The sequence below is a fragment of the Lolium perenne genome, chromosome 2 (assembly GCF_019359855.2).
Source record: "Lolium perenne isolate Kyuss_39 chromosome 2, Kyuss_2.0, whole genome shotgun sequence".
In the NCBI taxonomy this organism is placed as follows: Eukaryota; Viridiplantae; Streptophyta; class Magnoliopsida; order Poales; family Poaceae; genus Lolium; species Lolium perenne.
Window position 1 is genome coordinate 173260727 of NC_067245.2, and position 72089 is coordinate 173332815.

The following is a 72089-nucleotide window of genomic DNA, read 5'->3' on the forward strand; positions in this document are numbered from 1 at the left end:
CGGGGAAACGATAGAGGAGGACCCGATCTACTGTTCTACCAAGCCAAATCTTATTCCCCCTTGTATTCATCAATAAACTTGCTCTCTAGGGTTCCTTGGAAACCCTAGTTGGGCAAGAGATGTCCGGAAGCATCCGGGATGTGGATTTTCTCCTGACAAGATTGTGAAGGTTTGGAGGCTACCTCAAAGTCTACCACAAGTGAGTGAGCTATTCCTTCGTGGGATAGGCTCCGGAGAATAGGGTGAGCCTTCGTGGCGTGGGGAATCCTTCATGGGTCCTCCACCCCTCCAAACGTGACGTACCTTCTTGCAAAGGAAGGGAACACGGGAATAAACCCTCGTCTTCGCGTGCTATCGGTTATCTCTAACTGAACTCCTTACTTGTGATATAACTGCATGTGAGAGCCTTCGTGCTTGAGTTACGTGTATCCTCATATAGGTTGCTTCACCTTGTTTGCATTAGGCACATCGTTATATTCCGCAAAGCCTAATATTGCAAATAAAAAATTAAAATTTGTAGAAATCTATTCACCCCCCTCTGGTTTACCATCTGAAAGAACATTTCCCGCCCTTTTGGGTTTTGTGTGTTTGATGTCAACACTAGGTATATATTTATGTGTGTTGATGTAGACAGGTACAAGATTTCTTTGTATAAACATGGCTGATGAATTGGACTGACAAAACTGAAGCTTTGCTGGTTTTTCTCTTCGGGCGGAAGTTCCGACCTCTGCCAGCGATACTTCCGCCCAGGAGCGGAAGTTCCGGCTACCACCAGTGGAAGTTCCGCCCCTGTTTCTCCACTCAGAAGACCCTCAGCGCCCTGATACGTCTCCGACGTATCGATAATTTCTTATGTTCCATGCCACATTATTGATGATATCTACATGTTTTATGCACACTTCATGTCATATTTGTGCATTTTCTGGAACTAACCTATTAACAAGATGCCGAAGTGCCAGTTGCTGTTTTCTGCTGTTTTTGGTTTCAGAAATCCTAGTAAGGAAATATTCTCGGAATTGGACGAAATCAACGCCCAGGGTCCTATTTTGCCACGAAGCTTCTAGAAGACCGAAGAGTCAACAGAGTGGGGCCACGAGGTGGCCAGGAGGGCAGGCGGCGCGGCCCCACCCTTGGCCGCGCCGCCCTGTCTCCTGGGCCCCTCGCGTTGCCCCCTGACCTACCCTTCCGCCTACTTAAAGCCTTCGTCGCGAAACCCCCAGTACCGAGAGCCACGATACGGAAAACCTTCCAGAGACGCCGCCGCCGCCAATCCCATCTCGGGATTCAGAGATCGCCTCCAGACACCCCTGGGAGAGGGGATTCATCTCCCGGAGGACTCTATGCCGCCATGGTCGCCTCCGGAGTGATGTGTGAGTAGTCTACCCCTTGACTATGGGTCCATAGCAGTAGCTAGATGGTTGTCTTCTCCTCATTGTGCTTAATTGTCGGGTCTTGTGAGCTGCCGAACATGATCAAGATCATCTATCTGTAATTCTATATGTTGTGTTTGTTGGGATCCGATGAATAGAGAATACCATGTTATGTTGATTATCAATTTATATATATGTGTTGTTTATGATCTTGCATGCTCTCCGTTATTAGTAGAGGCTCTGGCCAAGTTTTTACTCTTAACTCCAAGAGGGAGTATTTATGCTCGATAGTGGGTTCATGTCTCCGTGAATCTGGGGAAGTGACAGAAATCTCTAAGATTATGGATGTGTTGTTGCCACTAGGGATAAAACATTGGTGTTATGTTCGAGGATGTAGTTACTGATTACATTACGCGCAATACTTAATGCAATTGTCTGTTGTTAGCAACTTAATACTGGAAGGGGTTCGGATGATAACCTGAAGGTGGACTTTTTAGGCATAGATGCATGCTGGATAGCGGTCTATGTACTTTGTCGTAATGCCCAATTAAATCTCACTATACTCATCATAATATGTATGTGCATGGTCATTCCCCCTTTATTTGTCAATTGCCCAACTGTAATTTGTTCACCCAACATGCTATTTATCTTATGGGAGAGACACCTCTAGTGAACTGTGGACCCCAGTCCAATTCTCTATACTGAAATACAATCTACTGCAATACTGTTCTACTGTTTTCTGCAAACAATCATCTTCCACACTATACATCTAATCCTTTGTTACAGCAAGCCGGTGAGATTGACAACCTCGCTGTTTCATTGGGGCAAAGTACTTGGTTTGTGTTGTGCAGGTTCCACGTTGGCACCGGAATCCCTGGTGTTGCGCCGCACTACATCTCGCCGCCATCAACCTTCAACGTGCTTCTTGGCTCCTACTGGTTCGATTAAACCTTGGTTTCATACTGAGGGAAAACTTGCCGCTGTACGCATCACATCTTTCTCTTGGGGTTCCCAACGGTCGCGTGATGTACGCGTATAAAGACTGTTTTCTGGCGTCGTTGCCGGGGAGATCAAGACACGCTGCAAGGGGAGTCTCCACATCCCAATCTCTTTACTTTGTTTTTGTCTTGCTTAGTTTTATTTACTACTTTGTTTGCTGCACTAAATCAAAATACAAAAAAATTAGTTGCTAGTTTTACTTTATTTACTATCTTGTTTTCTATATCAAAAACACAAAAAAATTAGTTACTTGCATTTACTTTATCTAGTTTGCTTTTTTTACTGTTGCTAAAATGGGTACTCCTGAAAAATACTAAGTTGTGTGACTTCACAACCACAAATAATAATGATTTCTTATGCACACCTATTGCTCCACCAGCTACTACAGCAGAATTCTTTGAAATTAAACCTGCTTTACTGAATCTTGTTATGAGAGAGCAACTTTCTGGTGTTAGTTCTGATGATGTTGCTGCCCATCTCAATAATTTTGTTGAACTATGTGAAATGCAAAAGTATAAAGATGTAGATGGTGACATTATAAAATTAAAATTGTTCCCTTTCTCATTAAGAGGAAGAGCTAAAGATTGGTTGCTATCTCTGCCTAAGAATAGTATTGATTCATGGACTAAATGCAAGGATGCTTTTATTGGTAGATATTATCCCCCTGCTAAAATTATATCTTTGAGAAGTAGCATAATGAATTTTAAACAATTGGATACTGAGCATGTTGCACAAGCATGGGAAAGAATGAAATCTTTGGTTAAAAATTGCCCAACCCATGGACTGACTACTTGGATGATCATCCAAACCTTTTATGCAGGACTGAATTTTTCTTCACGGAAGCTATTGGATTCAGCTGCTGGAGGTACCTTTATGTCCATCACTCTTGGTGAATCAACAAAGCTTCTTGATAATATGATGATCAATTACTCTGAATGGCACACGGAAAGAGCTCCACAAGGTAAGAAGGTAAATTCTGTCGAAGAAACCTCTTCCTTGAGTGATAAGATTGATGCTATTATGTCTATGCTTGTGAATGATAGGACTAATGTTGATCCTAATAATGCTCCGTTAGCTTCATTGGTTGCACAAGAAGAACATGTTGATGTAAACTTCATTAAAAATAATAATTTCAACAACAATGCTTACCGGAACAATTCTAGTAACAACTATAGGCCATATCCTTATAATAATGGCAACGGCTATGGTAATTCTTATGGGAATTCTTACAACAATAATAGGAATTCACCCCCTGGACTTGAAGCCATGCTTAAAGAATTTATTAGTACACAAACTGCTTTTAACAAATCTGTTGAAGAAAAGCTTGGGAAAATTGATATACTTGCTTCTAAAGTCGATAGTCTTGCTGCTGATGTTGATCTTTTGAAATCGAAAGTTATGCCTAATGAAAATTATCATAATAAAATTGTTACTACAGCAAATGCCATCCAAGTTAGAATTAATGAGAATATAAGATTGATGGCTGAATTGCGTGCTAGGTGGGAAAGAGAAGAAAATGAAAAAGAAGATAATATAGCTAAAGTTTGGACTATTACCACCACTAGTAATGCTAATGCTACACATGTTGCTGCACCTCCTACTAATACTAATAAAAGAATTGGTGTTAGCAATGTTTCCACTTCAAATGCAAAGCGCGAAAAACTGCCTGAAACTGCTAAAACTGCTGAAACTGCCTGTGATAAAACTGCTGAAATTTTTTCCAACATTGGGGATGATGATCCCATTGCTTTAGATTATAATGGTTTAAATTTTGATGATTATCATATCTCTGAAGTTATAAAGTTCTTACAAAAACTTGCTAAAAGTCCTAATGCTAGTGCTATAAATTTGGCTTTCACGAAACATATTACAAATGCTCTCATAAAAGCTAGAGAAGAGAAATTAGAACGCGAAGCTTCTATTCCTAGAAAGCTAGAGGATGGTTGGGAGCCCATAATTAAGATGAAGGTCAATGATTTTGATTGTAATGCTTTATGTGATCTTGGTGCAAGTATTTCTGTTATGCCTAAGAAAGTTTATAATATGCTTAACTTGCCACCATTGAAAAATTGTTATTTGGATGTTAATCTTGCTGATCATTCTACAAAGAAACCTTTGGGAAAAGTTGATAATGTCCGCATTACCGTTAACAATAACCTTGTCCCCGTTGATTTTGTTGTCTTGGATATTGAATGCAATGCATCTTTTCCCATTATATTGGGAAGACCTTTTCTTCGAACTGTTGGTGCTATCATTGATATGAAGGAAGCTAATATTAAATATCAATTTCCTCTCAAGAAAGGTATGGAACACTTCCCTAGAAAGAGAATGAAGTTACCTTATGATTCTATTATTAGAACAAATTATGATGTTGACACTTCGTCTCTTGATAACACTTGATACACACTTTCTGCGCCTAGCTGAAAGGCGTTAAAGAAAAGCGCTTATGGGAGACAACCCATGTTTTTACCACAGTACTTTGTTTTTATTTTGAGTCTTGGAAGTTGTTTACTACTGTAGCAACCTCTCCTTATCTTAGTTTAGTGTTTTCTTGTGCCAAGTAAAGTCGTTGATAGTAAGGTTCATACTAGATTTGGATTACTGCGCGGAAACAGATTTCTTTGCTGTCACGAATCCGGGCAAAATTCTCTGTAGGTAACTCAAAAAATTATGCCAATTTACGTGAGTGATCCTCAGATATGTACGCAACTTTCATTCAATTTGAGCATTTTCATTTGAGCAAGTCTGGTGCCTCAATAAAATTTGTCAATACGAACTGTTCTGTTTTGACAGATTCTGCCTTTTATTTCGCATTGCCTGTTTTGTTATGTTCGATGGATATTTCGATTCCATTGACTTTCAGTAGCTTTGTGCAATGTCCAGAAGTGTTAAGAATGATTATGTCACCTCTGAACATGTATATTTTGATTGTGCACTAACTCTCTAATGAGTTGTTTTGAGTTTGGTGTGGAGGAAGTTTTCAAGGATCAAGAGAGGGAGATAATACAACATGATCAAGGAGAGTGAAAGCTCTAAGCTTGGGGATGTCCCGGTGGTTCACCCCTGCATATATCAAGAAGACTCAAGCGTCTAAGCTTGGGGATGCCCAAGGCATCCCCTTCTTCATCGACAACATTATCAGGTTCCTCCCCTGAAACTATATTTTTATTCCGTCACATCTTATGTGCTTTGCTTGGAGCGTCGGTTTGTTTTTGTTTTTGTTTTGTTTGAATAAAATGGATCCTAGCATTCTTTGTGTGGGAGAGAGACACGCTCCGCTGTTGCATATGGACAAGTATGTCCTTAGGCTTTACTCATAATATTCATGGCGAAGTTTCTTCTTCGTTAAATTGTTATATGGTTGGAATTGGAAAATGATACATGTAGTAAATTGCTATAATGTCTTGGATAATGTGATACTTGGCAATTGTTGTGCTCATGTTTAAGCTCTTGCATCATATACTTTGCACCTATTAATGAAGAAATACATAGAGCATGCTAAAATTTGGTTTGCATATTTGGTCTCTCTAAGGTCTAGATAATTTCCAGTATTGAGTTTGAACAACAAGGAAGACGGTGTAGAGTCTTATAATATTTACAATATGTCTTTTATGTGAGTTTTGCTGCACCGCTTCATCCTTGTGTTTGTTTCAAATAGCCTTGCTAGCCTAAACCTTGTATCGAGAGGGAATACCTCTCATGCATCCAAATACTTGAGCCAACCACTATGCCATTTGTGTCCACCATACCTACCTACTACATGGTATTTCTCCGCCATTCCAAAGTAAATTGCTTGAGTGTTACCTTTAAATTTCTATCCTCTACCTTTACAATATATAGCTCATGGGACAAATAGCTTAAAAACTATTGTGGTATTGAATATGTACTTATGCACTTTATCTCTTATTAAGTTGCTCGTTGTGCGATAACCATGTTCCTGGGGACGCCATCAACTACTCATTGTTGAATATCATGTGAGTTGCTATGCATGTTCGTCTTGTCTAAAGTAAGGGAGATCTACCACCTTATGGTTAGAGCGTGCATATTGTTAGAGAAGAACATTGGGCCGCTAACTAAAGCCATGATCCATGGTGGAAGTTTCAGTTTTGGACATATATCCTCAATCTCATATGAGAAAATTAATTGTTGTTACATGCTTATGCATAAAAGAGGAGTCCATTATCTGTTGTCTATGTTGTCCCGGTATGGATATCTAAGTTGAGAATAATCAATAGCGAGAAATCCAATGCGAGCTTTCTCCTTAGACCTTTGTACAGGCGGCATAGAGGTACCCCTTTGTGACACTTGGTTAAAACATGTGCATTGCGATAATCCCGGTAGTCCAAGCTAATTAGGACAAGGTGCGGGCACTATTAGTATACTATGCATGAGGCTTGCAACTTGTAAGATATAATTTACATGATACATATGCTTTATTACTACCGTTGACAAAATTGTTTCTTGTTTTCAAAATCAAAGCTCTAGCACAAATATAGCAATCGATGCTTTCCTCTTTGAAGGACCATTCTTTTACTTTTATTGTTGAGTCAGTTCACCTATTTCTCTCCACCTCAAGAAGCAAACACTTGTGTGAACTGTGCATTGATTTCTACATACTTGCATATTGCACTTGTTATATTACTCTATGTTGACAATATCCATGAGATATACATGTTACAAGTTGAAAGCAACCGCTGAAACTTCATCTTCCTTTGTGTTGCTTCAATACCTTTACTTTGAATTATTGCTTTATGAGTTAACTCTTATGCAAGACTTATTGATGCTTGTCTTGAAGTACTATTCATGAAAAGTCTTTGCTATATGATTCATTTGTTTACTCATGTCATTTACATTGTTTTGATCGCTGCATTCACTACATATGCTTACAAATAGTATGATCAAGGTTATGATGGCATGTCACTCCAGAAATTATCTTTGTTTATCGTTTACCTGCTCGGGACGAGCAGAAACTAAGCTTGGGGATGCTGATACGTCTCCGACGTATCGATAATTTCTTATGTTCCATGCCACATTATTGATGATATCTACATGTTTTATGCACACTTCGTGTCATATTTGTGCATTTTCTGGAACTAACCTATTAACAAGATGCCGAAGTGCCGATTCTTTGTTTCTGCTGTTTTTGGTTTCGTAAATCCTAGTAAGGAAATATTCTCGGAATTGGACGAAATCAACGCCCAGGGTCCTATTTTGCCACGAAGCTTCCAGAAGACCGAAGAGTCAACGGAGTGGGGCCACGAGGTGGCCAGGAGGGCAGGCGGCGCGGCCCCACCCTTGGCCGCGCCGCCCTGTCCCTGGGCCCCTCGCGTCGCCCCCTGACCTACCCTTCCGCCTACTTAAAGCCTTCGTCGTGAAACCCCCAGTCCCGAGAGCCACGATACGGAAAACCTTCCAGAGACGCCGCCGCCGCCAATCCCATCTCGGGGGATTCAGGAGATCGCCTCCGGCACCCTGCCGGAGAGGGGATTCATCTCCCGGAGGACTCTACGCCGCCATGGTCGCCTCCAGAGTGATGTGTGAGTAGTCTACCCCTGGACTATGGGTCCATAGCAGTAGCTAGATGGTTGTCTTCTCCTCATTGTGCTTAATTGTCGGGTCTTGTGAGCTGCCGAACATGATCAAGATCATCTATCTGTAATTCTATATGTTGTGTTTGTTGGGATCCGATGAATAGAGAATACCATGTTATGTTGATTATCAATTTATATCTATGTGTTGTTTATGATCTTGCATGCTCTCCGTTATTAGTAGAGGCTCTGGCCAAGTTTTTACTCTTAACTCCAAGAGGGAGTATTTATGCTCGATAGTGGGTTCATGTCTCCGTGAATCTGGGGAAGTGACTGAAATCTCTAAGATTATGGATGTGCTGTTGCCACTAGGGATAAAACATTGGTGCTATGTTCGAGGATGTAGTTACTGATTACATTACGCGCAATACTTAATGCAATTGTCTGTTGTTAGCAACTTAATACTGGAAGGGGTTCGGATGATAACCTGAAGGTGGACTTTTTAGGCATAGATGCATGCTGGATAGCGGTCTATGTACTTTGTCGTAATGCCCAATTAAATCTCACTATACTCATCATAATATGTATGTGCATGGTCATGCCCTCTTTATTTGTCAATTGCCCAACTGTAATTTGTTCACCCAACATGCTATTTATCTTATGGGAGAGACACCTCTAGTGAACTGTGGACCCCGGTCCAATTCTCTATACTGAAATACAATCTACTGCAATACTGTTCTACTGTTTTCTGCAAACAATCATCTTCCACACTATACATCTAATCCTTTATTACAGCAAGCCGGTGAGATTGACAACCTCGCTGTTTCGTTGGGGCAAAGTACTTGGTTTCTGTTGTGCAGGTTCCACGTTGGCGCCGGAATCCCTGGTGTTGCGCCGCACTACATCTCGCCGCCATCAACCTTCAACGTGCTTCTTGGCTCCTACTGGTTCAATTAAACCTTGGTTTCATACTGAGGGAAAACTTGCCGCTGTACGTATCACACCTTCCTCTTGGGGTTCCCAATGGTCGCGTGCTGTACGCGTATCACGCCCCTCTCAGTTGAAGTTTTGAAAGCTGGCCGGAAGTTCCGGTGCAGTTGGCCGGAAGTTCCGGTCAGCAGAACTTCCGCCCAACTTCCGGGCAAGTTCCGGAAACATCGCAAATGTGGCTCAGTATGTCCAGTATGGTTTTTCTGGAATTCCGGAACTTGGCCGGAACTTCCGGTCACCGGAAGTTCCGCCCTAGTTCCGCCCCAATCTCTTCTGACCAGCTTGTCTGCCTCGGTTTCATCCGGCCGGAACTTCCGGTGCTCCTGGCCGGAACTTCCGGTCCCAGGCGGAACTTCCAGCCCTCCTGGCCAGAACTTCCGGTGTTACTGAAAAACGTCCTAACGGTCAGATCTGAGAGCTCCAATCATATAAATAGCTCTCTTCTCCAAAGGGACAAGTTGCTCAATCATTGCACAAAAATCTGCCAAGTCTTCACCACCATTAGAGCCACCTCAAGAACACAAGATTTGCAAGATCTCCTTCCTCCCCCAACCAAAGCTCTTGATCTTTGGAGATTCGAAGGAGAAGACACCGATCTACATCCTCACCGAAGCGATTTACATTTCCCCCTCATTTATTTGAGGTCCCTCTTGCTAGTGTTCCTATTTGGTTCCCTAGTTGATTGTTGTTGATGTGTTGTTGTTGATTGTTGTATTGTTACAGATTTGGGAGCCTCCAATTTGGTTGTGGATGTGTGCCCCAAGAACCTTGTAAAGGCCCGGTTTCCGCCTCGAGGAAATCCCTTAGTGGAAGTGGGCTAGGCCTTCGTGGCGTTGCCCATAGGAGATCTGAGTGAAGCCTTCGTGGCTGTTGGTTTGGCTTTCGTAGCAACCACACTCCTCCAAACGTAGACGTACCTTCTTGCAAAGGAAGGGAACTACGGGAATCATCTACGTGTCTCCGCGTGCTCCACTCTCGGTTACCTCTATCCTATTCTATCTCTTATATTGCTTAGCTATATCTTGGTTAGTTGTTTACCTTGTCATATAGGTAAATTCACTTAGTTGCATATCTAGAGAATTTACCTTTGTGTCAAGCCTAAATTGAAAAAGAACTAAAAATTGGTTAGCACCTATTCACCCCCCCCCCCTCTAGGTGCGGCATACGATCCTTTCACCATCTCTGAACTTTCAAATGACAAGTTATACTAAAGGATATACACGAAGGAATACATGGCCACCACGCAAATAGTCGAGCAATAGCAACCAAGGCTTTTCGCGCAGGATTTTATTGGCTGACAACAATAGAGGATGCAAAGAATATAGTACGCACTTGCGATGCTTCCTAGAGATTTGCATCCAAACCTCACTCTCCAGTAGCAGAATTAATGTCAATACCATTGGCATGGCCTTTCGCACAATGGGGACTACACATGGTGGGAAATTGCATAAGTCCTGGCCAGGAGGACACGTATATCTTCTCGTGGCTGTCGATAGGTTTACCAAGTGGATTTAAGCTATACCAGTAACTTCGGCAGACTCAACATCAGCAGTAAACTTCATCAAGGGAATAATTTTTCCGGTTCGGTGTCCCCAACAGCATAGTCACGGACAACGGCAACAACTTCACCTCCTGAGAATTCAAGGACTATTGCGAAGGCGTAGGCATCAAGCTGCAGTTTGCATCGGTGGCGTACCCACAAACCAATGATCAAGTCAAAAGCAAACGGTCTCATCTGCAATGGCATCAAGAAACGTCTGTTGACACCACTTGAAAAAGCACGACACACCTGGGTCAACGAGCTGCCCTATGTGCTCTGGAGCTTACGAAAACACCGAATGCAGCAACTCAAAAACTCCATTCTTTTTGGTCCACGGAGCCGAAGCCGTGCTTCCGATAGATATAGAACACAACTCTCCCAGAGTCGTGAAATATGAAGAAGAAGCTTCACAGAAGGCGCTGGAGGATGATGTCGATGCAATTGATGACGCAATGGATGTGGTGCTATCAAGAGTAAGTGCACACAAACAGAACCTCAAAAACTATCGCAGCCGACATTTGCGTCCCAGATCATTTGAAGTCGACGATCTAGTCCTTCGTCTTAAGCAAGATGGACACGAGAAATTCGAATCTCCATGGTTGGGACTATATATCATTACTGAAGTTATTCCGGGAGGAGTTTATCGATTGAAGGAAAAGAAGACGGGAAATGATGAACCGAACCCATGGAACGTTGCGCAGTTGCGACGTTTTTATGCTTAGAAGAAAATCAACATAGTACCAACTATGTAAACATACATTATACTTAAGAGCTCGCAAGTTTTCAGTCGCACTCTTTTCCTTTCAGGGCACCGAGTGGGGCTGAAAGGTTTTTTAATGAGGCGGGCTTGCGATGCTGCAATATAGCATGGTTGAAATAAAAAACAGTGATGACATGTATACTTCTCTCTTTTTGGGCAAAGCTCGGGGTCTTGAACCCGAAAAGTTTACAATATATTCGACTTCGGTACACTTAGCAATATACACGCATTGTTTACACCAAAACCTCGCGAAAAATAAACGCCAAACAAGATACTCGGGGGCTCAAGGGAAGATCGTAGTACACTCGGAAAAACTTGCCTTGACTTCACAAATGTCTCGCAACAAATTTACAGTATATACAACATACGTACATATACAACTCTGCGCCTTGGTCCAAACTTAACGCATTGAGTAAAATAAAAAAGAATTACTATATCAAGTTGTCTATGTTTATGTTTTCTCTTGGAGCACGAATATCTTGTGTGGAGTCATCGTATCGAAACTCCTTGAAGAAAGCGGTGTCTACTCTAAGAAGCTCATCAATCATTTTTTTTGTGACAGGAGATACAGACGCATTATGCTTGTCAACGTTTATTCTCCTCTTCGACGCCTTGAGGTAAAAAGTGTCGATGACCTTGCCAAAATCCAACTTTGAGTGGAAGATCTTCAACCAGATCAAGGCCACCTTGGCACGAGCCACCATTTGAGCCTTCATGAAGTTGTGGATACTGCGCACGTCCTTAAAATTTCCCATGAGCTCGGGAAGATTATTGGGCCGAGGGTTCTGAGGAAACATGGCATTATACACCATGGCCAAAGTACTAGTACAAAAGTCAAGAAATTCCCAAACTTGGGCGGCTTGATCCTGAAATTGAACGATACGGCGAGTACGATCTTCATCCTTCCAAAAATCACTGTCATTCACTCTCGCAAGTCGAAGAAGGGCCTCAACTCGCGAATTTACTCTTTGTTCTTTGGCGACAGCGTCTAGGAACGAACCTATGAGTAACATAAGGAAAAAAACAATGTAACACAAAGAAAGGATGCAGAAAAACATCAATGAAACAGGAAGACAAAAGTAACATACCAGCCATATCTTGACTTGTATCAGTCATCAAGTCAAGCATATAGCTCTCGCGTTGAACAGATCGTGTGGCATTGGCAGTCGCGGTTGCCTTCAACTCAAGAGCCTCTTGCGCCTGACGAAGGGCAGCTTGTTCCCGATCCGAGGATTTGCGAGATTGTTCCAGAACTGTCATGGTTTGTTTTTTCATCGCATGCAACTGTTGTTGCGGATCAGCCATCTCTTGGTTAATCGAGTCAGGACACGATGAAACATCCAAGGAGGCATCGTCCGGTACTCTCGCAGAATGAGAAGTAGTAGGAGAAGCGTTGGAAGGTCCAGCCCCAGTATAGTTGTCAAAAATTAACCGGAAGACAAGAAGTTATCGACATCAATCATTCAACAAGACACATTTTTTCATTCATATTTAGAGCATATTACATAAAACGAGTCTTTACAAAATACGGATCCTATACAAATGATCGGGAGTAGCAAAAGGTGACAATAACTACAAAAAGGAAAAGAAAAGGAAGTACAAGTTGGTCTACTTGACCTCCGTTCGGGCAGTGCTAGCAGAGGCGGAGGACTTCGGGTCAAGGAAGGCAATAAGCTTCTTCGAGTAAGTCTTGGAGTCCTTCACCAGAGACTTCCACTTATCTGAATTCAAACCCTTGGGAGCACCAGCCTTCACCCAGTCAACTTTTTGGCCGCTGGCCGCTACAAGAGCGACGGTCCCTTCGACCCCAATCTTCAAGCTTGCTTAACGATAAGCCAAAGCTGGATCATCATATGCCAGAAAATGTTGGGCAAGCTGGGAGAATATCTCGAGTTGAGTATCCTTCGGGAAGAAGTGGGGGAAGACGCGCTTCAACGCATTCCGTGCGGAAGTTATGCACTTGCGCGCCAGGTCACAATTCAGCTCAAGAATATCGACAGTGTCCAGAAGACGGTCATCCGATTCTTGGCTCAAAATGTATTGCTCACCCATTTTCCCTACTGGAGAAAAGCAGGGCTTCGTCAACACCAAAGATAATTTTAGCACAAGGAAAAGCGGAATGACAAAAGGAAAGATAGTATTACTCGAGAATCTCCGGGATTGCGTCTCGAGGCGCGTGATTATATCATTCTTGCGCTCGACCTGCTTGGCCTCCTTGTCGCTCAAAGCATCTTTCGCGGCTTGAAGCCTCCGACGAAGATCTTTGACATCGGCAGTGTCCTTTTCAGCCTTCTTGCGAGCTTCTTCGCTGGCTTCCAGTTTGGCCTCCAGACCATCAACGCGCTCCTCAGCACAACGCAACGCCTCTGAAAGAAAAAGGTAAGAGAGGGCGCAAAAACAAGATAGGGATATGTAAAATGCCAATAGCGTCAATGCTATACCTCTTAAAGTTGCGGCCTTGTCGCGGAACCCGATAAACTAGGAGCCCAAGTTGACCAGATCCTTCATCAAGGGCTGCAAAAAAGTCGACAAGAAAGAAATATAGCGTCAGGAAATACAAAATCTTTCGAGTTCAACAAAAAAGGCGACAAACAGGAAAAGGTAACTTACATCCTCAAGGAGAGGACCCGATCGACATACTCCTGGTAGCAAGCTCATGTTTGCCAGCAGCCCCAGTTTTAGCTTTCTTGGGCTTTGGTGCTCGGGGGCTGGGCACTGGAGTCGGTGTTTCTGGGTCATGTTGCGGGAGAGGCGATGCTTTCGGCGCGACACGACGATCCTCAGAGAGGACCAACGTGTTGGAGGTGCAGTGTTAGCTGACCCATGAGCTTTGGGCTCTTCTTCTTCGTCAACTCTGTCAATATAGCAGCAAAATAAAAATAAGGAACCAAAAGAAAGAAGATGGGAAGGGTCAAGAAAGAACAAATTCGAGCTGACGGTGCCGGTCATGGTGTAGGGGTCGAAGACTTCTTGATTGTCGGGAGAAGATTCTTTGGCGGCTGGTTCGGCGAGTTTGGACGCGCCAGAATCTTCGTTGTCATCGTCTCTTTTCCTCTTGCATTTGTCCGAAGAAGCGGCGGCAGGAGGAGAGACGGATTGAGCAGAGTCAGAGTTTTGTTCTGACTCTTGAGTCTTTATCAGAGGAACCCTCGGTTCAGTGAGATTCTGTGGGTTCACTCTCAGGAGCGGAGGATTCTTGTGAGTCGTTGGTGACAATGGCTCGCTCATCCACTTCCCCACCCTCAGGTAGTGGGGGAGAAGAAATAAATTTATGGTCCTACATGCAAAAAAAGAATGAGAACGAAAGGGAAAATTACCAAAACATGAAGGATGAAAAATTGTAGTCGGAAAACAGGAATGCAACTCGAAAGATAGTACTTACTTCGAGAAGGGCGTGGTCACCACTGAATGGCTCCACGTGGAAGGAAGAAGGGACTTCATGACTTTTGCTCAAGGGGGTGAAGCGGCGGACAAGCTTTTCCAAATCCTTCAAGGAAAGATCGTCGGAAACCCTAGCAGCGTCTTCAGCACCTGAGTACGTCCAAAGGGGAATTTTGCGAGTGACAAGGTATTGACTTGTCAATGCCTACGGATTGTAGACTAGGGTTTTTGTAGGAAGTAGAGGGCAAGCAGATCTCGAAGGTTCAGCCGGAAAAGTACTCGACTGCTAGAAAACTAGGGTTATGTTGACAATGAAATCGATCCTCTCTTTCTCCCTCGACTCCCCCTTATATAGGAGGCGGAGCCGAGGGTTTCGTGATGTACAAGTTACAAAGTTCGGGAGACTCTTTGAGTTCGTCCCGTAATAGTTACAAGTCATTATTCCTATTACAACTCTATCTTTCCAAACTATCTCTTAATTGGGCTTCCAGGCTTCATAAACATCGGGTCGTGGGCCTTCAGTAAACCCCGGGTACCATCTTCGGCAGGCCCATTGGGGATGCCTATGTCAGTAGCCCCCGAGATTTTGCTTGAATCGAATAATCACGTAAAATCTCCATCTTTACAATTAACACCTGATTTCTTTGAATGATCAAATGACTTTCATGAATCTATCACATATTGTACATGTATAACAATAATGGGGCTGGTTCATCTGACGGATCAGGTACCAGTTAACTGCTCTCGTGGCAATCCCACAAATACCTACTTCAAGATCAAGTCCCTGGACATGATCTCGGTATACTAGCGTAGTTTCGACATGTGCCGCTTAAGGTCTTACCATATGGAAAACTCCAGTCGCGTTTTATCGGGTACCTAAGGCGTCCGTTAGGATTTTTCTTCGCATCTGTTGATACGGAAAAAAGTAGCAGACCGCATTCGGGTGCGATGCCACGCCGCGCAGGACGGATCCTGGGGTCTTACCTTCGCAAAGTATTGCGGCATTCAGAGATTAAATCGCGACTGAAGCGCTCTGAGAATATATTGTCGAGTGCCTTTTTCGGCTGCTGGAATAGCACATTTGTTCGAGTCATACGATGACTTTATATTTTTCACGTTGTCCTCCCAATGGGAGTATATGAAGAGTTATATCATAACTCGAAATATGCTCGCCAAGATTTCTTCAATTTCATCGGGGACGCGAGCAGTGTTCCCGATGGGAGTAGCCCCTGAGGCTACAGCCAAGTGCTTGTACTTGGTTGTAGGCTCACCTGTTTAGTATCTTTGTCACTATATTGTCAACTTTTTCCAGTATTACCATCTTTTATCGGGTGCGCGACCAGCGCTCCCGATGGGAGTAGCCCCCGAGGCTATAGTTGAGTATTTATACTTGGTTGTAGGCTCATTTTTTGTGTTTTTTGAATCATCTTCCTATCAAACTCCTTGTAAAAGTAGCCCCCGAGCATTTGAGCAAAAAACTTGTATTTGATCAAAAGCACCTGAAATTCCCAATAATACTCCTCTGTCGCTGATACGCGTACAACACTCGTCCGTTGGGAACCCCAAGAGGAAGGTGTGATGCGTACAGCGGCAAGTTTTCCCTCAGTAAGAAACCAAGGTTTATCGAACCAGTAGGAGCCAAGAAGCACGTTGAAGGTTGATGACGGCGGAGTGTAGTGCGGCGCAACACCAGGGATTCCGGCGCCAACGTGGAACCTGCACAACACAACCAAAGTACTTTGTCCCAATGTAACAGTGAGGTTGTCAATCTCACCGGCTTGCTGTAACAAAGGATTAGATGTATAGTGTGGATGATGATGTTTGCAGAGAACAGTAGAACGAGTATTGCAGTTGATTGTATTCGATGTAAAAGAATGGACCGGGGTCCACAGTTCACTAGAGGTGTCTCTCCCATAAGAATAAGCATGTTGGGTGAACAAATTACAGTTGGGCAATCGATAAATAAAGAGGGCATGACCATGCACATACATGTTATGATGAGTATTGTGAGATTTAATTGGGCATTACGACAAAGTACATAGACCGCTATCCAGCATGCATCTATGCCTAAAAAGTCCACCTTCAGGTTATCATCCGAACCCCCTCCAGTATTAAGTTGCAAACAACAGACAATTGCATTAAGTATGGTGCGTAATGTAATCAACAAATATATCCTTAGACATAGCATTGATGTTTTATCCCTAGTGGCAACAGCACATCCACAACCTTAGAGGTTTCTGTCACTCCCCCAGATTTAATGGAGGCATGAACCCACTATCGAGCATAAATACTCCCTCTTGGAGTTACAAGCAAAAACTTGGCCAAAGCCTCTACTAGCAACGGAGAGCATGCAAGATCATAAACAACACATAGATAATAGATTGATAATCAACATAGCATAGTATTCCATATTCATCAGATCCCAACAAACACAACATGTAGCATTACAGATAGATGATCTTGATCATGTTAGGCAGCTCACAAGATCCAACAATGATAGCACAATTAGGAGAAGACAACCATCTAGCTACTGCTATGGACCCATAGTCCAGGGGTGAACTACTCACTCATCACTCCGGAGGCGACCATGGCGGTGAAGAGTCCTCCGGGAGATGATTCCCCTCTCCGGCAGGGTGCCGGAGGCGATCTCCTGAATCCCCCGAGATGGGATTGGCGGCGGCGGCGTCTCTGGAAGGTTTTCCGTATCGTGGCTCTCGGTACTGGAGTTATTCTCGACGAAGGCTTATGTAGGCGGAAGGGTAGGTCAGGGGGCGCCACGAGGGGCCCACACCACAGGCCGGCGCGGCCAGGGCTTGGGCCGCGTCGCCCTGGTGTGGCGTCGCCTCGTCGCCCCACTTCGTTTCCTCTCCAGACTTCTGGAAGCTTCATGGAAAAATAAGATCCTGGGCGTTGATTTCGTCCAATTCCGAGAATATTTCCTTACTAGGATTTCTGAAACCAAAAACAACAGAAAACAACAACTGGCTCTTCGGCATCTTGTTAATAGGTTAGTGCCGGAAAATGCATAAATATGACATAAAGTATGTATAAAACATTTAGGTATCATCAATAAAGTAGCATGGAACAAAAGAAATTATCGATACGTTGGAGACGTATCAGCATCCCCAAGCTTAGTTCCTACTCGTCCCGAGTAGGTAAACGATAACAAAGATAATTTCTGAAGTGACATGCCATCATAATCTTGATCATACTATTGTAAGCACATGTAATGAATGCAGCGATTTGAAACAATGGTAAAGATAATGAGTAAACAACTGAATCATATAGCAAAGACTTTTCATGAATAGTACTTTCAAGACAAGCATCAATAAGTCTTGCATAAGAGTTAACTCATAAAGCAATAAATTCAAAGCAGAGGCATTGAAGCAACACAAAGGAAGATTAAGTTTCAGCGGTTGCTTTCAACTTGTAACATGTATATCTCATGGATATTGTCAACATAAAGTAATATAACAAGTGCAATATGCAAGTATGTAGGAATCAATGCACAGTTAATACAAGTGTTTGCTTCTTGAGATGGAAGGAAATAGGTGAACTGACTCAACATGAAAGTAGAAGAAAGGCCCTTCGACGAGGGAAGCATCGATTGCTATATTTGTGCTAGAGCTTTGATTTTGAAAACAAGAAACAATTTTGTCAACGGTAGTAATAAAGCATATGCATCATGTAAGTTATATCCTACAAGTTGCAAGCCTCATGCATAGTATACTAATAGTGCCCGCACCTTGTCCTAATTAGCTCGGATTACCTGGATTATCATCGCAATACATATGTTTTAACCAAGTGTCACAAAGGGGTACCTCTATGCCGCCTGTACAAAGGTCTAAGGAGAAAGCTCGCATTGGATTTCTCGCTTTTGATTATTCTCAACTTAGACATCCATACCGGGACAACATAGACAACAGATAATGGACTCCTCTTTAATGCATAAGCATTCAACAACAATTAATTTTCTCATATGAGATTGAGGATATTTGTCCAAAACTGAAACTTCCACCATGGATCATGGCTTTAGTTAGCGGCCCAATGTTCTTCTCTAATAATATGCATGCTCAAACCATTCAACTCATGGTAAATCGCCCTTACTTCAGACAAGACGAACATGCATAGCAACTCACATGATATTCAACAAAGAGTAGTTGATGGCGTCCCCAGGAACATGGTTATCGCTCAACAAGCAACTTATAAGAGATAAAATGCATAAGTACATATTCAATACCACAATAGTTTTTAGGCTATTTGTTCCATGAGCTATATATTGCAAAGATAGAGGATAGAAATTTAAAGGTAGCACTCAAGCAATTTACTTTGGAATGGCGGAGAAATACCATGTAGTAGGTAGGTATGGTGGACACAAGTGGCATAGTGTTTGGCTCAAGGATTTGGGATGCATGAGAAGTATTCCCTCTCGATACAAGGCTTAGGCTAGCAAGGTTATTTGAAACAAACACAAGTATGAACCGGTACAGCAAAACTCACATAAAAGACATATTGTAAGTATTATAAGACTCTATACCGTCTTCCTTGTTGTTCGACCCTTACTAGAAAATATCTAGACCTTAGAGAGACCAATTATGCAAACCAAATTTTAGCAAGCTCTATGTATTTCTTCATTAATAGGTGCAAAGTATATGATGCAAGAGCTTAAACATGAGCACAACAATTGCCAAGTATCACATTATTCAAGACATTCTACCAATTACCACATGTAGCATTTCCCGTTTCCAACCATATAACAATTTAATGAAGAAGATTCAACCTTCGCCATGAACATTATGAGTAAAGCCTAAGGACATATTTGTCCATATGCAACAGCGGAGCGTGTCTCTCTCCCACACAATGAATGCTAGGATCCAACTTTATTCAAACAAAACAAAAACAAAAACAAACAGACGCTCCAAGCAAAGTACATAAGATGTGATGGAATAAAAATATAGTTTCACTAGAGGAACCTGATAATGTTGTCGATGAAGAAGGGGATGCCTTGGGCATCCCCAAGCTTAGACGCTTGAGTCTTCTTGAAATATGCAGGGGTGAACCACCGGGGCATCCCCAAGCTTAGAGCTTTCACTCTCCTTGATCATATTGTATCATCCTCCTCTCTTGATCCTTGAAAACTTCCTCCACACCAAACTTAAAACAACTCATTAGAGGGTTAGTGCATAATCAAAATTCACATGTTCAGAGGTGACATAATCATTCTTAACACTTCTGGACATTGCACAAAGCTACTGAAAGTTAATGGAATAGAAAAATGCATCAAACATAGCAAAACTGGCAATACGAAATAAAAGGCAGAATCTGTCAAAACAGAACAGTCCGTAAAGACGAATTTCTAAGAGGCACCAGACTTGCTCAAATGAAAATTCTCAAATTGAATGAAAGTTGCGTACATATCTAAGGATAACTCACGTAAATTGGCAGAATTTTCTGAGTTACTGACAGAGAATTCAGCCCAGATTTGTGACAGTAAGAAATCTGTTTCTGCGCAGTAATCCAAATCTAGTATGAACCTTACTATGAAAGACTTTACTTGGCACAACAATGCCACAAAACTAAGATAATGAGAGGTTGCTACAGTAGTAATAACTTCCAAGACTCAAATATAAAATAAAAGTGCAGTAGTAAAATCATGGGTTGTCTCCCATAAGCGCTTTTCTTTAACGCCTTTCAGCTAGGCGCAGAAAGTGTGTATCAAGTGTTATCAAGAGACGAAGCATCAACATCATAATTTGTTGTAATGATAGAATCAAAAGGTAACTTCATTCTCTTTCTAGGGAAGTGTTCCATACCTTTCTTGAGAGGAAATTGATATTTAATATTCCCTTCCTTCATATCAATAATAGCACCAACAGTTCGAAGAAAAGGTCTTCCCAATATAATGGGACAAGATGCATTGCATTCAATATCCAAGACAACAAAATCAACGGGGACAAGGTTATTGTTAACCATAATGCAAACATTATCAACTCTCCCCAAAGGTTTCTTTGTAGAGTTATCAGCAAGATTAACATCCAAATAACAATTTTTCAATGGTGGCAAGTCAAGCATATTATAGATTTTTCTAGGCATAACGGAAATACTTGCACCAAGATCACATAAAGCATTACAATGAAAGTCATTGAACTTCATCTTAATGATGGGCTCCCAACCATCCTCTAACTTCCTAGGAATAGAAGCCTCGCGTTCTAATTTCTCTTCTCTAGCTTTTATGAGAGCATTTGTAATATGTTTTGTAAAGGCCAAGTTTATAGCACTAGCATTAGGACTCTTAGCAAGTTTTTGTAAGAACTTTATAACATCAGAGATGTGGCAATCATCAAAATCCAAACCATTATAATCTAAAGCAATGGGATCATTGTCCCCAATGTTGGAAAAAATTTCAGCAGTTTTATCACACGTTTCAAATAGCTTTAGCAGTTTCAGGCAGTTTTTCACGCTTTGCATTAGAAGTGGAAACATTGCCAACACCAATTATTTTACCATTAATAGTAGGAGGTGCAGCAACATGTGGAGCATTAGCATTACTAGTGGTGGTAATAGTCCAAACTTTAGCTATATTATCTTCTTTAGCATTTTCTTCTTTCTCCCACCTAGCACGCAATTCGGCCACCAATATTATATTCTCATTAATTCTAACTTGAATGGCATTTGCTGTAGCAAATGACTTAATATCATTATTTTCATTAGGCATAACTTTCGATTTCAAAAGATCAACATCAGCAGCAAGACTATCGACTTTAGAAGCAAGTATATCAATTTTCCCAAGCTTTTCTTCAACAGATTTGTTAAAAGCGGTTTGTGTACTAATAAATTCTTTAAGCATGGCTTCAAGTCCAGGGGATGAATTTATATTATTGTTGTAAGAATTCCCATAAGAATTACCATAGCCGTTGCCATTATTATAAGGATATGGCCTATAGTTGTTACTAGAATTGTTCCGATAAGCATTGTTGTTGAAATTATTATTTTTAATGAAGTTTACATCAACATGTGGGCAACCAATGAAGCTAACGGGACATTATTAGGATCAACATTTGTCCTACCATTCACAAGCATAGACATAATAGCATCAATTTTATCACTCAAGGAGGAGGTTTCTTCAACGGAATTTACCTTCTTACCTTGTGGAGCTCTTTCCGTGTGCCATTCAGAGTAATTAATCATCATATTATCAAAAAGCTTTGTTGTGTCGCCTAGAGTGATGGACATAAAGGTACCTCCAGCAGCTGAATCCAATAAGTTCCGCGAAGAAAAATTCAGTCCTGCATAAAAGGTTTGGATGATCATCCAAGTAGTCAGTCCATGGGTTGGGCAGTTTTTAACCAAAGATTTCATTCTTTCCCAAGCTTGGGCAACATGCTCATTATCCAATTGTTTAAAATTCATTATTCTACTTCTCAAAGATATAATTTTAGCAGGAGGATATCTACCAATAAAAGCATCCTTGCATTTAGTCCATGAATCAATACTATTCTTAGGCAGAGATAGCAACCAATCTTTAGCTCTTCCTCTTAATGAGAAAGGAAACAATTTTAATTTTATAATGGCACCATCTACATCCTTATACTTTTGCATTTTACATAGTTCAACAAAATTATTAAGATGGGCAGCAGCATCATCAGAACTAACACCAGAAAATTGCTCTCTCATAACAAGATTCAGTAAAGCAGGTTTAATTTCAAAGAATTCTGCTGTAGTAGCAGGTGGAGCAATAGGTGTGCATAAGAAATCATTATTATTTGTGGTTGTGAAGTGATACGTCCAAAACGTATCTACTTTCCCGAACACTTTTGCTATTGTTTTGCCTCTAATTTGTGTATTTTGGATGCAACTAACACGGACTAACGCTGTTTTCAGCAGAATCGTTCTCAGTGTCTCGTTTTTGTGCAGAAATCCAACTTTCAGGAAAATCCTCGGAATTTATGCAGAAGGCCCTATTTTCCCAGAAAACTGACGGAGCCAGAAGGACAAGTCAGGTGGAGGCCCGAGGGCCCCACACCATAAGGCGGCGCGGCCCAAGGGGGCCCGCGCGGCCCTGTGGTGTGGCCCCCTCGGCCGGCCTCCGACGCCCTCCTTCGGACTATATATGGCCTTCGACCTAAAAACACACGGGGAGAAGTCGAAGTCGCCAGAAAGCCTCCAGAACGCCGCCACATCGCGAAACTCCGTCTCGGGAGCCAGAAGTCTCCGTTCTGGCACTCCGCCGGGACGGGGAATTGGAGGAGATCATCGCCATCATCACCACCGACGCCTCTCCATCAACCAGCCATGTTTCCCCCATCCATGTGTGAGTAATTCCCCCGCTGTAGGCCGAAGGGGATGGTAGGGATTGGATGAGATTGGTCATGTAATAGCATAAGATTGTTAGGGCATAGTGCCTAGTGTCCGTAATTGGTACTTTGATGATATTGTTGCAACTTGTTATGCTTAATGCTTGTCACTAGGGCCCGAGTGCCATGATCTCAGATCTGAACATGTTATTGTTTCATCATGATATTCATTGTTTATTGACCTTACCTGCAAGTTGTATACACATGTCGCTGTCTGGAACCGATGGCCCCGAAGTGACAGAAATCGGGACAACCGGAGGGGATGGTAGTGATGTGAGGATCACATGTGTTCACGGAGTGTTAATGCTTTGCTCCGGTACTCTATTAAAAGGAGTACCTTAATATCCAGTAGATTCCCTTGAGGCCCGGCTGCCACCGGCTGGTAGGACAAAAGATGTTGTGCAAGTTTCTCATTGCGAGCACGTACGACTATAATTGGAACACATGCCTATTGATTGCTTTGGACTTGGAGACCGTTTTATTATTATCTGCAAATGCCCTGCTATGATTGTTACATGAGTTTCTCCCATCCATGCAACGCCCGTCATCCGTCCCCGTGCCTACAGTATTTTAATCCTGCTGTTTACTAAAATCACTACTGCTGTCTCTGTTACTCTGCTGCTGTTATTTCACTACTGCTACTGCTATAAAACTGTTACTACTGATAAACTCTTGTGAGCAAGTCTGTTTCCAGGTGTAGCTGAATTGACAACTCCGCTGTTAAGGCTTCCAAGTGTTCTTTGTCTCCCCTTGTGTCGAATCAATAAATTGGGTTATACTACCCGCGAAGACTGCTGCGATCCCCTATACTTGTGGGTCATCAAGACTGTTTTCTGGCGCCGTTGCCGGGGAGCATAGCTTTATTTGGAAGTTCACTTGGATTGATATTGTTCGCTGCAAATTCTCCATCATGGGTAAAACTCGCGATCCTAAAGTCGCCATATTACCATCCACTACAAGAAAAGGTACAACTCTGAGTACCTCTGCCACTCTTGATTCACCATCTGTGATAAGTCAACTTGTTTCACCGCCACAAGCTTCGCTTGGTGGTACTTCTGCTGAATCTGAAAACTCTCATAATATTGATAATGTTTCTGCTGTGCTTGATGATAGTGGTTCATTGGGATCCTTTCTAGATGCTACAATTGCTAGGTCTAGACAAATTAAAAATGCTGAAACTCCTGATGAAAATGCCACTACACCTGTTAGTTCACCTGAACTTGATTATTCTAGTGATGATCCTAATGAAGATTATGTGGAGCTTAATGATGATTTAATTAATAGATGCAATGCTACTGCTGATGCAAGAAACATTAAAAAGTTTCTTACACAATATACTGTTAGACATAAGCTATCTCCTGATCCTGAATTTGCCACATCTCCTATATGCATTAAGGATAAAGATTATGATTTTTCTCTTGATCTATCTCATATAGCTATTGTAGAGAAAGCACCCTTTGTGGTACTGAAAAAGAAAGTGCTGTAGAACACATGAATGAACTTTCTTCTATGAGTAGCTTGTTTTCTGATGATGACAAGATGCGTATTTACTTTGTCATTAAAAATTTTCCTTTCTCATTAAAGGATGATGCTAAAACTTGGTATAATAATTTGCCTCCTGGTTCTATTAAAAGTCCAGCTGATTTGCGTGATGTTTTCTTTCGAAAATACTTTCCTGCTAGTGCTCAACATGCTGCTTTACAGAGAATTTATAGGTTTGACCAAGGAGATGAAGAGAAATTGCCTGCGGCATGGGCAAGATTTTTTTCTCTTATCAGAGCTCGACCTGGACATGATTTAGAAAAGAATGATCTACTTGATATATTTTATAGTGGACTAACCATTGAATCTAGAGCATATTTGGATAGTTGTGCTGGTTGTGTTTTCAGGAAAAGGACTCCAGACGAAGCTGAAGATTTATTGGCTAGAATAAGCCGGAATCATGATGATTGGAATACACCTGAACCAACTCCAACGCCAATATTGAAGAAGAGGGGTTTAATTAAATTGAATGATGAAGATATGAGGGAAGCTAAGAAGTCTCTCAAGGAGAAAGGTATTAAATCCGAAGATGTGAAGAATCTACCTCCCATAGAAGATATATGTGAGATAATTCCCCCTTCACCCATGATTGAGGTAAACTCTCTTCAACGCTTTACTAGGGAAGATATTCCGTATTCGAAACCTCCTGCGCAATGCTTAGATGAGTTTGATAATTATATTGTTAAGCAAGAAAATTTTAATATGAGAGTAGAGAATCATCTAATGGAAAATTCTCAAGCTATTAGCAATTTGCATGATATTGTGGAGAGAACCTCCAATGATGTTAAGATGCTTGTTAAACATTTTCAAATGATTCAAACTCAAATTGATCAACTCACTAAAGTGCAAAATGACTTGCTAAATAATAATTCTAAAGAGAAACATGCTTATGAAGTAACAACTAGAGGTGGTGTCTCTACCCAGGATCCTCTATATCCTGAAGGGCATCCCAAAAGAATTGAACAAGATTCTCAACGAATTGAACCTAGTGCTCCTTCTAAGAAGAAAAAGAAGAAGAAACATAAAAATGTTGTAGAATCCTCTGAACCTGCTAATGATCCTAATAGTATTTCTATTTCTGATGCTGAAACTGAAAGTGGAAATGAACATGATAATAATAATGATAATGATAAGAATGATGCTTCTGATAAAGAAGAGGTAGAAGATGAACCTGAAAAGCATGATAAAAATAAAAAGTATACTAAAGAAGATTTTATTGCTAAGAAACATGGTAATGAAAGAGAACCTTGGGTGCAAAAGCAAATGCCTTTTCCTGCTAAGAAACTAAAATCAAAGGAAGAAGAACACTATAATAAATTTTGTGATTGGATGAAACCTTTATTCTTGCAAATCCCTTTGACTGATGCTATTAAATTGCCTCCTTATTCAAAGTATATGAAAGATATTGTTACTAACAAAAGGAAAATCCCCAATGAGGAAATTTCCACTATGCTTGCTAATTACTCTTTCAATGGCAAAGTGCCAAAGAAGTTGGGCGACCCAGGTATACCTACTATTCCTTGTTCTATTAAGAATAATTATGTTAAAACTGCTCTATGTGACTTGGGAGCCGGTGTTAGTGTTATGCCTTTTTCTCTTTATAAGAGGCTTTATCTAGATAAGTTGATACCTACTGATATATCTTTGCAAATGGTTGATAAATCTACTGCTATTCCTGTTGGTATATGTGAGGATGTTCCTGTTCAAGTTACTAATAACTGCTTGATATTAACTGATTTTGTTGTGTTGGAAATGCCTGAAGATGATAATATGTCTATTATTCTTGGGAGACCTTTTCTTAACACCGCAGGGGCTGTTATTGATTGCAATAAAGGGAAGGTTACTTTCAATGTTGATGATAAGGAGCACACCGTCTATTTCCCCAAGAGGATTGATAAAGTATGTGGAGTCAATACTATTTCTAATGTGAGAACTATCAAAATTGGAACTATCGATTGTCCTATATATGAGCCTAAAGAAGGTTATCAAAATCTTATGATTGGATCCATATCAATACAATTCAAGGTAACATGATTGATTTGAGGTTTATTTCTTCATATGCTATGTAAAATTTATTCGGTGGCAAGACTTGATCAACCTTGTTAACGAATACCTTTTATATGCATAGGGGAGGTAAACAACATCTCTTTCTTCTTCCACTTGTCTTACTTGCTGTAGCACTTTTGATTTGCAAAGTTCCTTAGTTAATTAGAGATTTCAAAAAATTTCCTGGCCAGTAATAATAAACTTAATACCCAGAAATGTGCATTTTTCAAAGATCTCAAAAATTCACAAAAATTATACCGTTGGTCCTATTTTTCGAAGAGGCACCTGGGAGCACCAGAGGATGACCTGTGGGGCACCCCAGGGTGCCACACCACCAGCCGGCGCGGCCAAGGAGGGGGGCGCACCACCCTGTGATGTGGGCCCCTCCTTGCCCCACTACTTCATCTTTTCCTCCCAGAATCTTCTCTCTCCCGAAAAAACTTGAACCAGCTTTCTCTCACTCGCGTTTTTGCTCAAGAGCTCAGGATTTTTCGATCTCTTTGCTCAGCCCAGATTTCTGTCTGAAATTTGGCACATTTGCTCTCCGGTATGTGACTCCTCCGATTATCCAAGTAGAATTTTGTTTGGTTGAGTATATCTTGAATATTTTGCTGCAGTAGGTAACATGTTTAGTGAGCTTGCATGCTTGTTCTAAGTTGTATAAACTAGTTTTGATGCATGATTAGTACTCTAGAAAGTTCCTATAGTAGTTCCCCTTGATTATATGTCACCAAATCAAGTTTTATATCACTTGTTGAAAAATTTCAGAAAAGGAAGATGAAGAAGTTCAACTTTGGAGAATTGTTTTAGAGGGGAACAACCAGCACCGGGAGGCCTTCTAGGGCCGCCACCCGACTTAGGCGATCGTACAATGAGGATATCATCGCGCCTAGCTTCGCGCCCGAAGAGGACAATGGGGCTCCTAATGCTTCATCCTTCCCATGTTGTGATTTTCTAAGAAATGCAGGGATATTGGAGGATTTCTTCACCCTTGTCAACAGGGCGGGCTTAGCCGCCTATGTGGGAGATGAAAGGGAGCAATACTACATGCTCACCAAAATCTTCGTCGAGAGCTTCAAGTTCCACAACAAGCAATATGGGCCGACAGTTGCATTCAAGATTTATGGTAATCCTATTACTATGGAGTTGGAAGAATTTTGTCGTGCATTGGATATTGCCCCTGTAGGTACAGCAAGGAGGATTGATGACAACCCCCGGGACCTGTTGGAGCTCTATCAAGGGATCACCGATGATGATTGTCGCACCATTCAGCGTGGCAAGATAAGGAACATTCAACTCCCCGCCATTAAGTATTTTGCCTATTACATTGCTACTAGCATTCTTGGTAGGGAGAACACTAGCAATATTTCTAGCTACCATCTTGCTTTCTTGAATGTTGCACTTACTGGATGAACATCTTATCATCTTGGTTCTCTTATTGCTCGCCGCCTGTCTAATAGGGGACCTATTTTTGGAGGAACTATTGCATTGCGCATTTTAACACATTTAAGACTTCCTCTTGATTCTAATGATGTGCCATTAACCCCTAGGAGGCTTGATATTGCTGCTATGAAAAGCCATCATTTTTTTACTGCTGATTCCACTTTAGATAATATGGTCTATAGAATGTTAATTGCTGACGGGGATGAGAAGGAAATCCCTCTTCCCCAGCCGGGTTTGTTCAATATTGACAGGGAACCATGGTCGCGCACTAAGGAGGAGGTGGAGGAAAAGATAAAGATACAAGACTTCCACCAGCAACATGACTCCGAGGACGCCGAGCCCTCCTACGACTACACCGTCACGTATCCGGGTGCTTCTTCTAGCACATACCCGGAATATGATCCATCTTCGTCGTACTACGGAGATGCTACTTCATGGTCTCGATGGGATTGAACTCCACTTAGGCCAAAAGCCTAAGCTTGGGGGGAGGTATACCGGCATCACTCATTCTTTGCATATTATGGTTGCTGGATACTTGTACATACTTGTTTAGTTGCTTTGAGTGGTTTTCTAATGAGAGGAAGATGATATTTGGGGAAGTGCTGCCTGAAAACAGATTCTGGACTGTTACCGAAAAAATTCCCAAAAATAGCCAGAACTGTATTTTGCGAAGCCAATTTTTGTGCATGTTCCCCAGGCTGTTATCTAACTTTCATTAGTTGAACACTTTTAGATTTGAGCAGTGGAAGAATTTATTAAAAATCGAGTACTGTACTGCTGTCAAGTTTGACGAATTTCTGCTGCTTTGTGTTTATGTGACTTTTCTAGTTTGCTATTTCTTGTTTTTGCTTTGTTTCTTTCGTAAAACACAAAAAGGCCAAACATATTTCTGTTGTTTCTCTTCATCATTTGTTTGTTTTGGTTTTTAGCATTTGTTTCGCTTTATTTGCTATCGTTGGTTTGCTATAAGAAAATCCAAAAAGATTTTGCTTTGTTTGCTTGTTTCCTTTTGTTCTTGTTTCTAATTTGAAAATACCAAAAATAGTTACTGTTCTTCTTTGGTTTGTAAAGTTCATCATGAGTTCAATGGTCTTCGGTGGCTGGAGCGTGGTTTTCATTTTATATTATCCAAGCTACACAAGTGAAAGGCAATAATGACGACCTACGACAATTGGATTGTGGTGAGAGGCTGGTATGAACTCTATTTGTTTTCATTTTTGTACATATACTCATCCATGTGAGCATGCTTAGTTGGTTCATGTGAGGTATATGTCATTTGAGAAAGTCTAGTAGTTCATGATCTCTCATGTTTAGCTCCAATTTATTAATATGAGTAGCATGTCATGGATGCTTGCTTGCATTGTTTTATTCATAAGTAAGTATGGCATTGTGGTATCCTCCTCTGAATAATTCATTTATATCGACTTGGCACATGCTCACGCATGCATATGACTGAACAAAAGTCAATTAAGCCTCGATGATTTATATTGCTTCAGAGTTCTTGTATCACTTTTATGCCTCCGTTAATTTATTTTGCCGCAAGCATGATTATGACAGTTACTGCTCTCTTGATTTATCGCTCCCCAGTCTATTGCTAGCCTTCACTTGTACTGAGCGGGAACGCTGCTCGTGCTTCCAAACACCTGAAAACCAAGTTGTTCCAAAGTGTCCACCATAAATACCTATGCATGGCATTTCAAACCATTCCAAGTAAATTCTCATGCGCTACCTTTAAAACCTTCAAAATGCTTCTCAATTTGTGTTTATGTTTCATAGCTCATGAGGAAGTATGTGGTGTTTAACTTTCAACCTTGTCATTTACTTTTGACGGATTTTCATTATGGACTAGTGGCACATCCGCCTATCCAATAATTTTGCAAAAAGAGCTGGCAATGGGATTCCCAGTCCCAAATTAATTAACTTAAATAGACACTCCTCCATGGTATGTGATTGTTGGACGGCACCCGAAGGATTCGGTTAGCCATGGCTTGTGTAAGCAAAGGTTGGGGGGAGTGTCATCATAATAAAACTAAAATAAAAAGGCACTCCTTCATGGTATGTGATTGTTGGCAGGCACCCGAGGATTCGGTTAGCCATGGTTTGTGAAAGAAAGGTTGGAAGGAGTGCCGCATAAACATAAAAATAATTCATGGGAGCCGCTCTTGGGAGTCCGGTTGGCAAGGTAGTTGGTGTACCCATTACCATTCGTTGACAACAACAAACACCTCTCAAAATAATTTTACTCCTGTTTTAAAAATGAAAAGCTCTAGCGCATGTTAATCCCTGCTTCCCTCTGCGAAGGGTCAATCTTTTACTTTTATGTTGTGTCTCCATTCTTTCTTTGAGCACTATCTTGAGAGCACAACTGTCATTCTTAGTATAATATGCTTGTCTCAAAATATGATTGATTGTGGTATAACTTTGATGCTTTTATCTTTGAAAATCACTACTTCTAGTCTTTCTATGAACTTCAGAGGTGCCTGAGCATTTATGTTTTGCTAATCAAATATGGGCAAGCGAGATACCACTTTATCATACTCTCTTATGAACATTGCAATCCTGCTTATATACATGATTCATGATGCTTATTATTAATTGTTGGTCCCTCTCCATGATTGACATAGCTGTTAGATGATCTTATTTGTATGCATCTCATTATGAACTGCTTAAGTATTAGCCATAGCATGAGAATATATACATCATATGAGCAAATGTGTTCGTGAAAGTTCTTTTATCGCTCAGTTGTTAACTGAATTGCTTGAGGACAAGCAATAAGCTAAGCTTGGGGGGAGTTGATACGTCCAAAACGTATCTACTTTCCCGAACACTTTTGCTATTGTTTTGCCTCTAATTTGTGTATTTTGGATGCAACTAACACGGACTAACGCTGTTTTCAGCAGAACTATTCTGGTGTCTCGTTTTTGTGCAGAAATCCAACTTTCAGGAAAATCCTCGGAATTTATGCAGAAGGCCCTATTTTCCCAGAAAACTGACGGAGCCAGAAGGACAAGTCAGGTGGAGGCCCGAGGGCCCCACACCATAAGGCGGCGCGGCCCAGGGGGGGCCCGCGCGGCCCTGTGGTGCGGCCCCCTCGGCCGGCCTCCGACGCCCTCCTTCGGACTATATATGGCCTTCGACCTAAAAACACACGGGGAGAAGTCGAAGTCGCCAGAAAGCCTCCAGAACGCCGCCACGTCGCGAAACTCCGTCTCGGGAGCCAGAAGTCTCCGTTCTGGCACTCCGCCGGGACGGGGAATTGGAGGAGATCATCGCCATCATCACCACCGACGCCTCTTCATCAACCAACCATGTTTCCCCCATCCATGTGTGAGTAATTCCCCCGCTGTAGGCCGAAGGGGATGGTAGGGATTGGATGAGATTGGTCATGTAATAGCATAAGATTGTTAGGGCATAGTGCCTAGTGTCCGTAATTGGTACTTTGATGATATTGTTGCAACTTGTTATGCTTAATGCTTGTCACTAGGGCCCGAGTGCCATGATCTCAGATCTGAACATGTTATTGTTTCATCATGATATTCATTGTTTATTGATCTTACCTGCAAGTTGTATACACATGTCGCTGTCCGGAACCGATGGCCCCGAAGTGACAGAAATCGGGACAACCGGAGGGGATGGTAGTGATGTGAGGATCACATGTGTTCACGGAGTGTTAATGCTTTGCTCCGGTACTCTATTAAAAGGAGTACCTTAATATCCAGTAGATTCCCTTAAGGCCTGGCTGCCACCGGCTGGTAGGACAAAAGATGTTGTGCAAGTTTCTCATTGCGAGCACGTACGACTATAATTGGAACACATGCCTATTGATTGCTTTGGACTTGGACACCGTTTTATTATTATCTGCAAATGCCCTGCTATGATTGTTACATGAGTTTCTCTCATCCATGCAACGCCCGTCATCCGTCCCCGTGCCTACAGTATTTTAATCCTGCTGTTTACTAAAATCACTACTGCTGTCTCTGTTACTCTGCTGCTGTTATTTCACTACTGCTACTGCTATAAAACTGTTACTACTGATAAACTCTTGCGAGCAAGTCTGTTTCCAGGTGCAGCTGAATTGACAACTCCGCTGTTAAGGCTTCCAAGTGTTCTTTGTCTCCCCTTGTGTCGAATCAATAAATTGGGTTATACTACCCGCGAAGACATCTGCGATCCCCTATACTTGTGGGTCATCATGAAGTCACACAACTTAGTATTTTTAGGAGTACCCATTTTAGCAACAGTAAATAAAGCAAACTAGATAAAGTAAATGGAAGTAACTAATTTTTTTGTATTTTTAATATGAAGAACAAGACAGTAAATAAAGTAAAACTAGCAACTAATTTTTTTTGTGTTTTGTTTTAGTGCAGCAAACAAAGTACTAAATAAAATAAAAGCAAGACAAAAACAAAGTAAAGAGATTGGAGGTGGAGACTCCCCTTGCAGCGTGTCTTGATCTCCCCGGCAACGGCGCCAGAAAACAGTCTTGATACGCGTACAACACGCGTCCGTTGGGAATCCCAAGAGGAAGGTGTGATGCGTACAGCGGCAAGTTTTCCCTCAGTAAGAAACCAAGGTTTATCGAACCAGTAGGAGCCAAGAAGCACGTTGAAGGTTGATGGTGGCGGAGTGTAGTGCGGCGCAACACCAGGGATTCCGGCGCCAACGTGGAACCTGCACAACACAACCAAAGTACTTTGTCCCAACGTAACAGTGAGGTTGTCAATCTCACCGGCTTGCTGTAACAAAGGATTAGATGTATAGTGTGGATGATGATGTTTGCAGAGAACAGTAGAACGAGTATTGCAGTTGATTGTATTCGATGTAAAAGAATGGACCGGGGTCCACAGTTCACTAGAGGTGTCTCTCCCATAAGAATAAGCATGTTGGGTGAACAAATTACAGTTGGGCAATTGACAAATAAAGAGGGCATGACCATGCACATACATGTTATGATGAGTATTGTGAGATTTAATTGGGCATTACGACAAAGTACATAGACCGCTATCCAGCATGCATCTATGCCTAAAAAGTCCACCTTCAGGTTATCATCCGAACCCCTTCCAGTATTAAGTTGCAAACAACAGACAATTGCATTAAGTATGGTGCGTAATGTAATCAACAAATATATCCTTAGACATAGCATTGATGTTTTATCCCTAGTGGCAACAACACATCCACAACCTTAGAGGTTTCACACTCCCCCTGCATTTAATGGAGGCATGAACCCACTATCGAGCATAAATACTCCCTCTTGGAGTTACAAGCAAAAACTTGGCCAGAGCCTCTACTAGCAACGGAGAGCATGCAAGATCATAAACAACACATAGATAATAGATTGATAATCAACATAGCATAGTATTCCATATTCATCAGATCCCAACAAACACAACATGTAGCATTACAGATAGATGATCTTGATCATGTTAGGCAGCTCACAAGATCCAACAATGATAGCACAATTAGGAGAAGACAACCATCTAGCTACTGCTATGGACCCATAGTCCAGGGGTGAACTACTCACTCATCACTCCGAAGGCGACCATGGCGGTGAAGAGTCCTCCGGGAGATGATTCCCCTCTCCGGCAGGGTGCCGGAGGCGATCTCCTGAATCCCCCGAGATGGGATTGGCGGCGGCGGCGTCTCTGGAAGGTTTTCCATATCGTGGCTCTCGGTACTGGAGTTATTCTCGACGAAGGCTTATGTAGGCGGAAGGGTAGGTCAGGGGGCGCCACGAGGGGCCCACACCACAGGCCGGCGCGGCCAGGGCTTGGGCCGCGCCGCCCTGGTGTGGCGTCGCCTCGTCGCCCCACTTCATTTCCTCTCCGGACTTCTGGAAGCTTCGTGGAAAAATAAGATCCTGGGCATTGATTTCGTCCAATTCCGAGAATATTTCCTTACTAGGATTTCTGAAACCAAAAACAGCAGAAAACAGCAACTGGCTCTTCGGCATCTTGTTAATAGGTTAGTGCCGGAAAATACATAAATATGACATAAAGTATGTATAAAATATGTAGGTATCATCAATAAAGTAGCATGGAACATAAGAAATTATCGATACGTTGGAGACGTATCAGTCGCCAAACCTCCAAGTACTGCAGTCGAATTTTTTTTATTGTGACATCAGCACTGACGATAGCCACGATCGCTGTATTGGAAAGGTGTGGGTTCTGTCCTGTCATTGACTTGGGGACCCTTATTACTGCGTTGTGTGACACGTTATACAAGTGGGGAAACACGACCTCCGCTTTCTCTGGCATGCGTGTTGTAGCGCCTGTCAAGTTACTTCACAGTAAAATGTCCTTCTTACCCATTGAGACACGCGTATGACGTTGGATCTATTTCTCCATCATCCAACGGCGCAGCGGTTCAGTTGGTCAATACAAATAGCCGTTGTCTTCCTCATAAATTCCCTTCGCTGCACCGCGCTCCTATCCTCTCTCTCCAAAGCTTCCATTGCAAACACCGAGCTCCTGCGCCCGTGCCCCTCCATAATCTCTCCAACACTTTCTTTGATGCCACCGTGGGCAAGGTTGACGAGGCACACCACTCCGGAGACCACCATGGCAACGGAGGAGTTTGATATCTCCGGATGGGAGAGATCCAAAATCTCCAATCAGGACCTCAACATGTTGAAGAAGCTCGGGCTAACCACGAAGCAAGAATGGCTGCTCTTCCCTGGAGAGGAGAGCTTCCCGACACCTTGCATCGGCTATCGGGTAACCATTGTCGATCATCTCATCCGCGGCCTTTCTCCCCCCATCCACGAATTCCTCCGTGGATTGCTTTTTGTTTACGGGCTGCAGCTACATCAGCTGACTCCCAATTCCATCCTCCATATCTCCATCTTCATCACCCTCGTTGAATGCTTTCTCGGGACTCATCCAAATTGGGCCCTATGGAAACGCATTTTCTACATCCGCCGCAACAACTCCCACAACACCAACTACAATGTAGGAGGTGTTGTTATCTGTGTCCGCTCTGACGTCGATTATTTCGACGTCAAATTCCCCAACTCCGTCCAAGGGTCGCGCAGGAGGTGGCTATACATCCGCGAGGAGTATCTTGGCTCGCAGGAATACAACGTCGCGCCCTTCAATGGTGACGCATAAATCGTTCGCCGCCGTTCCTGGGATGCGGAAGCTACCAAGGAAGAGAAAATGGCGACAAATGTGCTGATGAAGCGCATCCATGAGCTTCAGAACACCCGCGGTAAGGAACTGTCGGGTGTTCAAATTACTGCGTATTTCCTTAGAATTAGGGTGCCGCCTCTACAAGCTCACAAAAACCCTATGTGGATGTATGCTGGCGAGAAGGATGTCGACCGCATATCCAAAGATCTCTCTGTGAAGGATTTGGAGAAGCTTGTCCGACGTTTTTCATCGCTAAGCAAGAAAGACACAGTTCCAACCTCCTGTCGCGTGGAGCCATTCAGCGGCACCAACGCCCTCCCCCAAGTAAGTAATTTTTCTCTCGAGTTTTCTGTTTTCTCGACTACTATCTTGATTAGCTTACTTTCTCGACTTTGACTGAAATTTCGACTGTTATCTTTCTTATCTTGCTGTTGCTATCCATCTGTCTTTCTTAACTATCCTTTGTTATTGACTTGTTCTTCTGCGGAACCACCAAATTTTATCCTCTCTCCCTCCCTTACCCGAAGGTGGGGAGGTCGACGAACGAATCGTCGTTACCGACGATTCTCAGGGCGCTCGCCCTGAAAGTGAAGTCGCGGGATCTCACAGGTCCGCGGCTTCTTCTGACAAAGATACAGACTCGGAGGCTACCGAATCTGTACACTCACCTCCTTCCGCTGCTTCTCCAAAGAACAAAAGGAAAAGAGGTGAAGTCAAAGATTCCGACACCTCCAAACCTAGCGGGTCACCTGCCGAGGAAGCTTCCCCCGAGGAGAGGGTGCCTTCAATCCTTACGAGGATGCCCTTATTAGCTCGTAAGCTACTCTGTCGTCTTTTTTATTTTTATATATTTGTTTGTAAATGTTCTTACACTATCTTTTGTGGACAGTGGCGAAGAAAAGGAAGAACCAGCTGCCAATGTGACTGCTCCAATGAGCACGTCACAAACTTTAGTTCTTTCAGAAACCCGCCATGCAACGGAGGAAGCCTCGCCTCCTCCTCAAGACTTGGAGATGTCGACTCCTGTCGCCAGCCCCCTCGCCGAAGAGAGCGAGGATTCAACTTGGCGGGGAACAAGGTTTCTTGACCGGGAGTTCATCGACTCCTTCCTTGGATGATGTAAGGACCCTTACAACTGCTTTATGTCATTTGTCAAGTTTTTTCTACAGCCTTTCTAATACCTTTCTTTCTACAGCCTTTGATGAAGGAATTCATCCGTATCGGTACTCAATTTATTGGGTATCGTGACACTGTTGATAGTTTAAAAGGTACGTCATTTTATCGTCTTTGCTTTTCCTTGATTATACTATATTGCTGTTTGTCTTAACATTTCTGCCATGTTTCCTTCCGCTAGAGGCTCTCGCCAAAGCTAACAAGCGTGCCGATGATCTCGCCATCAAGCTGGAGCAAAGTGAAAAAGCTCGCGAGAAGGCCGAACAAGATGCTGCCTCTATTGGAGATCTTCGAGAGAGGTTCCATCAAGCTGAAGCTGCTTTGAGCAAGAAGACAACTCAACAGATTGCTCGCGAAGAAGATGTCATTGGCCGCCTGGAATCGCAGAATCGGCATTTTGTCAGTAAGTTCATTGATCACTTTGCTCGAGTCTCTCCCAAAATTATCTCTCTTTATAATTGTTGATAATCTGAACTTTGTTTCAGCGGGGAAAATGGGTCAAGAGTTTGAACTACAGGAGCCTAAAGGGGATCGTCTTCTCGACGCCCTTTCCCTCCTTGAGATTCACAGGGATCTGGCGTGCCGCAGTATTGCTGATGCGCGGACTGCGTTTACATGCCTCTTCCCCTACTTCTTCCCAAAGAAAAACCAACCGAACACCTTCTCTGACCTTGCCAAGCACTTCGTTCCTGAAGAAGATCTTGGATTGGCTTTTCGGCAGGAGAACTTGAAGATTGGCGTTGAAGGTACCATAGCTTTGGTTGCTGAAAGCCAACAGAGCGTTTACTGGGGGAAAGCTGGTGAAACGAAGAGGATAAACAAGGAGAAGTGGCAGTCTTTGATTAAGGCTGCCAAACCTCACTCGAAGAAGATTCTTTCCTTCCTCGGATACAAGCCAGCTGCTTCCTCTAGTACCGCCAGGCCGGAGGTCAAGTAGACCATCCCACTTCTTCAATTTTTTCTCTTTCTTTTGGTAGACGTCGATATCCTTATGATATATGACTGCTTCTATTGACTCACTAGGAGTCGATCTTTTGTACTGAACCTTCGCCTATGCAAATGTTTCAATTTATGAGTGGAAAGGGAAAAAAAATCCTTGTTTGGCAATTGATGTCGCCTTTTTCTTTCTTCCAGCGGGAAAAAATAGCTCTCCAACAGGCCCAATAAGCCTTAGCATTGAAAGAAGCTGCGACTGCCGAAGCTGCACAAGCTGTATCCCGAGAAAATTATATGCTTGACTTGATGGCTGACGCAAGTCTGGATATGGGGGTATGTTTCACGATTCTGAATCCTCTTTTATCCTTTACTATTTTTTCATCTTTTTGTGCCCTATCCCCTGAATAGGCTCTTATTGTGCCTTATCCCCTGGAAAGGGAAAAAATCAATGAGTTGATGCGAGATCCAATCTTCTTGTTAATCTTGCCTTGGACAATGAGTCCAGTTTTTGGTCTTCTCCGGATCGGACCCGGTAGATTGTCAGATTTCAAGACCGCGCGTGTCAGGTTCGAGTATATCTCGAGTTCTATACCAAAGCGTTGGCTATGGTCTATAATGCTATGTTTCCTCGTAATCTTCAGCCCACGACACTTCCCGACTTGATGGAAAATTTAAAAGTGCCCATCAGGTTTATGGATTTGTGAAGGCTCGTTTGATGGCTGCGCTAGGTTTGCTATGATCATGCTGCAGATCCGCTATCTGAAGTTGGATATGACCAACATTGTTGAAGCTTGTCATGTTAAACTTAGGAGGCGAAGAAGAAATTTCGACAAAATCAACGATGTGGTGACACCCGTAGCTGAAGACATAATTGATTATTTACTTCGGATGGATGCTGACTTCTTCTTAGAGGGCCATTATGCTGATTTCATGGGTGCCACTGCATGAGGTGAAATAATAAACATAGATGATATATATGAGAATTGACTGAAGACTTATCTCTGTTATAGAGCTTTTTTTCTTAAGAATCTTGTATATTGCGAAAGACTGTATATAGTTGAGTTTATATTTGTTTAGCCCCCGAGTGTTTCGGTTGCTATACTTTTGTATGTTTATTGCTTTGCGAGGTGTTTGAACCAAGGAAAATAACTTGTAAGTTGTATATTGTGAAGATTTTTGTGTATATTGAATCTACGAGTTGCAAGCCCTCGAGTCTGTCGAAGAAAAAGATATATACCACCATTATCTTTACTATATTGCAGCACCGCGAGCCCGCCTCATTAAAAACCTTCCAGCCCCACTCGCTGCCCTGGAAGGAAAAGAGTGCGTCTGAAAACTCGCGGGCTTTTCAGTACATTGTATGTTTACATGCATGACTATTTTTTGACTTATGCGTAAAAACGCCTAAGTTGCGCCACGTTCCAGAGGTTTGGCTCCGCAACCCCCGTCTTCTTGTCCTTTATTCTGTACGCTCCTCCTTCGATTACTTCGGTGACGATGTAGGGGCCTACCCATGGCGACTCAAATTTTTCATGGCTATCTTGCGTGAGCCGAAGAACCAGATCGCCAACTTGGAAGGAGCTTGGTCGCAAACATCGACTATGGTAATTTTTCAGATCTTGCTGGTACTTGGTGACCCTTGACAGCACCTCGTCTCGAGCTTCATCGAGTGCATCGACATCGTCCTCTAGTACCTTTCTTGAGGTTTCTTCATCATATTCCGCCACTCTCGGAGAATTGTATTGTATTTCTATCGGAAGCACCGCCTCAGCTCCATAAACCAGAAAAAACGGAGTTTCCTGTGTTGATGTATTGGGTGTTGTCCGTATACTCCATAACACGCTAGGCAGTTCTTCTGGCCAGGTGTGTCGAGCTTTTTCCAATGGTGTTAGCAGATGATACCGTTCACTTTCTCGACTTGGCCATTGTATGCGGGTGCGCAACTGACGCAAAGTGTAGTTTGATGTCTACCTCTGCGCAATATGCTTTGAACTCTTTGGAGGTAAAATTGCTACCATTGTCCGTGACGATGCTATGAGGAACTCCGAATCGAAAAACGATACTTTTGACAAAGCTAACCGCTGATGTTGCATCTGGCAAATTTATTGGCTTCGCCTCAATCCACTTAGTAAACTTGTCGATAGCCATGAGCATATACTCGTATCCTCCTGGCCATACCTTATGCAATTTTCCCACCATATCGAGACCCCATTGACCGAAAGGCCAAGACAAGGGTATTGGCATCAACTCTGCTGTTGGAGAATGAGGTTTTGCCGCAAATCTTTGGAATGCATCGCAATTACGCACTATGTCCTTTGCATATTCTATTGTTGTTAGCCTATAAAATCCTGCTCTGAAAACCTTGGATGCTATTGCTCGACTGCTTGCGTGGTGGCCGCACACCCCCTCGTGTACATCCTTCAGAATAAATCTTCCTTCTTCGGGTGTAACACATCTCTGCAATACTCCTGATATACTTCGCTTGTATAGCTCTCCGTTTACCAAAGTAAAAGCTTTAGATAGTCTGATAACTCGTCTTGCTTCTACTGGGTCTTCCGATAGTTCTCTCCTTAGGATATATGCTACATAAACCTGCATCCAAGGAATTTGCACCATCATTATCTCGTGTGATTCCTCCTCATCTCCTGATGTGTTTGCCTCTGATCCTGCTGGAGCCCCCAAGTCTTTTTCAACCTTCTCCTTCTTCTTCTGTTGTTTCTTCGTCTTGGTTGACCTTTCAGTTATCTCTTCCCAGAATACGCCAGGTGGTATTGCTAAACATTGCGACCAGATGTTTGCAAGAACATGGGCTTCATCATTGCTGAGTCTGCTAATATGATTTACTTCGCACCCATCAAAAAGTTTCTTGAGTTCATTGTATACCTCTTTGTATGCTATCATATTGTCATTAACTGTGTCGCACTTATTCATCACCTGTGTAAGGGTACATTGCCCCTACGTGTGGTTTTGGTAATTAATGACAACCCCTATGGACTAATGTTTTCATTGAGTTTATATGAAGGAATATTCCATAGGTGCTACTTGTACTCCATGTGTTGGATTCAAGTATGGATGCCATGAAGATAAAGGTATTCCTTGTGTATTGGTATCAAGATCATCGGTATGAAGATATATATATGTGATATGATCAATAAGAAGAAATGAAGATGCAGTTCTTATGTGGAACTCAATATTAGCCATGCTCTATCTTAAGTGAGTATGTGAAGATACAAGGTTGAGTTGGGCAAGTTCAAGATGAGCGTCTTAAGTGAATCACATATTTGAAGCTTGCCGTCCATTTGATGATAATGGACTAGTGAAGATGTGCATCAATGGAGCTTTCCCATCATAGTGTATGGGGGAGCATTTGTGAGTCTTCACGAATTAACATTGGTCAAGAGAGGCATTCCGGCTTGAGTGAAGCTTGAAGAGTTATCATCAAGATCAAGCGGGATGCGCAAGGCAAAGGTATGGCCTTGCTAGGTTTTCCTTTTACCGGTCTCAAGGTGGATGATGGGAGACCGGATTGTAGGATAGATAGCCGCACTATTAAGAGGGGCTTTCGGTTGAGTAACTTGATCACATCGTCTTAGGGAGCTCAATCCTTTGCATACTTTGCATATCCTTATTGCTTCTTGGTGTTTCTCTATGTGAGGTTCTTGAGCTTGTTGCTAGCTTTACAACAAGCCCAAGTTCATCGAAAACGGAGTTCGCATGCATCTTCTATTGCGTTTTCGAGGTTGGGTGATTTTACCGGGTATTCATGATATAAGGTTCTACACTTTTATATTCATGATAAAATCCCCTCCTACAGTTTCTTGAGTTTGCACTTTCTATTGGATAGCATTTGTTGTTATCTTTCCAACGAAATTAGTTTCATGTCAATCGGAGTTCGGGAGCAATAGTTATTAAAGAAAAGGTAAAAGAAGAAAAAGAAAAAGAAAAGAAAAAAAGAGGAGGGAAGGCTGCCCGGTTGCCGCCCGGCCTGCCGGGCCGCACGCCGGCCCACCCGGTCCGCACCGGGCGCCAACCGGACCGGGCGGCCACCGGCCCACGCGTCGGCCTCTCCCGCGCGGCCGTGACCGGCCTTGGGCCAGGTCCGCGACCGGCCCGCCCAGCTGCTCGTCCGGTCCGACCGGGATCCGGACTGGGCCGCCTCCCCGCGCCAAAGCCCAGGCGGCCTGCTGCTCCCCCCGCGCGCCTGAGGCAAGTCAGCTGCCTAGCGCGCTATCCACCGCGCCCGGTCGGTGGGCCGGTCCGACCGGACAGGCCACCGGCCTCTCCGGCCCAGGATCCGGTCGGCCGGCCCGCTGGCCGGCTGGGCTGTCTTTTTTAGCCGTTTTTCTTCCCTTTCTCTTGTCTTTTTCTCCCCAACGGTTATTTCTTCTTCCCCCACTATAAATACCTTTCTTCTACCTTGAGACAACAACTTCTTCCCCTTTCTCTCACCTCCATTGTTGCATTTGAAGAAGTTGCTCTCTCCCTTGATTCCTCCAACCATTCTTGCTCATACTTGAGGATTTGAGACAGGAGATCTAGATCTACACTTCCACCAAACCATTTCTTCTCTAAGTGAGGGAATCTCTTGGGATCTAGATCTTGGAGTCCTTGGTTGACTTTCCCCCTTGTTCTTCCTCTCCAATCTCATCCTAGCATTCGTTGCTTTGGTGGGATTTGAGTGTGAAGGACTTGAACACCTTCGGTGTTCTTGCTTTGCATCATTGCATAGTGTTGAGCTCTCCACCACGATTTGTTCGAGTGAGAGACCGTGAGCTTGTTACTCTTGGAGGGTGACCTCCTAGTTGGCTTGGTTGGTGTCCCGGTGATCTCTTCGTGGAAGATTGTGAAGGGGCCCGGGCTTCTCCTTCGTGGAGCTTGTGAAGTGGTTGTGGAGCTTGCCATCTCCGGAGTGGAGGAAAAGCTAACCATAAGGAAAGGGCCATTATCCTTCGTGGGTGTGGTTCGGAGAATAGGGTGAGCCTTCGTGGCGCGGGGAATCCTTCGTGGGACCTCCACTCATCCAAACGTGACGTACCTTGTTGCAAAGCAAGGGAACACGGGAATACATCCTCGTCTCCGCGTGCCTCGGTTATTTCTATACCCGAGCTCTCTTTCCTTGTGATAGCCATCGTGCTTGAAGTACATATATCTTGCTATCACTTGTGCTACATATATCTTGTGCCTATCTTGCTTAGCTCTAGTTGCTATTGTTACACTTAGTTGAGCTTAGCATATTTAGGGTTTGTGCTTGTAAACTAAACGATAGTTTAATTCCGCATTCTTACAAGACAAATCCGCAAGAGTTTGTAATTGCCTATTCACCCCCCCTCTAGGCGACATCTCGATCTTTCAATTGGTATCAGAGCAAGGTCTCTCCTTGTTTAAGGCTTCACCGCCTTGAGAGTAAAGATGTCGGCTAGTATAGTGCACAATGACACAATTGTCTTTAATGGCACAAATTATCTTTTGTGGAGAAATTGCTTGCTTTGTAATCTTCGGACCTTGTGTCCACATATAGAGCAATTTCTAGATGTCGGTTTTTCTCCTCCGATGGACTCTCAAAATCTATCTTTAGAGGATGAGAAAAACTTACATCTTGAAGCTCAAGTATCTAATGAGCTTTTATTCTCCTTGAGACCCGATTTTCGTAGGTTCTTGATATATATAAAGCGAAAATCATCTCATGAGATGTGGATCAAGCTTAAGGAAATGTTTGGTGGATTCACTTCTCAATTGGTCGGTGGTGACTCCGAGGAGCTCTCTTCCCCTTCACATCATGAAGAGCTCCAAGTTGCTTCCACCTCCGGTCGTGATGAGTTATCATCTACTTCCACTTCACCAACGTGTTGCAAGACACGAGGTAATGATATGGTGAGTGGTGAGGAAAGTTGCAATGTTGATATTGTGCTCAATAGTGATGATTCTTCATCTCTATCCCATTGTAATGCTTCCTCTTTGGACGTAAACACATCTAGCATTGAAAATAACCTACATGCTTGTGTTGATAGTCCTTGCATATCATGTGTAAATTGCTTACATAGATCTCATGATGATATGCTTACCTTGTCTTGTTCCCATAATCAAAATGCTTCTATTTCCTCTAGTTGGTTGTTGACTAACAATGTAGAGGAAACCGAACACTCTATAGATCAAGACACGATTTCAAATGAGGATTCAAGAATATCTTCATCTTCATCCTCCGGTATGCACATGTGCCTTATGGCAAATGGATCAAAGGTATCTCCTACTTTGACTCCTAACACGACCTCTAATGATGAGAATGATGATGATGATAATGATGAAGAATATAATACCTTGGTGCATGATATGGCAATGGTTTATGCTTCTCTTCGTGGTAATAAAGAAGCTCGTGCTAATCTCGAACACTCTATGGATACCTTGTATAAATATAGGGAAACCATAGTGGAGTTGGAGTCCAATGTTGAAAATGGGGAAATGAGATTCACTCTCCTCAAGCATGAGCTAAAAGATGAGAAGCATACTAATTTTATGCTTACACAAAAAATTGAATCCTATATGCATGAAAATGAGAAAACTATTGTTGATGCTTGTGCTACTAACTCTAATTCTTGTGAAGCATCGACCTTAAAGGAGAATGTTGAGCTAAGGGCTCAACTTGAGTTGCTAACTAGCAATTATAGGGAATTGGAAGAAAGTCATAAAAAGCTCTCAAGCTCTCATGATGATCTTCTAATTTCCTATGATGGGCTAAAGTTAGCTCATGAGGCTAGTATCACTAAGGTAATATCTTATGAGTCTCATGTGGATATTAGCACAATCTCTACTACAAATGCTATATTGCCATGTGCTAGTCCTTGTAATCCATCTAGTCAAACTAGTGATACACCTTGTGTTGGATTACTCACTTTGCCTTGTTGCTCTAACAATGAAGCTTCTACTTCCTCTAGTACTTGTATTTCTACTAACCATGTAGAGGAAATAAAAGAGCTCGAGGCTCAAGTCCTTTCTTTGAAGAAAGACTTGGAAAGGCATCATGAAGGGAAATCCGCACTTGACAAGATGTTGAGTGCGCAACAATCCCCCAATGACAAGAGTGGACTTGGATTCAACTCCAATAACAAGAACAAGTCCAAGAGAAAGAGCAACAAGAAGAAGGGCCAAGATAAGGTCAATGATCCGGCCAAGTTGGTTTGCTTCAAGTGCAAGGTTGAAGGGCATCATGTTAGATCATGCCCATTGAAGAAGAAGAAGCACTTGAGTGAGAAACAACAAGGGAAACGGCCACAAGGTCAAGGTCAAGCTCATGCTCGACCTCAAGTTGAAGACATGCCACTTCCCAAGAAGAATCAAGATATTGTTCCCCAAGAGAAGAAATCAATAAAGAAGAGAAAGGGGAACACTTGCTACTTATGTCGTGAGAAGGGGCACTTTGCTTCTTCTTGCTTAGGTGGTACCTTATCTAACCCTATAATTGTTGATAATGATTATTCTCTAGGGAAGGATGAGGATGGCAATGTGTTTGCCAAGTTTGTTGGAACTCAAAGTGGTTTCAAGAAAAGAACCATTTGGGTTGCCAAGCCTATTGTGACTAACCTCTTAGGACCCAACTTGGTTGGGGACCAACAATCTCAAACTTGATCAATAGGTACAAGTGGAGGGCATTGGATACTTGGCTACTTCATGAAGAATTAAGGGATCTTCATATATTATATTTTTACCAAGCCAAGTCGTATGGATTATCATATATATCTTATATCCAATGTTCCTCTTTGCGGTAACTTATACTTCAACTCTTCATGTTTATTGTAAGTTACTTGCCCCTTTGCATGTTTGGTTTTGTATCAAATATGTGTATGTATGTGTTGTGTCCTACTTGCCTATCTTGTGTATTCAAGTATGTTTGTTTGACTCATCATATACTTGTGTATTGTTTTGAGCCTAATGCATCTTGATGATATCTTATTTGGCTCTCTTTGGAGTGATTAATGGAACATCACATTTTGGGGGAGTGATATGCTTTGTGCATCTCTCTTTCTTTAAAATGTGTGTACATGGGTACCACCACTTAGTATTGATATTGCAATATTATCTAGTCACTATGTGGTGTGTCATACTCATGAGAAATTCAAATTCTAAATATCCATTAATCATCTTTAGTTGAATTTTAGTTGCCTCTTATTTAGAAGAAATGTTTTATCACATTATGGGGGAGTAATATGTTTTGTTCATATCACAAGCCTAGAAAATGTGAACATATGAGGTTATGCCACTTAGAGTTGATGCTCTTAATTATCTTGTTCCTAGGTGGCATGATTGCTCAAACAAGCTCCATTCCTAATAAAAATATTTTATTACTCATCTTGTGGGCTCTTGTTTGAATATGAAATTCTTGGTGCGGTTTTTCCTCAAATACATATCTCTATATCTTATTTGGGACACCGTTTGCTTCAAGTTATTCTAATCATTGCCGTGCGTGATTGTGTGACTAGTTGAAGTTATCAAGAATCTTCACCCGTGATAGTGCTTAATTCTATATACTTATCCTATGCTTTTTATTGTGAAGTTGATCCTTACTATCATTGTCAATACTCCACCGGAAATTATTTCCAATATACTCATTGTCTTTGATAATTGATAACCTTGTATGTGGTTGAATTTTTGGATCATCTTCACCTTGGATTGTTTCTTACTTCCTTATTTTATTTCCAAGAAATCTTTATAGCTCCCATATGTCTTCCTTGTCCCTTTGAAAAATCTTTTGATAAATCATCTTGATTCATATCAATTGTTTGTTTTGGAATACATACCTTTTCTTTACGGTACATTGTGCCATTGTGAAAAGTGAGGGTTTGGTTTATTTGTTCGAACCTTGCTCTTTTGGGGAGTTTGCTATCTCATTCCTTCTTACATATTTTATTAGCCTGAATGAGATAAATCTTTGAGCATGTTTGCTTTATTTCATCCTCTATGCTCAATGGTTTCTTCTTAGTTCACTTGTTGAACTTTGTTGAACAAATCTTTGTGATTTGCTTCTTAGATATAATTTGGACAACAAATTTGTTTTGTGACACCTCTATGCCTTATTTAATTCTTTTGATGTTTTGTCCAAAGTATATCTTTCTTGGATCTTTAAAAGTTTTGGTGCATGCTTATATGTAATTTGTTTATACTTGTAGCATGCTTGCTTTCTTTTGATCCATTATGTATGATATACTCCATCAAATCCTAAATGGCTAAGATGTGCATGAAATTCAAATTTCATCTAAATATGCACATGTTTATATGGAGTGTGTCCTATATATTGTGGTTAGTCTAACCATGTGGACCCAATAAGTTTGGGGACCAAGATGTACTTGAATGATGTTTTTAGGTACATTGGAGATGCAATGGAGGCTTGTCTCATCTATAAGGAAGGTGTTGTCACCATATGAGAATTGGAGTCAAGCTAGGATGATCGATGAACTCTTATCTACTACATCAAGCCATTGCTATCTCGGTAACAAGTATCTTATTCATGCATTCTCATATAGCATCCAACCTCTTGTAGGTTGTATCTTGGCATGAAATTATTTATTTCGAAAATATTGCGGTTCTTGAAAAATCATTTTTAAAGGAAAACTTCTTATTGTACATTTGAGTAATTTGAGAAGATGCATATGTTGGGAATATATATATATCATGTGTATGATTCACCCACCCAAATATTCCCTCTAGCAATTTATTGCATATCAATTCCTCAAAGAGCTCTTGTGTGCAATATTGATGAATTTGTTAAATAAATCCGTATTTGTGATACTTGTTGCCTTTCTCAAAACACTCCAACTAGCTCTACTTCCCTTATTGTTAGTTGTGATGTTTTTGAGGTTTAACTTGGTTGAAGTTCATCCATATACCATAAGTGAAAATTGGAGCCATAGGCTATATATGCTTCTTAAGCAAACATCCTTTGGTATATTGCCAACACCCGGATTTTTAAGTCCGAATGCCTATTATGTCATACATCGCAATCCCAGGAATATTGTTGTTGCGAGGCATAATAGTTAAGTATCACAGTCATCATTCATTACAAACCATAAGTCTTACAAATTTGGAATCACATGATCCATATTACACGAATAGTTGATCTATTGATCAACGAACAAACACAAGTTCATAGTTCAACATAGCGGAAGCGTAAGATACAAGGACTCTCTAGTCCACAGGCCAACGCTTGACGTTGGAAGGCGCTTAGTTGTCGTAGGCGTCCTGCTGGTCATCTCCTTGTTCATCTTCATACTCTGGCCATTTGAATAGCCAGGGACAAAGCCGTGAGTACGTTGAGTACTCGCAAACTAATACTAATGTAAGTGCTAGACATTTTAGTAGGGTTGGTAAGCTCTAGTTTATTTGCATAAAGCTAGTTTTAGTTCACAAAGATTGAGAAAAAGCTTGTTCAAGTGCTAACTAACTCAAGTGGGAACATTAGTGTCATTCCCACCATTCAAGTGGTGATTTCAATTCAATTCACCACAAGTCATTTCACCATCACCTTTCAACATCATTTTCAAAGATATGACATCGGAAACTGTATGGCCTTTCCAACCGTCCATAACCGTGGACGCGGCTATTCGAATAGGTTTACACTCTGCAGAGGTTGCACACTTGTGCCACAACATTTGATTTCATCCGTCGGGATTACCCCGAATCATTGTAACACAGTACGCGGATTATCAACCATAACCTTTCACTTACAAATCCTAGTATGAGCACCTCTCCCCATGAGCTTGGCCTCCCAGTGAAGACCAACTGTCAACCTGGGAACTGCACAGGGCTTGGCCGTACAATTCACCTCAATTTCACATCATTTCTCAACAACGGAGGCAGCCTCAAGCGTAACCCCTATGACGTGTGTTCAGAGGGAACCCATACTAAGACGCATAAACTTCCAGTTAAGCCCTACCCATAATCAGGTATTGTGGGGGTACTTAAGAATTGGAAAGGTATCGCATTCAAACCAACATCATTGTTTATCAAAAAATCACCATCTTCTCTTGTTCACATTCACCTTCAAAATCATTCAATGGAATGCATCATCATTCCAAGGTTTCAAATTCATCTCAAATTCACATTGTTCCCATCTAGAGTAGTCAAGTTTTATTTCATTAGCACTAGCTCTAAATCATGAGGGGTGCTATCTTGCTTTGCTTGGAGAGACTAACTCACTACTCTAGTAATCAACTTGTACTTTGACCAAAGTTAACTATAAAAGTAACTCATTGAGAAAACAAGTAAAAACTTGTAATGTAAAAGCTTGGGATAGGCTTATGTAAGAAAAGATAAGAATCATGGTGCCTTGCCCCTAGGGGCTTTGCACTTTGCAAGAATATTAGCTTGCCTTGGTAGTTCTCAAACTGCTCCTCCTCCTCCTCTTGGTAGCAACCTTCTTCTTCGGCGTACTCTCCGGTGCTACCGTCTAAATTTGAATACGAGTATAATTACTCACTAATTCAATGGCTATTCCATACATCACATATAACACACAAACTACTCTATGCACATAAATAAATTAACTAGGGTGCATGGGTTGTGGGGTTTAAATAGAATTCACTTCGTTGTATTTCATATGTAAATGATAGTTTCCATAGGGTTCTTGAGAAATAATTTCCTCTCATTGAAATCTTCTTATGATTTAATTTCTCAAACAATCATGTATGAACTCATATTGACCTAAGTCAAATGTTCATCATCATCATTTGTGAAAATGATTTAAATGAGGTAGATCACCTCATACTATTTAAATAACACTACATTTGATTTAAATCTCAAGTAATTCATATAAGAGAGTTTGGGACCAGGGGTCCAAACATCCCATGAATTCATGTGAGACAAGTTTAAATGAAGTATAAGACTTCACAAAATTTACTTTAATAGTTTTGGACAATATCAACTAGTTAAACTAGCCATAATATCCATTCATTAAACTATGGCATGATCATACAAAGTGACCACACCATTTTATTGCATAAACAATTAGTGTAAGTCAAATGTGAGCTATTAGAGTTGGAATTAACTTAATATCTATTTTGGTTGATTTTTAAGAATTATTTGAATAGGGAAAAGTCCCTGTCTTGTTATTTTTATCACATTAATTATACAAAGAATCTGGCCATGGGACCAGTGGCATTGGTTAGATAATTTCTCTAGCTTTCCAACCATATAAAGTTCATCCAATTTGGTTTAGCCAATTTAATTCTATTGAAATTCAAAGTGTCAGCAGTATTCAAAACTATTTGAATTAATTAAATCCAGTTTGAATTAAAGGGCCGGCGGGAAAAGCTAGTTGGGCTCAAAGGTTTAAAAACGGCCCAAGGCCAGCCCAGCCACGGTCCAGTGCCGCGCGGGCTGCCTGACAGAGGGTCCCGCCTGTCAGCGAGTGTTAAACGCCGAAGCGGTACGGGCGAGTCTGAGGCGTTGGATTAGAACGCGATCAAACGGCTGTGGTTCATCGTCCCGCCGGCGAGAGGGGAGTTCACCGGCGGCTCAGGTAGGGGGTCGGAGAGCTCACCGTGGCTCCAGCTAGGGTTGGCAAGGTGCACGATGAAGTTGTGGACGACGGCGAGTCGACTGGTAGCAGCGGCTCGTCCTGGGGTGGCTCCAATCGACGGCGGCGTCCACCAGGTACTGGCGGCTCCGATCTCCAAATTGGAGCTGCTCCGGCGACGATCGAGTGAGTGGAGTGGTGGTGGCGAAGCAGTGAGAGGTGGGAAGTGAGCTGGTGTGGTTGGTTTGGTCCAGGGAACTCCCTATTTATAGAATCGCATGAGGGTTGCGGGGCAGTGAGGTGGTCGACATGGGCGCGGCGTCTCCGGCGGCTGGTCGAGCTAGGCAAGGCTATGGCGATGCTCTACGGGTCCAGGCGGTGCTACTGGCAGCGACAGCGTGGTCGGGGAGCGTCGGAATCGCTCGCATTGCTTCCGTGTCTGCCGCGCCCGCGGCGGAGCAGGGTCTCCTTCTCCGGCGGCGGTGGGCACGGGTCGCGGTCTTGGCCGTGTCTGGCGGCGTCCAGGTGTCGAGTGCGTGCTCAAGGCGTTGAGAGCAGGGCCAGGGAGTGAGCGAGGTGGTGGCGCAGCGCGTGTACTGGGCGTGTCCGCGTCGTGCATGCGTGCGACGTGAGCGGCGTCCAGGGCGTGTGCTGGCGCGCGTCGTCCGGCGTCTGGTCGCCGTTCCTTCGACCATGGCAGTGCTAGGGCTTGCTAGGGGACACGTTGGCGCACGGTGGCGAGGTGGTCCTGGCAGAGGAGCAAGGGGAGAAGAGGGAGTTCGACGAGCTCGGGGACATGGCCGGCATGGCCATGCCCTAGCTTGCTCTCTCTCTCCCTTAGCATCACTATGCCTCAATTAAGGTTTAAGGGGACCATGGAGCACAATGTGATAGGTTAGGGTAGTTTAGGTGAGGTAGATTCACTATTTGCAACTATTGCAAATAGTGCCCGAATTTGTGAAATTCAAAAATATCCAAATTTGAAATAATTCAAATGGTGAATTTTTTTGAAATGTGAGTGTTGATATAAGTTGTAAATGACCAAAGAGGTTTTGAGGTTGTGGTGGAAAAATTAGAATTCAAAAGTTGGCCAAAATGGCTAAGTGTAGATTGTTGCATATGTGAGAAAGTTGGAACTTTGGATGAGCCTTGCTCATGATCAAAGATGAATTTGGCATGATGATCTTCACCAAAGTTGTTCACCTTGATGTTGAATTTGAAATGGTGCAAAGAGTTAGCAAGAGTTGGCTTGGAAAAATTGAATGGCAAGGGCTCAAAGTGGTGATCAGACTAGAATTGTCAAAATTGACCATTATCATATGTGAGTGGGATTTGTGTTTGGATTTCACTTGAAGTGTGAATATTTGGTTCCAAAAGTTGTAGTAAGTGTTTAATAACATTACTCAACTAATGGTGAAGACCAAATAGGTCTAGGGTCAAAATTTATAAAAATGCCATAGGGCATATGTGAGGGTTTTTAGGGTTTTGCATTTTATGGAATTTCTTCCTCTTTGGTTTATTTGGTTGGTGATCTTAATATGATCACATTAGGGTTTTAGAGCATATCAAATACAAGTAATAACAATCATCATGGCATATCACTCAAATGCACAAGTCCTATGCATGGTACTATATGCAAAATAGAAAAGTTTTTGTTGGTTTCAAATTTTGCTTTCTGGAATTCTCTAACTTTCTTTTTATTGAAATTTGGGGTGTTACAAACCCTTCCCCCTTACAAAAGATCTCGTCCCGAGATCGAAAAGAAAGTTAGGTACTAAAGAGATCTGGGTACTCCTTCTTCATGAAGTCTTCGCGTTCCCATGTGGCTTCATCCTCGGTATGATTGCTCCATTGTATCTTCAGAAACTTGATGCTTCGGGTGCGGGTGGTTCGGTAAGCTTCTTCCAGGATGCGAATCGGCACTTCGCGGTAAGTCAAATCCTTGTTGATATCCACCGATCGGTGATCGATGTTCTTGAACACTTCGGTCTTCTCAGGAACTTCAAGGCACTTCCGGAGAAGTGAGATGTGAAACACGTCGTGCACAGCCGACATTTCTTCAGGCAACTCCAGTTGATAAGATACTTCACCTCGGCGGCTGAGGACTTTGAAAGGTCCGACATAGCGGGGTGCAAGCTTTCCTTTCAGTTGGAACCTTTGCATTCCTTTCAAGGGGGATACCTTGAGGTAGACGAAGTCTCCGATCTCAAAGGTCATCTCCCGACGTCTCTTGTCGGCGTAGCTCTTCTGTCTCGATTGCGCTGTCTTGAGGTACTCGCGGATCTTGTGGACTTTCTCTTCGGCTTCACGAAGAACATCTGGGCCGAAAACTTGGCTCTCTCCGACTTCTGACCAGTTCAGGGGGGTACGGCACTTCCTTCCGTACAAGGCTTCAAAGGGGGCCATCTGTAGGCTGGCTTGATAGCTATTGTTGTAAGAGAATTCTGCGTAAGGTAGGCAGTCTTCCCACTTGGATCCGTATTCCAGTATGCATGCTCTAAGCATGTCTTCCGATCTCGGTTTACTCTCTCAGTCTGTCCGTCGGTCTGAGGGTGATAGGCGGTGCTGAAATTTAGGCGAGTGCCTAGTCCTTCATGCACTTTCTGCCAGAACCTTGAGGTGAACTGTGATCCTCTATCTGACACGATCGATTTGGGGGTTCCGTGCAGAGCGACTATTCTGGAGATGTAAAGTTCAGCTAGCTTTGGGCCTTGATAGGTGGTTTTGACGGCAATGAAATGGGCGACTTTGGTCAATCTATCGACAACTACCCATATTGAATCATTGCCTTTGCTGGATTTGGGCAGTCCGGTGATAAAGTCCATTCCTACGGAGTCCCATTTCCATTCCGGAATCTGGAGGGGTTGTAACAGTCCGGCGGGTCGTTGATGTTCTGCCTTGACTCTCTGACAGATGTCACACTTAGCGATATAGCTACCGATCTCCCTCTTCATTCCGTGCCACCAAAATTGTTCTTTTAGGTCTTGGTACATCTTGGTACCTCCGGGGTGGATTGAATAAAGGGTGTCATGGGCTTCTTGCAAGATGACTTGTTTCAAGTCAGAGTCCGATGGTACGCAGAGACGTTCTTTGTACCAAAGAACTCCGGCTTCGTCTACGGTGAATCCGGGGGCTTTTCCTGCGGCTATCTGTTTCTGGATTCCGTCAATGCTGGCGTTGTCCTTCTGGGCTTCCTTGATCTGACTAACCAAGGTGGGTTGCAGTTCTATGCTGGCTAGGAATCCCTCACTAACAAGTTCAAGTCTGAACTGTTCAAACTCTTGATGCAAGCTGGGCTGTTCGGTTGCGAGCATGGAGTTCAACTGGCACGGCAGTCGACTCAAAGCATCCGCTACCACATTGGCCTTGCCGGGGTGGTAGTGAATCTCCATGTCGTAATCCTTGATCAATTCGATCCATCGGCATTGTCTCATGTTCAACTCTTTCTGGGTGAATATATATTTGAGGCTTTTGTGGTCGGAGTAGATCTCGCATCGATTACCCATGAGGTAATGACGCCAAACTTTCAAGGCTAAGACCACGGCTGCAAGCTCGAGGTCGTGGGTTGGGTAGTTCTGTTCATGTTGCTTGAGTTGTCTTGAAAGGTAGGACACAACCTTGCCTTCTTGCATAAGCACGCATCCAAGTCCAGTCTTGGAGGCGTCGCAATATACGTCAAAGGGCTTTGCGATATCTGGCATGATCAGGATTGGGGCTGTTGTCAGTCTACTCTTGAGCTGTTGAAAGCTCTCTTCGCATTTGTCGGTCCACTCAAACTTTCTGTCCTTTTTCAGCAGTTGGGTCATTGGTCGAGCGATGCTCGAAAAACCTTCTACAAATCTGCGGTAGTATCCGGCTAATCCAAGAAAAGCGCGGACCTCGGTTTGTGTGGTTGGGGCTTGCCATTCCATAACAGTTTTGATTTTGGCGGGATCTACGGCAATTCCTCCTGCAGACAAGATGTGTCCCAGGAATCCAACTTCTTCCAGCCAAAACTCACACTTGCTAAACTTGGCATATAACTTGTGCTGTCTAAGGGTTTCTAGGACAATCTCCAAATGCTGTTCATGTTCCTCTTCGGACTTGGAGTAGACGAGAATGTCGTCGATGAAAACAACGACAAACTTGTCCAAAAAGTTCATGAAGATCTTATTCATGAGATTCATGAAATAAGCGGGGGCATTGGTCAGTCCAAACGACATGACGTTGTACTCATACAACCCATATCTGGTGGTAAAGGCAGTTTTTGGGATGTCGGTGGCTCGGATCTTCAGTTGGTGGTATCCAGTTCTAAGATCAATCTTGGAGAAAACTCTGGATCCGGTGAGTTGGTCAAACAAGTCTTCTATCTTGGGTAGGGGGTATTTGTTTTTGATGGTGACATCGTTAAGCTTACGATAGTCCGTGCATAAACGATTTGCACCATCTTTCTTGTCGACAAACAAGACGGGGGATCTCTAGGGGGATGCACTCGGTCTAATCAAACCTTTGGCCAACATGTCATCTATTTGCTTCTTCAGTTCCACAAGCTCTGTTGCGTTCATGCTGTAGGCTCTCTGGGCTATGGGTCCAGTTCCGGGGATTAACTCGATGATAAAATCGATATCCCGATCCGGGGGCATACCGGGTAGATCATCCGGAAACACATCAGGGTAGCGACAAACGACCCTGATTTGATCCAGAGTTGGCTTGGATACACTTTGGTTGCAGGTGAATTTTCTGGGTAGTTTTTCAGAGACGTGCTCAACTACGATACCGGTGCTGCTAGTCATGGTTATGGCTTTCTTGGCACAGTCTATCAATCCGTTGTGCTTGGACATCCAGTCCATTCCTAGGACAACTTCCAAACCTTTGGTTCCAAGTATGATTAGATTTGCAAAGAAATCTACATCATGGATTTTGATTGGCACATTTTTGCAAAATTTTCTAGCTTTGGTGGTTGATCCGGGGATTTGAACTATCATAACATGCTTCAAACTAAGAGGTTGAATTTTACTTGTTGATGCAAAGTCTTCGGTGACAAAGGAATGAGATGCTCCGGAATCAAACAAAACTCTGGCAGGGATGTGGTTGACAGAAAACATACCCAGTACAACATCTGGTGCTTCCTGGGCTTCTTTGGCGTTCATGTGGTAGAGGCGGCCGTTGCGGTTGTTGGGGTTGTTGGGGGCAAACTTCTTGCCGGTGGAGACACGGCGTTGCTGCTGAGCAGGTGCAGCGGTGTTGCCGGCGAGCTTGGCAAGACGCTTGGGACACTCATTTGAGTAGTGCCCCACTACACCACACTCATAACAAGTGATAGTGGTCTTGTCCTGCTTGTTCGCAACGGGCACGGCATTGCTTCTGGTTCTGGGGGCGGTGTTGGTGTTGGTGTTGTTGTTGTTAGGGGCTCGGGGTGGAGCGCAGTTGTAGTTGTTGTTGTTGTAGTTGTTGTTGTAGCCTCCTGGCTTGGAGTTTCCTCCACTCCGGTTCTGATAACCGGGGCGAGAGTTCTGCATCTGTGGCTTGTTGTTTCTCGGAGTGAAACCTCCGCTCGAGCTAGGGCGAAACTTTTGGGGGTGGCTTGATCCACTTTGATTCGCCATGCGGCGCTTGCGGTTCTCATTGGCTTGGTTTAACTTGCCCTCCATCTGGATGGCGGAGTCAACAAGGGCTTCGAGGTCGGCGAAGGGGATGTTGATGAGGACAGTCTGCATCTCATCATGCAGTCCGTTCAGGAATCTCTCCTTCCTCTTCTCAACGGTGTCGGTCTCATCAGGGGCATACCTTGACAAAGTGAGAAACTTGTCGCGGTATTCAACCACCGTCATGCGACCTTGTTTCAGTTCACGGAATTCATCCCTCATCTTCTTGATAAGACCCGGGGGTACATGGTACTTGCTGAACTTGAGTTTGAAATCCTCCCAAGTCATGAATTGACCTCCGTTCATGGCACGGGTGCTTGTCCACCAAGCGCGGGCTGGTCCAGCGAGATAGTGAGTGGCGAACAAAACTTTCTCGTTGGCTTCCACTCCGGCTACCTCCAGATTGTTCTCCATAGTCTGGAGCCAATCGTCGGCGTCGAGGGGCTCCTCGGTCTTGCTAAACACCGGAGGGTTGGTGTTTTGGAAGTTCTTGAGCTTGGATCCGGGGTGGTCATGATTTCCATGGCCTTGGTTGGCGATGTTATGCAAGGCGGTGAGGTTGGCTTGGCGTTCGGCTCTTTCGGTTTCCCGGTCTGCAAGCATGGTTTGCAGTAGTTGCAGCATCGCGTCGTTGGTGCGATTTGGAGGGGCCATCTGAAGATGTAAAAGATTATGAGGTAAGAGGGAACATTCTATGGTTCATTTTGGTTAAGTTTGAAAACATTTGAAAACTTGTACTCTTTTCATGACAAACATAACATTCATTCATTCATGCAACACATAGTACAAACTACACACATACTCCAATGGTTTTAAGAACCATTATCATGCTACGATACAAAGGACGGGATACAACTCACACCTACTATAAGTGAACTAGTGCAACTACTCCTCATCATCGACATCGATCGGGACGTAGTCGTCGGGTCCTGCCTCCAGGAACTCGTAGTCCTCCTCCTCGGTGTTCTCGTCCTCCTCAAAGTCGTTGTCGTCGCTCAGGAAGGCGTCTCCTCCCTGAATGTTGATGCCTCCATCGTCATCCTCCAGCTGACGAATCTGATCCTCCTGGGCCTTGACAGTGGCCTCAAGTGACGCGATCCGGGCGCGAAGGCGACGAATCGTAGCGTCCTTCTTGGCACGCTGCTGGCGAAGGCTCTTGCGGTCGTTGTTGAGTAGCTTGATCGCCTCACCCTGCTCGGTGATGTGAGCATGGGTCTGGTTCGCGTAAGCGCGAGTGGCATCGAGGTCCCTCTGAGTCTGGTAGAGCATGAAGTCCAGGTGCTCAGCATGGTGCCTCAACTCCGGGTGCGGCTGCAGCTCCATGGGCACTCCCGCGGCATCACGCCTCACAAGGTGGGCGTAGCGAGAGGCGAGGATGCGCACCACGTTCTGTCCACAGAGGCATGCAAGTGCCTCCTGTAGGCCACGTGCGAGTCCGTCGAGCCAGTTGCTCTCGCGGAAGGAGAAGAGAATCCTCTCCGAGGTGGGAGGCTCCATCTTGCCCCTCAAGTCGGCAGTGATCACCCACTGCAACTCTCCTCCGGGCGTGTCGTCCAGCTGAACCCCGTGAAACTCGGGGTGGGGGCGCCCAAGGAAGTCAGAGACGGCGTTGAGGTCGTGCTCGAAGATCAAGCTTCCTCCGTTTCCAAGCTGGTAAAACTTGGTGTTGATGGGTTCATTCGGCTCCATCTGAAAGAGAATTGGATGAGTAAGTTAGAGAGTGCAAAGTGTGGAATTTTTTTAAGTTGATTCAAATAAGATAGAACATGATTCATCAAATTTTGGCAAAGTCTCAAGACAAGAGTGTAGTAAATTTTCACAAATAGTTTCTTTCATTTGATTTCAAAGTTAAGGTTTTCAGAACGCCCATTCTAACTAAGGTCTTCTAAGGTCAAACAATGGCTCTGATACCAACTTGTCAACACCCGGATTTTTAAGTCCGAATGCCTATTATGTCATACATCGCAATCCTAGGAATATTGTTGTTGCGAGGCATAATAGTTAAGTATCACAGTCATCATTCATTACAAACCATAAGTCTTACAAATTTGGAATCACATGATCCATATTACACGAATAGTTGATCTATTGATCAACGAACAAACACAAGTTCATAGTTCAACATAGCAGAAGCGTAAGATACAAGGACTCTCTAGTCCACAGGCCAACGCTTGACGTCGGAAGGCGCTTAGTTGTCGTAGGCGTCCTGCTGGTCATCTCCTTGTTCATCTTCATACTCTGGCCATTTGAATAGCCAGGGACAAAGCCATGAGTACGTTGAGTACTCGCAAACTAATACTAGTGTAAGTGCAAGACATTTTAGTAGGGTTGCTAAGCTCTAGTTTATTTGCATAAAGCTAGTTTTAGTTCACAAAGATTGAGAAAAAGCTTGTTCAAGTTCTAACTAACTCAAGTGGGAACATTAGTGTCATTCCCACCATTCAAGTGGTGATTTCAATTCAATTCACCACAAGTCATTTCACCATCACCTTTCAACATCATTTTCAAAGATATGACATCGGAAACTGTATGGCCTTTCCAACCGTCCATAACCGTGGACGCGGCTATTCGAATAGGTTTACACTCTGCAGAGGTTGCATACTTGTGCCACAACATTTGATTTCATCCGTCGGGATTACCCCGAATCATCGTAACACAATACGCGGATCATCAACCATAACCTTTCACTTACAAATCCTAGTATGAGCACCTCTCCCCATGTGGTGACCCTGCATACCACTGCATGTTGTAGTATGCCAGTCGTTGATATAACATTCACGAAGTACCATTCCGCAAATATTACATCCCTCAGAGTAGTACAACAGAACATAGCAGGTCCATAACTCATTCATTTATTATTACAACTATCATACATATGTCATCTCGGAGCTCCTCTTGGGTCCTAAGAGGAATACTCCTGGGTTCGAGGCGAACCCAACTTAGTTTACAATATAGAAGTCTCATTAAGTCATACATTTATTCTCTCGAGCAGTGAAGTATTAAGAGTTCGTGCTGCTCGGCTACAACTACTACTAGGTGCTTCTAGGCTTGATCTCCACCGGAAGCCTCCCCGGTTCCGTAGACTATGAGATAGTCTACGCCTTCAACACCTCCTGAGAGGTCTGGTTCCTCGTAGCCGATGATCTCGGCTCCTTCATTGTTGTCGTAGTCCTCCTCCAGACGATTCTGCATAATCTAAGCATGGGATTTAAGAGTGGTATGAGTACGAGCGTACTCAACAAGTTCATTATAGATAAGAGGTGTTTAATGCTCTAGCTACGATATTAGACCAGAAAGTCTAATACCAATGCAAGTTTTGATAAACATTTCTTCAAGAGATTGCTTTTATTCCAAAGAGCTATGTCCATCAGCCTTCACCGGTTTACTAGAACTTCATGGAGCTCCTTTCCGGCCGCGTTCGCAGTTCCTCATCCCGGAACAGGGAGTGACAGGTCACAGTTCTTTACACTCTGCAGAGGTGTGTTGCTTTACCCATAAGAGATCTTAACCTTGGTGCCAACCGGGCAGCTTTCCCGTCCACACTTCCTTCGGTGTGAGGCCCGGTATAAGGTCTAGCCAATCATGTTCCCCCGCTACCTCGAACACCCACCCTTTGTTGCATGCCCCGACCCTGGGTCCACGCCGGTCCCATTATTCCTGTAGATTTCAAGGTGGACCCCGACCACGACGACAGTGCTGGGCTCTACCATACACTCCTACGCCGGTAGCTGCAACCCATCATAGACCGCATTACCGTGGGGAATTAGAATGGGATCCCCACCCTCCGGTTGTTCCGCCAGATACAACTGCTACGGTAAGCGCATCCGTTGATGAACGAGAGGTGGAAACACTTTTGACTACTCCGTCCCACTCCGGATCTTATGGTTAACACGGGTATTACGGCACAAGAATCACTGGCGACATTTGTTGTTTAATCCTAGATGGATATAAACCCTTGCAATGGAACCTCCACCATATCAACACAATCCATGGTTCCATTGCCAACCACATAGTCATATTCATAGTTATGAAAATAGTGGTTTTGCTTTTTATGCAATAGTGATAACCATAGTATTTTGCAAGTAATTTGATAGAAATACTCAAATGACATTGCAAGTGATGAACTTGCCTGAACACTGCAAAGTTTTGCAGTTGGATGGTCTGGACTGACCCTTGTCCTCTGTCTCTAAAAAATAGCATCATTGTCCGATAAGGGCAATGGTTAAAGAAGCAATTATGCATGATTCCAGTTTTAGGGTTTGTTCCCCCCTTCCGATGTCGTCATTATTTCATGTAGGAGGTTATTACTAAGAACAATTTGGGAATACTTGATTTAAAGTAATATACAACCTTGAAATGTTGTCAAGGTGTTTTTAAAGTCCAAATGCATTAATGGACTTATTTTCTTTATTGAAAATAATATGTGTGATTTAAATGATTATTTAAATCATCAAATGAAGACTTATTCCTAATTTTCTTCAAAAATTCACTTTTGTATTTTATTATGATAGAGAATTTTATGCTGATCTATTTTCATATTTTTAATTATTTTTTAGAGCTTTTAAAAATTTCTTATGTAATTTCAAAGTTTCTGTTTTAATTCATTTGTGAAATGACTATAATGCCCCTGGGCCCACCTGTCAGGGTGGCCCAGCGGGTTGGGCTAAACCAGCTCGGGTCCAACCGACCCGAGCGGTCGCTCACTCGCCTACCTCCTCGCACCGCTCGACCTAACCCTAATCCCCTCTCCTTCGCTCTCGCGACACCCGCGTCGCCGCCGTCTTCTCCGAATTGTTTCGGCCATCTCCGGCCGTCGCCGCCGGCGAGATACGGCGCATCTGAACCGCCGTTCAATGGCGCTTCAGATCCACCGCGGCGATTTGTGAAGCGCCGCCTGCTCGTCTTGCCCCCCTTCGCTCTGGTCGCCTGGCGTGGAGTGCCGTGGCGATCTCGTCGCCACCGACGCTCCAGATGCCGTGGCGCCGCCGTGCCTGACCGTGGTGGTGCTGGTGCCGCGGCGCTGCCATGGCTTGGCCTGGCCTGGCGCTGCTGCGCCCTCGGCGTGTGCCACCGTGGCCGCCATGGCCGTGCCCTGCGCTTCACTTCACCGGTGAGTATCCATCGCCTCCTACTCTCCCTGTCTGCTCTGCTCACTTCTCTCCTCATCCTCTTCGTCTTGCTCAGCCACTGGCCTGCATCTCCATGTTGAGATGCTTGCCGTGACTATGCGCTATTGCTGTGCCTTGCTAGCCTGTTCATGTGCTACTGTGCTTGTGTTGCTATGCTACTGTGCTGCTGCTGTAAATCTGCTGGCCTGCTACTACCATGGTTACTACTGTTGTGCTATCCTGCCATGCTATACATGATTCTGTGCAAGATTCCTAGGCTCTGTGCTTGCTTATGTTTGCAATTCTTGCTTAATTCTATCTCTGTGATCTTGTCCTTGATGATATTACTGCTAGATTATCAAGTGTATTCAACCATTTGCCCTGGCTGTGATTAATGTGTGTATTCCTGGCAATTCTTGCAAGTGCCAGTGCCATGGTGTGCTATTTCTTGTGCTTAAACTCATGAGTATGCTCAATTGAGCATTACTGTTGATGTAACTGCATGATTCAGTGTTTACTGGTATGTGCTTTATCTGTTTAGCAAGATCCAGGGTTCATCAAGCCCTTGATGTGCTTCTGGATACAATCATTTAATTATTTATTTGGTTGTCTGTGGAACATTTGTTGATTATCTGTGGCCAATTAAATATCTGGTCCTTGCTCTGTTGCTTAGTGATGCTCTAGCATGCCCTAGCATGCTATGGCAGGCTCTGGTGTTCATGTGATCATCAACAGTTGGTCAGTGTATGGTTTAATTGTTGCCTGTGCCTTGCTGTTACTTGACTCTATGTATGTGTGTGGCACAGATCAGTGCAAGTGCTTGCTCAAGCATCAGCTGACACTTGCAGTGATCCACTGGATCATTAGCATGTGTCTGTTTTATGATTTACTTGTTAATCTCAATTATGTATGTTGCTTTAATTGATGGAGTGGATAATTGATGTGAACTGTACAGTGATGATCATCACAATTGGTTGGATTAGGCTAGATGGATGCCCACAGTGGTTGGGAACCCTAGCCCTTCTTTGAACCCAATCAGGGTGATGATATATGTATTTGGCTTGTTGGTGTGGTTGATTTAGGGTTTGAGGTGACCCTGGCAGTAGTCATGTGCTGCCCTAGGGTAGCTCCCCTATTTGTTGGCTTGCTGTTGCTTACCAATTGTTTTCTGGGTGATCCATTTATTGGATTGCCAGTGGCTCTTGATGTTGAAATCAAACAGACAGTATTCTGTCTAGGTCTGATGGTCAATTAGCTGTAGGTGCTAAGTGTGTGTAACTAGGCTGACTTATGCTCTCATCTCTTGCTGGATTTCTTCAGTTATGCAATTATTGTCATATCTGTTGTTCCCTTTTGATGATTGACCAGTGGCCTTTCTGCTCTTACTTGCACCATATGGTTTAATAACCAGATGATGACACAATCTTGGGTATCACACCCTGTTGACCATGTGTGTTTGATGCATATGCTTATATATGAACAAAACCATCTGGTTTGTCCATGATGCTTGGTATACCTCACTCCAGCTCCTAGAAATAGTGTGTTGGTGTAGAGGTTTTGCTTCTGGTGGTTTGCTTGACTTGCCCTGCTCCTCCTTGTGGCTTGTGATTCTTGGTTTGGTTCAGTGGTGAGTTTGGACAGGTTGAACAGCACTGGCTGTTCTTCTTGTTCTAGCTGTTCTTGGTGTTCTTGGTGACTTACCCTGTTGCTTGTCGATGGATGAAGCAAATAGCTAGGGTTTTGGCTGTGAAAAGCTTATATATGGCTGGCCCTTGCTTCTCTGGTCGACAGCTTAGCCTGGCATGTGTTGGTGACTCCCCCTGTGTGAGTGTGCTGGTGAGCATGCACACATGCAGTGTGAGCTGCCTGTGTGTGTGTGTGTGTTCCTGATACTTTGCACTTGGCTGTGAGAGGATCAGCTCGGCAGCTTTGGTCCTATCTGCTTATTTCATATTTTCCTTTGATTTCTAATCTGCCAAGTGGCTATGCCACTTGGCATAACTTTTATTTGTTGTGATTATGTGCAGGGATCAACAATTGATCAAGATGAATATGGAGGTCATCAAATCCAAGATCAAGTGAAGATGATCTTGTAGTATTTAGGATAGGATCCATCCTTGTACTTTTCTTTTATTTTTCTATTTCTCCAATTCTTGTAATGTGTTGTAAATTTATATTTCAATTCTGGATATTGTAATTGACATTGTATTTTGTGTGAATATCAATAAATCTCAAAGTTTTCTCTAATGAGCTTTACTTTATTTTAATTATTCATATTGTTTATTATTTATAATTTACTTAATGAATTTCCTCACAATTGAATTTATGAGATATTTATTTGATGTTAGAATTTGAATTTCAAATTCAAATTTGGATTGAATTCAATCATAGAATTCAATCATGCAACTTAATTTAGAATTCAATCATGCAACTTAAGTTGTGATGCAAACTCTCCCCTCTCTTCTCAAAACCCTAGTTTAGTTAGATGAGAAACAATTTTGTCGCACTCTCGAAACCCTAACCCTGTAAGGTGTCGAGAGAGAAACTTGTCCCCCTCCGATGCAGTTTTTGTTTAAAAGCGCGAAATTTTTCCCAGAATTTACCATGCAATGCACATCCCTTTCTAAAATCTACCCCTCGATCGTCTCTAAACCTGGGACATTACAGCCTTTCCCCCTTAAAGAAAACTTCGTCCCGAAGTTGTGGTTGTGATACCTGAACAGCTCGGGGTATGTTTTCCTCAGGTCTTCTTCTTTTTCCCAGGTGGCTTCCCTCTCGGGGTGATGCTTCCATTGTATCTTGCAGTACTTGATAGCTTTATTTCTGAGTTGTTTCCAGCTCTCCTCGAGAATCTTGGCTGGCTTCTCGATGTAAGTCAAATCTGGTTGTAACTCGAGCTCAGCATGTGATACCGGCTCATCTGGGGTCTTTAAGCATTTCCTGAGTTGTGACACATGGAATACATTGTGAACTTGAGCTAGCCTTCCCGGTAGATCCAATTCAAAGGCGAAACCTCGGTTCTGACTCAGTATCTTGAAAGGTCCTATGTATCTAGGACTGAGCTTTCCTTTTACTCCAAACCTCTGGAGTCCTTTCATCGGGCTTACCTTAAGATATACCATGTCTCCAACTCGTGGCTCCCATGTTCTCCTCTTCTGATCGGCATAACTCTTTTGCCGACTTTGGGCTATCTTGAGCCTATCTCTGATAATGTCAATGATTTGTTGTTTTTCCTTGACATAATCAGGGTTGAACTCTTTGCTTGCTCCGGCTTCATACCAACATATCGGTGATCTACACTTCCTTCCATACAAAGCTTCAAACGGTGCCATCTTGATGCTGCTTTGATAGCTATTATTGTATGAAAACTCTGCTAGTGGTAAGTGCTCCTCCCATGATCCTCCGAAGTCTAAGGCACAAGCCCTAAGCATATCCTCTAAGATCTGGTTGGTTCTCTTGGTTTGTCCACCTGTCTGGGGATGGTAAGCGGTACTATAGTCCAACTTGGATCCTAAAGCTTCGTGTAGTTGCTTCCAGAAGGCTGATGTGAACACGGATCCTCGATCCGACACTATCTTCTTAGGCACTCCATGCTTACTCACGATCTCTTTGATGTAAAGATCGATGAGTTTCTCTCCTTTATCCTGCTGATTTACCGCTAAGAAGTGGGCACTTTTCGTCAACCGGTCCACGATTACCCATATCATGTCCTTCTTTTTATTAGTCATGGGTAGTCCGGTGATGAAATCCATCCCTATCTCCTCCCATTTCCACTCTGGAATAGGTAAAGGTTGTAACTTTCCTGCTGGACTCTGGTGTTCAGCCTTCACTCTCTGGCAGGTATGGCATTCCGCCACATATTGTGCTATTTCTCTCTTCATGTTATTCCACCAGAATAGTTCCTTTAGATCCATGTACATCTTTATACTTCCCGGATGTATGGAATATGGTGTTTGATGGGCTTCCCGGAGTATTACTTCCTTAATTTCAGCAATATCCGGAACGCAAATTCTCTTCTGGAACCATAATGATCCAGATTCTCCGCGGTGAAATTCTGATGGTCTTCCTTCATCTATTCTTCTCATCTCCTCAACGATAAATGGATCGTCCAGCTGACCCATCATTATCTCGTTCTTCAGGTTAACATTCAACTCATCGGCTACTTGCAACGCCGATAATCCTTCATGGGCTTCCTTCTCCCAAAGTTGTATTTGGGCTTGACTTATTTCCTTCCTCAACTCCGGTGAGATTTCTTGTTCCACTCCGCCGGTACTCTTCCTGCTCAAGGCATCTGCTACAACATTGGACTTCCCTGGAGTGTAATTGATTGTCAGATCATAATCCTTGATTAGTTCAAGCCATCTTTTCTGCCTCATGTTGAGTTCCTTCTGGGTGAAGAAATATTTGAGACTCTTATGATCGGTATAGAGCTCACACTTGGCTCCATAAAGAAAATGTCTCCAAGTTTTGAGTGCAAATACAACTGCTGCTAGTTCCAAGTCATGTGTTGGATAATTCACTTCATGAGGTCTGAGTTGCCTCGATCCATAAGATATCACTTTCCGATCTTGCATGAGTACGCAACCCAATCCATGTTTGGATGCGTCACAGTACACGGTGTAATCCTTGCCAACTTCCGGAACTGCTAACACCGGTGCCGTGGTGAGTTTCTCCTTTAGAGTTTGAAAACTCTTCTCACACTCCTCTGACCACACGAATGGTGTGTTCTTCCTTAACAGCTTTGTCATTGGTCCTGCTATCTTAGAGAATCCTTAAATGAATCTCCGATAATATCCTGCCATTCCTAGGAATCCTCGGATTTCCTTGACAGTCTTGGGTGCTTCCCATTCTAGAACTGCTGCTACCTTACTCGGGTTAACAGCTATTCCATCTTTACTAATAACATGACCAAGGAATTCCACTTGATCTAGCCAAAATTCACACTTGCTAAGTTTGGCATAGAGTTGATGTTCCCTTAGTGTTTGCAACACTAACCTCAAATGTTCAGCATGTTCGGCCTTGTTCTTGGAATATATCAAGATATCATCGATGAATACAATGACAAACTTGTCTAGATATGGCATGAAGATCTTATTCATGAGATTCATGAATATTGCTGGGGCATTGGTTAATCCAAAAGGCACTACAAGGTATTCATGATGTCCATACCTTGAGACAAAGGCAGTTTTCGGAACGTCTTCCTTCTTGATCTTTATCTGGTGATAACCGGATCTTAGATCAATCTTGGAAAAGACTCCCGCGCCTCTAACTTGATCAAATAGATCTTGTATTCTTGGAAGTGGATACTTGTTCTTGATGGTCACATTGTTCAAATTCCTGTAGTCTCCGCACATCCTTCTTCCTCCATCTCTTTTATCCACGAAGATCACAGGTGATCCCCATGGTGAAACACTTTCTTGTATAAATCCTTTCTGTTCCAAGTCATCCAATTGCTCCTTAAGTTCTTTCAACTCCTTAGGCCCCATCTTATATGGTGCTTTAGCAATCGGAGCTGTTCCTGGGATTAGGTCGATAGTGAATTCTATCTCCCTATCTGGTGGCATTCCAGGTAATTCCGCAGGAAATACATCCTGGAATTCATTCACTATAGGTATATCCTCTAACTTCACCTCCTTCATGCTGTTCAGCTGTAGCTCAACTTCAATTTGTGTATGTTTGTCGCCTTGGTAAATCATTCTACTTCCATCGGGGCTTTTCAAAGACACCGTCTTGTTCACACAGTCGATCAATGCTCCATTAGCTTCTAACCAGTTCATACCAAGAATGACATCAATGTCCTTCATCGGTAAAATGAACAGGTCCGCGTCAAACGCGCACTTATTGATCATGATGACTTGTTTTTGTTTGGCATGGGTTACTACTATCGTTCCCCCCGCAGAAAGTATGGTTATGGGTGTATCTAACTTAGTGCAACTAATCCCATGTTTGATGATGAATTGTTGAGAAATGAATGATGTAGTTGCACCAGTATCAAAAAGTACTTTGCCAGGATGAGTGAGTATCTAGAGCGTACCTATCACCGCCTGATCGGAGTTGACCACCTCCTCCAGACTGGTACAGTTCAGCTTGCCGAAGGGCTTCTTATTCTTCCAGTTCCCTCTGGTGTTTCCTCCTCGATTTCCTCCTCCTCCTGACTAACCTCCTCCAGTGTTTCTCTTGGGGCAGTCCTTCAGCATGTGCCCCTCCTGGCGACAACCAAAGCATATAATCTTTGGCTTCTTACAGTCCTTGGCAAAATGCCCTGTGAATCCACAGCTTCTGCAAACTATTTGATTTGCAGACTGGAATGCTTGGTTCTTCCTACTACCGTAGTAGTTGCTGTTGTTGTTGTTGTTGTTGTTGTTGTTGCTGTATCTGGGCTTGAAACTCAAGCTGGTATTAGGCTTGTTACTAACAAACCTCTTAGGCTCAAACTTGGCCTTTTTCCTCTTCTCCTCCTGCAGTTGTTTGAAATCATCTTCCAGAGTGATGGCAGCATCCACCAACTCTTGAAACTCCGTTGCTCTCATCATACGGAGCTGTACCTTGAACTGGGGACTTAACCCCCTCAGAAACCTTTTCTTCTTCTTGTCCTCGGTGTTGACTTCTTCAACCGCATACCGGGACAGCTTGGAAAATTCCCTGACATAAGTCAAGATGGCCTTGTCCTTCTGCTCGAGACTTTCAAATTCTCGACGCTTCAATTCCACGATACTTTCAGGGACATTGGATTCCCTGAACTTCCTCGTGAACTCCTCCCAGGTAAATACCTTTCCAGCCGGATAAACGGCTACGATATTATCCCACCATGATGCGGCAGGTCCACACAGCAGATGGGTAGCGTAACGGACCTTCTCTTGATCGTTACATCCAACGGTATTGAGCTTTCGCTCAGTATCCATAAGCCAATCTTTCGCGTCCATTGGCTCGGGCGCGTAAGCGAAATATATAGGCTTGGTGTTCTGGAAGTCTGCTAAGGTGACTCCCGGATTCTCGGGTCTCTCCACCCGGTTCTGTTGCAGCAGCTCTTGAAAGAATTTATTCTGCTGCTCCAACGTAACACGTTGTCTCTCCTCTACCAGCTGCATGTACTGGATGAAATTCTGCTGCGTCATGGGTGGTGGTGGTGGTGGAAACTGATCTCTGGCTGCTCCCTCAGCCTCTTCCTTTTGTTTTGCTTCGCGCTCCATGCGCTGCGCTTCGGTCTCCTCTCCTAACGTTCCCGACATAATCCCCTAGTTCTGCAACACAAGATGATACTCATAATTACTCCATGCGCAAGTTTTCTGAGCTCAACTTTGTGCACAGAACTAGTCACGCAATGGAAATCAAGAAGCAAATCCAAATCATACAAAACATATACCATGTATATACATACTTAAGTGGTCTTATTACAATACTCAAGTCGATGTGAGTATGCAAACTCACTTATTAAAGTATATGTACAAATTTATACAAATATTACATACTATAATACACGTGGTACTTGTGTATTATAGCCTCGCCTCCCTTGGTGGACTCTAGTCGATCTTCACTCCCGGTACATCCCAGGCTTCCATCCGGTCGAACGTGTCGTCCTCCTGATAGACCCTGGAACATAAGGTCTCCCCGTTGGCTGGTAATCCGAATCAGATGATGATCCTAGGGAGAAATCAGTGTTCACAAACTGATCGTTAAGTGCATCATAGTCCACCCATCGGGTGTACTCCCCTGTAGCTCCACCATATGTGTTACCAACCCTCATACCCGACTCAACCTGTGTCGGATACCCTCCATCAACTCCTTCATTACTGGGATAACTCTGGTTCTAGGTTGTGGCATCATCATTCATCTCCCCATCATAATACACAGAAGTACTATGAGTTCCAGTATCAGATCCCCAACGCCAACCCGTGGAATTTTCTATAGGAGTCTCAAAACGCTGATTGTTTCCGGATTCCTCTCCACCCTCGTATCCCCCATAGGAACTACCCAGATAGTTCCCTGTGTGTAACAGGTGTAGTTTCACGCTCAAGAGGATCAATACTAATGTAGTCACCAGCTGAGTAAACTGGTGTGTGCACCACATTCTCCATAGGTTCTTTCCCCCTAATCTCCTCCTTGGGTTCAGTAAACTCCTCTAGCATCGTATCAATTGCTCCTATCAGATGATGGTTCAACTGTAAGAGTAATGATATGAAGTTGCGGCTATTATCCATGTATTTTGCAGCTGCTATGGGTTTGCATTTTGCATATTTGTAGTGGTTAAGCATGGGATCTTCTTCCTCCTGATTATGAGGAATATGGGAGAATTCGGAACCCATAAGCTCTTTCGTCTTATGTTCCCGAATGTCGGTTATGGCTCTCATAACAGCTATATGGTAGGCTGTGTTGATAGTCCTCAAGCTTCCTCGCCGGGCATGACTACGCTCATTCCCAGAGATTCGGGAAGTCGCAGTCCTACCCTACACTTGGCCAATACAGTACCATCATAGTACATGTATTTCTTTACTTGGATCTGGGGATCACACCCAAATTCAAGTAACATGGCTCGTAGAATATCTGCAAGTCCTCCTTCGTATTCACTCAGTGTGGAATCCATCACTTTCACATTTCGTCCGGGACGTGAACTTGCCATGTTGGCTGTAGAAATAGAAAGATTATAAGATTAGTAATAATGCATCATAATAGAGATAATAAAGAATTATCGCACTAAAAATATGATTGTTGTATTCTCAATTGAATATACACCATATTTTTAGAGAATTCTTTACTAGTCCTATTTGACTCCTAACGTTTGGTCCCATTTACTAGGTTCCAACCTAAGGTCAAAGCTTTTGCTCTGATACCAACTGTGGTGACCCTGCATACCACTGCATGTTGTAGTATGCCAGTCGTTGATATAACATTCACGAAGTACCATTCCGCAAATATTACATCCCTCAGAGTAGTACAACAGAACATAGCAGGTCCATAACTCATTCATTTATTATTACAACTATCATACATATGTCATCTCGGAGCTCCTCTTGGGTCCTAAGAGGAATACTCCTGGGTTCGAGGCGAACCCAACTTAGTTTACAATATAGAAGTCTCATTAAGTCATACATTTATTCTCTCGAGCAGCGAAGTATTAAGAGTTCGTGCTGCTCGGCTACAACTACTACTAGGTACTTCTAGGCTTGATCTCCACTGGAAGCCTCCCCGGTTCCGTAGACTATGAGATAGTCTACGCCTTCAACACCTCCTGAGAGGTCTGGTTCCTCGTAGCCGATGATCTCGGCTCCTTCATTGTTGTCGTAGTCCTCCTCCAGATGATTCAGACAATCTAAGCATGGGATTTAAGAGTGGTATGAGTACGAGCGTACTCAACAAGTTCATTATAGATAAGAGGTGTTTAATGCTCTAGCTACGATATTAGACCAGAAAGTCTAATACCAATGCAAGTTTTGATAAACATTTCTTCAAGAGATTGCTTTTATTCCAAAGAGCTATGTCCATCAGCCTTCACCGGTTTACTAGAACTTCATGGAGCTCCTTTCCGGCCGTTCGCGAGTTCCTCATCCCGAACAGGGAGTGACAGTCACGCTTCTTTACACTCTGCAGAGGTGTGTTGCTTTACCCATAAGAGATCTTAACCTTGGTGCCAACCGGGCAGCTTTCCCGTCCACACTTCCTTCGGTGTGAGGCCCGGTATAAGGTCTAGCCAATCATGTTCCTCCGCTACCTCGAACACCCACCCTTTGTTGCATGCCCCGACCCTGGGTCCACGCCGGTCCCATTATTCCTGTAGATTTCAAGGTGGACCCCGACCACGACGACAGTGCTGGGCTCTACCATACACTCCTACGCCGGTAGCTGCAACCCATCATAGACCGCATTACCGTGGGGAATTAGAATGGGATCCCCACCCTCCGGTTGTTCCGCAAGACACAACTGCTACGGCAAGCAATGCTTTACCGTGGGGAATTAGAATGGGATCCCCACCCTCCGGTTGTTCCGCCGCATACAAATCGCTACGGTAAGCGCATCCGTTGATGAACGAGAGGTGGAAACACTTTTGACTACTCCGTCCCACTCCGGATCTTATGGTTAACACGGGTATTACGGCACAAGAATCACTGGCGACATTTGTTGTTTAATCCTAGATGGATATAAACCCTTGCAATGGAACCTCCACCATATCAACACAATCCATGGTTCCATTGCCAACCACATAGTCATATTCATAGTTATGAAAATAGTGGTTTTGCTTTTTATGCAATAGTGATAACCATAGTATTTTGCAAGTAATTTGATAGAAATACTCAAATGATATGCGCAAGTGATGAACTTGCCTGAACACTGCAAAGTTTTGCAGTTGGATGGTGTGGACTGACCCTTGTCCTCTGTCTCTGAAAAATAGCATCATTGTCCGATAAGGGCAATAGTTAAAGAAGCAATTATGCATGATTCCAGTTTTAGGGTTTGTTCCCCCCTTCCGATGTCGTCATTATTTCATGTAGGAGGTTATTACTAAGAACAATTTGGGAATACTTGATTTAAAGTAATATACAACCTTGAAATGTTGTCAAGGTGTTTTTAAAGTCCAAATGCATTAATGGACTTATTTTCTTTATTGAAAATAATATGTGTGATTTAAATGATTATCTAAATCATCAAATGAAGACTTATTCCTAATTTTCTTCAAAAATTCACTTTTGTATTTTATTATGATAGAGAATTTTATGCTGATCTATTTTCATATTTTTAATTATTTTTTTAGAGCTTTTAAACATTTCTTATGTAATTTCAAAGTTTCTGTTTTAATTCATTTTGTGAAATAACTATAATGCCCCTGGGCCCACCTGTCAGGGTGGCCCAGCGGGTTGGGCTAAACCAGCTCGGGTCCAACCGACCCGAGCGGTCGCTCACTCGCCTACCTCCTCGCGCCGCTCGACCTAACCCTAATCCCCTCTCCTTCGCTCTCGCGACACCCGCGTCGCCGCCGTCTTCTCCGAATTGTTCCGGCCATCTCCGGCCGTCGCCGCCGGCGAGATACGGCGCATCTGAACCGCCGTTCAACGGCGCTTCAGATCCACCGCGGCGATTTGTGAAGCGCCGCCTGCTCGTCTTGCCCCTCTTCGCTCTGGTCGCCTGGCGTGGAGTGCCGTGGCGATCTCGTCGCCACCGACGCTCCAGATGCCGTGGCGCCGCCGTGCCTGACCGTGGTGGTGCTGGTGCCGCGGCGCCGCCATGGCTTGGCCTGGCCTGGCGCTGCTGCGCCCTCGGCGTGTGCCGCCGTGGCCGCCATGGCCGTGCCCTGCGCTTCACTTCACCGGTGAGTATCCATCGCCTCCTACTCCCCCTGTCTGCTCTGCTCACTTCTCTCCTCATCCTCTTCGTCTTGCTCAGCCACTGGCCTGCATCTCCATGTTGAGATGCTTGCCGTGACTATGCGCTGTTGCTGTGCCTTGCTAGCCTGTTCATGTGCTACTGTGCTTGTGTTGCTATGCTACCGTGTCTGTCGCCAGAATCTGCCGGCCTCATACCGCCATGGTTACTACTGTTGTGCTATCCTGCCATGCTATACATGATTCTGTGCAAGATTCCTAGGCTCTGTGCTTGCTTATGTTTGCAATTCTTGCTTAATTCTATCTCTGTGATCTTGTCCTTGATGATATTACTGCTAGATCATCAAGTGT